Here is a 72,089-nt window from a genome sequence, read left to right on the forward strand (position 1 = left end):
ATGCGCCAACTATTATAAGTTTTGAAAGATGTTCAATGTTACTACTACAATGATATTTCCGCTTCTATGTTGATTCACTTCTGAGAAGCTTATGAGGAGACACTATGTTAGTGTTGCATGTTCTCTCAATTCGTGCTTCTGGACGTGACTCTGATCACCAAACTTCTGAAGAATGGAAAGCTTCTGAAGTTATGTTAAGTAATGGAAGATTTTAAAGATCTCAAGCCGGACGATTGAGGTTATCAGGGTTATGAATGTAGATACTGAAGACTCTGAAGATACTGAAGATCTCAAGCCAAACTACTGACACTGTCAAGATTCTGACCAAAGATTCTGAAGTTTCTGAATCCAACTCTATGTTTCTTCATCTCATACTTCATCATCTTTCATCAGAAGCCAATGAACTTGAAATAAGATAAAACGGGAATGTGATAAAATAGTACATGGTACAAATCAAATATCCTCTCCACTACCTGATATCGTGGGAAAATGATAGTATTATACATCACACCTGTAACTGATTTTGTGGGCGAATAACAGTACACAATATCACTCATTTCACTATCCAACAGTGGACAACTACTCTATAAGCTTTCCCTATTTTCCCCTCCAACGGTCTTCTTCTTATGCTATATAAACGAGACTTGGAGACTTGAAGAAAACATTGGTGATACAACATTTTTCACAAGTCTATTTCTTTGTGAAAAACTATCATTCTTTTGTACATAGTTTTTCTTTAAGTAATTTTTTATCATTTGTATAAAATTTGCTTGTATAGAAGAAACCTGTAACACACAAAATATTATTCAAACTGTTTGTTTGATTCCTTAAGGAGGTTATCCTTGATAAGACAAAGAAGGTTATTCTTTGTGAGTCCTTAATGAGACTAGGGTATAATTGGATCCTTGAGAAGACAAAGAAGATTATTCTCTGTGATTATTGTAATATGTTGATTATAGTGGATTAAGTCCTTGTACATAAGGCAAAATTACCTTGGCGGATGGACTAAAGTAGCTTTGAGTTTCAAGCAAACCAGGAAAAAAATACTTGTGTTTTTATCTCTTTGTTATTAACTTGTTAGTGGTATTCTTGTTTTGGAAAAAGATTTTGCTTATAAACCCCAATTCAAACCCCCATTTCTTGTGTTTTTCACACCTTCAAAACAATCCTGATGAGACAACCTAAAGGGTATGCAGAAAAGGGTAAGGAAGATTATGTGTACAAGCTGAATAGATCTTTATATGGACTGAAACAATCTCCTCGACAGTGGAATAATAGATTCGACAAGTTCATGGCACACATAGGTTTCATTAGAAGTCAGTTCAACCACTGTGTTTACTTCAAATTTTGACCTGGAAATTCATTTGTAATTTGGTACTTTATATGGATGATATTCTCATAGCAAGCAACAATGTCGAGGATGTAATGAAGGTGAAGGTTGAACTCAATAAGGATTTCAATATGAAGGATCCGGGAGCAGCATCCAGGATTCTTGGGATTGACATCGGAAGAGACGGAAAGCGGTCGAAATTATGCTTATCTCAAGAGACATACCTACAAAAGATTCTCGACAAGTTTGGTATGTTGAATTCAAAGCCTATTGTGACTCCTACAAACCCTTAATTAAAGTTGAGTACAAATCAGTGTCCAAGTATTGAGGTCGAAAGACCTTATTTGAATAATATCTCATATGCTAACATAGTGGATTCTTTGATGTATGTTATGGTGCGTACTAGACCTGACATAACATGTGCAATAATTCTTGTAAGAAAGTACATGGAGAATCCTGGAAAAGCTCACACTACGCCAAAAAGGACTATTAACAGCGCATCTTAGACAGCGCTTTTAAAAGAAAGCGCTGTCTAAGGTTAAAATTAAAATGAAGCGCTGAAAATGTTCCAAGAAAATAATGAAAGCGCTTTTAAATATAGACCTTAGACAGCGCTTTTGAAAAAGCGCTGTCTAAAGTCTTTAAATTTTAAAAAAAAAATAAAACCAAAAGCGCTGTCTAAGGGGGGGTTTAGAAAGCGCTTTTGGAAAGCGCTGTCTAAGGCCCCCCTTAGAAAGCGCTTTCCCCAAAAGCGCTGTCTAAGGTCTAATAAAAATAAAATTTCAGACTTTAGCGCTTTCGTTCTCTGTTCTTTTGTTTTGCCTCTTCACTCACCAGCAACCTTTCACTCACCTCACAGCGCTTCCGCCGCACTCGTATTCCCCTCAATCTCCAGCAACCTTCCACTCTAAAAGACGACAGCACACAACATCACGCCTTCCACTCCAAAACACGAAAACCCTATTTTCCTTCAACTTCCGAAAACCCTTTTATCCGCCGTCGAGGGTCCCTCCGCCGTCAACGAAACATTCGACCGCCGCACTCGCCTCTCACGGTACGTTCTGCTCTAAAAATGTGCTTGTTTGATTGTAATGCAATGAGTTCAAATGTGCTTGTTTGGTGTTAGCATATGGCTGTCCTGTTTGAATCTACACTCAATGCTTGTGGTTTGTCCATTGCCCTGTTGCAATCTTGATCAAATTTTTACTATCCACCACAACTGTCATTGTTAATGGTTTTGCTATTGCCCTGTTGAAATCTTGACCAATAAAAATGTTATTGAAATATTTAGTTTATTGACTGCACTTGTTAGGGTTAACCTCCAAACCAGTAACTTGAGAAAACTCGTTGAATTTCTGCATGACCAACTTAATAGATGTTGGATATCCCCTGGTAAAAATTAGCAAATGCCTTGGAGGTTGGTTGCAGTGGAGCCAACTAAATTGCTATAGAACCTCATAATTTCACTTTCAAACTCTTCATGCTTAGTTAAGATATTAGCATACTCCATAGTCATGGAACTAATATTACTTTGATTTTGCTTACTTTTGAGAGAAGCATAGAAGTACTTATTATTACTATCTCCCAGTTTGAGCCAGTCCACCTTCGATCTTTGTTTCAACATGGTTTTTCAATTAACTTAGAAATATATTAGAAATAGAGACTACAATATAATCAATTAATAAAAGAAGAAAAATTTAAGAATTCGCTTGATTAAATTATGAATTTGCACAAATATTTCACTAACAATAAAAATAACAAATATTTCACTTTTATCTTATGTATATTATGATAAACTTTAATCACAAAATATCTTATCTTCCCTTTTATCTTATGTATGTTATGATCCATTTTTTATGCCATCATAATATTATCATGAATATTTCTCCCTAATACAAAGCGTGATTGAAAAGGAGAGATAGTTGGAGGAATAATAATCTTCAACCTATTTACAACCACTTTGTTAATAATTTTATACGACATGGTTTAATTGTTTACTTTAATAAGTAGGAAAACCATGGATAAAACATGGATCTGTGCCGATCGAATGACCAAAGAGTACGAGAGTGGGGTTTTGGAATTCGTTAAGTATGCTGTTCAACACGCTGAAAACCCCAGACGAATGCATTGTCCTTGCTTGCGTTGTTGTTATATTGGTAAGGTTGACGCACATGGATTGAAATCGCATTTGCTGAGGCATGGAATTGATCAAAGTTATCAGTGTTGGATATTTCATGGTGAGAAAATTAACGAGAATGTTGAATCGAGTGGAAAAAGTAGTACGACCTATGCTTCATACGACAAAGACACGGAAACATACGATTGTGATCGAGTTGAAGAGATTGTAGAAGCACTGGAAGAAGATCTTCATGATTGTCCTGAAATGTTTGAGAGGATGGTAAGCGATGCTGAGAAACCGTTGTACAAAGGTTGCACTAAATTCTCAAGACTTTCTGCGGTATTAAAGTTGTACAACTTAAAGGCGGGTAATGGATGGTCGGGTAATAGATGTCCCTGAGTATTCTGGTCGGGTGAGGGGTAAGGGATTTGGAGTCACTCCGACCTCCCTCAGTGTTAGAAAAGGAAAGGCTCCTAGTAATCGGGAGCTTCATGCAAGATTGGAAGCCATGCAAGCTGAGCTTGATGCATTGAGGAGAGAAAGAGAGACTAGCGCCTCAACGGTATACAGAGATGCTTCGGACAAAAACAGTATCAACTGTACCTTTCAGCCGAACATTCCAGAGGTAATTACATATAATTGTCTTAAATTGAACTGTTTGCTTAAATTATGTATTTGACATATATACACATTAACGATTTCTTGTTATTATTGGTTTTAGGGCATTTCCCATTGTCAGCTGTATTTGTCGTCACCACACTATCGGATGGTTGGCAAGGGAAAAGTGCATAACGTTAGCGGAGTATTACTCCACACTAGAGAGCTCCCTGCTGGATGTTTGAAGGTATCAGTTGATATTGCAGTTGACCCGAATGCATTATTACCATATCCTAGCGATGATTCGGATGCAACAACGGTGCACGAAGCAGTAGGTTTGTTTGTTGCATGGCCGACAAACCTCATATGCGTAGGATATGAGGTATGCTTAAAACTTATGTTAACTTTAATGTGTATATTCAAAGTTTAAAATTTATGCTTAAAATTTTACTTACATATTTTCCTTGATTATGTTAAATAGACTCCCACAAAATCCAAATCAAGAAAAGAGGTAATATACAATTATATGACATATATTCATGGAAGTTGTTACATTCTTAATTTGATCTAACTATTTATATGACATGTAGGTTCAAGAAAATGAGGTTAGCAATGCCTCCGCACAACAAATAAAGGAGGTTAAGAACGCCTCCGCACGGGTAAAAAGTTCTGGTGCTAAGAAGACCGTAGCTAGGAAAAAACCTACCACCAAGTATAGGTCGTGCCTCAGGACATTTATAGAGATGACCGATATACCGACCGGAGGTGTTCGGACTATACATATGGAGGAAGGGATTTTCGGCTTTGCTCACGACCAAATGATTGGTAATGAAGACTTCATGCAAGTTTTTGGTCATGAAGAAATCGGCGTCAACGTTGTCAATACATATATTAGGTAAATCCGGTCTACTTTGTTTTATTAATTCGGTTTACTTTATGTTAATCCGGTTTACTTTATGTTTCAAAAGAGGTGTTAATGATGTTTTTATATTAGGTTTTTGTATGACAAAATGATGCGCCCCAATGATTTGGACGAGTCATTCGGATTCTTAGCACCAGCGAGCATCAACTTAGGTGCAATCTTAAATAACCCGGATTCCGTGACGGAGTACGTTCTTCGGATCCTCAATGACAATAAAAATGCGGAGAAGTTGTTTTTTATACCGTTTAATACCGGGTTAGCATTTCATTCTAAATTCATATATTATAATTATTTTCCAAGTTACCATCTAACATTTGCCTAATCATTACAGTGGACATTGGTTGTTGCTCGCAATCAATCCTATCCGAGAAATTGTGTATTATCTTGACTCGTTAGGAAATGATTGGACAACATACCCGGATATGAAGCGCCTAATTGACATGTAAGTGAGAATGTTCAAAATTTTTCTTAGTTTATGTTAATTGTTCTAATTGCTTCATTTTTATTTTATTAGCATCCTACAAGCTTTTCGGGCCCAACGAGATATCCAAACCTCAAGGAGGGGCGCCAACCGCATTACATGGATTAAAGTGGCGGTATATTTTTAATTACCACATTTTTTATTATATTAGTGATGACACTTGATAAAACTTAGGATTTATAATCCATATTTTTTTTTCATGTAGTGTCCTCAACAACGTAATCAAATAGATTGCGGGTATTTCGTGTTGAGGTTTATGCGGGATACTCTTGCTTTGGGCCGATTAGTGATTCCCACCGATGTATGTATTACTAACTTATGAGTTAATTTTATATTTACACATATCTCATATAATTAAATAGTTGGAATTAATTCAAAATATTTTTTGCTTCATATGTAGTACTTTGAGGAATTCAAGTGTGCATTTTATACAAAGGATCAAGTGGACGAAATCAAAGAGGAGTGGTGTCAATTCATGATAGAGCTCAAAGTTTTTTCATAAATTTGTGTAATTTTGTAGTATACTTGTAATATATGTAATGACTTGTAAATGTGTACATAAATTTGTAGTATAGGTAATGACTTGTAAATGTGTACATAAATTTGTATATATTTTGATACATTTAAGGCAAAATTGGTTTGAATTGGTATATATATATTTGTTAGCCAAAAATTGGTAGAAAAAAGGCCAAAATGGCATGTATAAAATGTGATTCTGTCTGTCAAAATCTGGTTGAAAACAGGTAGAAATTCTGGTTTATAAACCTGGAAAAAATGTGGTTTAAAACAAAAGCTACAAAAATTTTCGTATACATTAGACAGCGCTTTTGGAAAAAGCGCTGTCTAAGGGGGGGCTTAGAAAGCGCTTTAGGCAAAAGCGCTGTCTAAGGGGGGGGCTTAGACAGCGCTTTATGAAAAGCGTTGTCTAAGCCCCCCCCTTAGACAGCGCTTTTGCCAAAAGCGCTGTCTAAGGTATACCTAAAAAAATTAAAATAGGGGGGTCTTAGAAAGCGCTTTTCAAAAAGCGCTGTCTAAGCCCCCCTATTTTAATTTTTTTAGGTATACCTTAGACAGCGCTTTTGCCAAAAGCGCTGTCTAAGGTATACCTAAAAAAATTAAAATAGGAGGGTCTTAGAAAGCGCTTTAGGCCAAAGCGCTGTCTAAGGGGGGGGCTTAGACAGCGCTTTTAAGATTTCAAAAAGCGCTGTCTAAACCTTTAGCAGCGGAGGTTTAGACAGCGCTTTAAAGCGCTGTCTAAGGCTAAAAAAAGCGCTGTCTAAGGTCTTGTTTGGCGTAGTGTCACTAGAAAGCATTGAAATGGATTCTAAGGTAAATAAATGGGTTTCTGAAAAGAGTCCTGATTTATGGTGGAAAATATGGTGAAAATAGTAAAGTAGAAATCGAAGGGTATGTCAACTGTGTTTATGCAGGTTGTATGGATTCCAGGAAATCTATTTCTGGATATATGTTCACCATGTTTGGCACAAAAATTAGTTAGAAAGAAACACTTCAGAAGGTTGTTGCCTTATCAACCACTGAAGTGGAATATATCGCCCTCACTGAAGTTGTGAAAGAGACATTGTGGCTTGAAGGTTTTGCTAAGGAACTAGAACTTCAAGGTCGAGTTATCACTATTAAATGTGATAGTCAAAGTTCTAAACACCTTTCGAAGAATTCAACCTATCATGAGCAAACCAAGCATATCGATGTGAGGCTGCATTTCTTCAGAGGGGTAATCGAGCGTGGAGAAGTCCAAGTGCTAAAGGTTTCGATAAATCACAATGTTGCTGATATGATCATCAAGACATTACCAAGTTACAAGTTTTTCCACTGTATGTAGTTGATAAAGATGCATGAAGAAAGCTAGTTTGTTCCCTTGATGTTATAGAGTTTGTTCCAAGGTGGAGATTTGTGAGATATTGGATCGAACTCTAATATGGTTGAAGGGTAGCTTCTTGGTTCGACAATTCGACAAGAACTTAGCATGTTGTCAAAGTCTATTCACATGTTGTAATTGAAGTATGCTAGGATTGTTAGCATGTCGAATTGAGCCTGTTTGTTATGCTTAATTGTTTAAGTTAACTTGTTCTCTAAGTTAGCTTCTGTAATGGGTTTGTGTGTAAAAGGTCATTAGTTTAGTATGTTAGTTTTCTTATAAATAACATATTAGTCTCTCATCATTGTATAATGAAAATCCTAAATAGGGTGAGAGAGATTATTTGCTATTCTATAACACTTGTTATCTTGTCTCAAAGAGAAAAAATAACAGCTTATAATCAATTTCATTGTGTTCTTATTGTTTTCTTCTTTTCTACCCTTGTGGGTTTCTTACCGATCATGGAACCAATTATACTTTGTGATTCCGACATCATTTTCACAACAATTTTATATTAAAAAATAATAATTTTATATTATAAAAAGTAAAAACCTAAATTAAAATTAAAATCATTTGATCAAGATTAAGATTAGATGCATATTAAAGTTTGACCTACTTCTTTCTTACAAAATCGACTTGTATGGTGAGGGGTGCAGTACTTGTATATAGATATAAAGATTAAGATTTAAATCATTTAAAATTGATTACTTAATTATAATATGAAGATAATTTATTAATTTTATTATTTTATATATATATATATATATATATATATATATATATATATATATATATATATATATATATATATATATATATATATATATATATATATATATATATATATATATATATATATATATATATATATATATATATATATATATATATATATATATATTCGGTAGATGCAATTTTTGGCAGGAAGTTTGTGGACAGATTCAAATATGAAAAATGATTATTTATAATGTATCACTAGTGCGAATGAGAGGGAAAATACCATAAAGATTAAAAAATAAAATATACTATAAAACCTTACAAATTTAACAATGTTGTATTGTTTTCTCTAAATGTGTTGTATTTTATTTGTAAAATGGGTGTTAGTAAGCTATTTCAAGTTAATACTTATTATGTGTTGGATAGATCCATCAATATCCTTAATTAAAATTATGTGTGTAGAGTTTTGGTGATGCATTAGACACCAACCAGAAAAATGGTAAAACCTATAATTGATGCCCTCCTTTGTAGGAGACCATTGAGGGAACACAAAGATCATATCCTTTTGTGTTTGTCATGCAACAAAATTTCTTGTTTCTTCCTTTTCTTTCTTTTGAGAACCCTTCCACACATTTTTCTAGGTTCATATAATTCTTCTCTCCACTTTTCTTTAATCATAATATGCATAGATATAGATATAGATATATATATTTGTATACATCTAATTAACATGATCTTATTGTTATCGTTAGGTTAGGGTTTTCAATCAAATTGAAAGGAAAAAGGTACACAACGGTGTAAATTAACGTTGTGTTTCCGGCATTGTAGTGATTTAACGAAGAAATTAACAACCTTATTTGCCGGAACACAACGCAAAAGGAAAATTACAATGTCTCGCAACTCTTCACCTGATAACGCAACACCTGATAATGCTACTCCTGATGATGCTGATGGATCATCTTCACGGTCACAGCAAAAATCATCGCCTTCTGGAGAAGGAAACCAATCATCATCACATAAGGGAGGTTCATCAAATAATAATAAATCTTCCAATGGCAATAACAACAAGGGTGATGAGAGAACCGTAATAGTTGGAGCTGCTATTGCATCTGCATTATTCGTTCTTCTCTTTGTTGCTATCTGTTTCCTTTGTTGTAGGAAGAAGAGAAAAAATAATTACTATTATGGTCCTGGTCCTCATGGAGATCCTTCCCTTTCAAAAGGTGAATACATGTTCATTCAACTATTAATTGTCTCACTTTCATTACTTTTTTAGTTATTTATGCCATGCATTAATTGAGACAAATTAACACTTGTATATAAACTTAATAGCAAACTATAGTAACTAATAATTTGATAGAACAAAGTACTTCAACTTAAATACTTAATCAACTTTAGTTAAAATGGAATTATTCATAAAATTCGAGTTCAAATTATAACCAAAACAATCATTGATCATATTTTAGTATCTCTAATATGGAAATTATAGGTTAATACCATAAAATAATAATTAGATGGTATAATTATTAATCATGACAACTTAATTAACTCACTAATACGAATTAGATTAGTCTATTTAATTTGAGAAATTATCTTGTTTTCATTTCATGCAAAAATCATTCATTGCTTTTACTTGGTTTATTAAATTCAAAAATTTGTATAGTACATATTATTACATAAATACATGACAAAGTGTATAGAGAAAAATCCAAATCCTGCATAGAGTAGAGATAAGGTCTGAGTAGAGTTTATACAGAATGACATTCTTCATCTTATGATAAATAAAAAAACGAAAAGTGTTTCCAAGCATGTCCTAAGGTTAATATATGCAATTATATTTCTAATGTGAGAGATTTTTTCTTAGGCAATGCATGTCATATATGAAACTATAGTCTCTATTCATGATAAAGAACTTAAGAAACAGTATGATCATCATACTTGGCATTATGCATACTTATATCATGTTTAGAATAATTTGTTTGAAGAACAATTGGAAGAATGAAGACTGATTCTTGATTCTTAGACTACTTATTTCGTACTTCAGAGCAAGATCATTCGTCACAATGTAAGTATGTTATGCCGGTTAAAATGGTTTTGTGTTCTATTTTAGAATTATGTTTGACACGAAGAATGACTTAGCAAATTAAATAATTGATTGATATATAGTTATTTTGGGGCTCTAAAATAATTTGTACAGGGAGTAGTTATTACCACAGTGGACCACATCCTCATCCAAATTGGCAAGGAGGTCCAGGTCCAGCTCCACATGGAATGGAACATGTAGTTAGAATTCAGCATACACCAAATGGAAGTGGAGTTTGGGGTTCACCGCATCCTATGATGCATAGCGGCGAAATGAGTGGAAACTATTCGTTTGGAATGGGTCCGCCGGGCGCTTTACCTCCTCCTTCTCCAGGCCTATCTCTTACTCTCAAGGGTGGTACATTCTCTTATGAGGAATTGGCGTCGGCTACTAAAGGTTTCGCTAATGAGAATATTATAGGGCAAGGTGGTTTTGGTTATGTTCATAAGGGAATATTGCCTAATGGAAAGGAAATTGCTGTCAAAAGTTTGAAATCGGGTAGTGGACAAGGCGAACGTGAGTTCCAAGCTGAGATTGATATTATTAGTCGTGTTCACCATCGTCATCTTGTTTCTCTTGTTGGATATTGTGTTTGTGGTGGACAAAGAATGTTGGTCTATGAATTTGTTCCTAATCAAACTTTGGAATATCACCTTCATGGTATGTGTATTGTGTTATGGTATACGGTTTTGCTTGAGATTCGTGTTCAACAAGGATTAAAGATAGATAGTTATGCACACTTATGAAACTAATAATGATGTCGACATATTATGTATTTGATTACAGGAAAGGGTGTGCCTACCATGGATTGGCCTACTAGAATGAAAATTGCACTAGGATCTGCTAGAGGGCTTGCTTACCTTCATGAAGATTGTAAGATTCAGATATTTTTTATATATGATTCATTTTTTATTTTTTATATCATATTTGATTTATATATTAATTTGCTCTATTCAGGTAGTCCTCGCATTATCCACCGTGATATTAAGGCTTCTAATGTTCTAATCGATGATAGCTTCGAAGCCAAGGTTTCTAACATTTTCCATGTTGTTGTCACATATGTTCCCAATACATTTTCTTGTTGAAGATTGATTTTACAAATTTTGCATCGTAAATAGGTGGCTGATTTTGGATTGGCTAAGTTGACTAATGATACTAACACGCACGTCTCAACTCGTGTTATGGGAACATTCGGGTAATTCTCTATTCCATGACTTGAATACCAACAACAACTTTATAGTAATAATGACAATGACAAAGACAATATTTTTGATATCATAAATTTTCATATTGGAATAGGTACATGGCACCAGAATATGCGTCTAGTGGAAAATTGACAGAGAAATCTGATGTTTTCTCATTTGGGGTCATGCTACTAGAACTCTTAACCGGGAAGAGACCTTTGGATTTAAGCAATGCCATGGATGAAAGTTTAGTTGACTGGGTTAGTACTTTTTTGATAAGCAATTAGTATCTTAGTTGTTATGTTAGTATTTTCTCCTTCGCCAGGGAACGAACCCTGATCTTTTAACTCCTTCACTCCTGATGTCCTTGCACAACTATATATAATGTTATATATATATATATATCATTATATATTTAAGCATAGTCATTGATAAATGTAAAACTGTGTACCGAGTAGGCTCGACCACTCTTGAGTCAAGCATTGGAAGAGGATGGAAACTTCACAGAGTTGGTGGACCCATTTTTGGAAGGAAACTACAACAATCAAGAAATGATAAGAATGGCAGCTTGTGCTTCTAGTAGCATTCGTCATTCCGCTAAGAAGCGTTCAAAAATGAGTCAGGTAAATATAGGAGTACAGTGCATATATTGACATGATATGACCAAATAAATTTCTCTTCATGTTTTGACATTGATTGAAAAATATAATTATGTGCAGATAGTAAGAGCATTAGAAGGAGATGTGTCACTAGAAGATTTGAAGGAAGGGATAATGAAAACTCCATGCCATAGCAGTGTTTATACTTCTTCAGGCTCAGAGTATGATACAATCCAATACAATGCAGATATGATGAAGTTTAGACAAGCAATAATGTCAAGTCAAGAATTTGCTACCGGCGAAATCACTAGTAAGGAGATGGGTCATCACTAGAAACATGAGGCAACAATTCTTGTGTTGGTTCTTGTGGGGGGATGTGTGGATATGAAGTGTGGTGTCTTATTATAGAAAATGGGCAATGAGTGTGTTAGTTTTGGAGCAATGTTGAGAACTTTGGAGTGTTTGAGATTCACATTTACAAAATGCAATTTAATACAAATTGATTTTATTCATTAATTGTTGTGTTATAAGTCTTTTTTGTATGGAGTATGTACTTTGGTATTAAAGTAGCTTATTTTTGACATAGAGATAGAAAAAAAATATAAATTAATTCATTATTTGTGGAATTTACTTGTAGGTTATATTGCAAATTTTGTGTTTTATTTTTCAAATTTGTATTTTATGAATGATTCTCAGCTAGTACTGTCTTATTATAGGTAAGTGTCTTATACTGGAGTAACGTGTTTTATCTGATATATTTTACATTGATATTTTATTTTTTGGTGTCTGAATAGTTTTTTGTCGTGGTTAATATAATATTTTGCGTGTGGAAATTTTTTTCATTCAAACTTTGAAATAGCTTTAAAAGAAGATAACTTGGCGCCAAAGAAATATTTTCTTTGTGTCATCCTCTGAACTTGACTTATCAAATTTGATTTGGCTAAGTGAATTTCAAATGTAGAAAAAAATCTCTTAACAAAAAAATCAATATTTTAGCTCTCATAGATGTTTTTCTTGGTCAACATGTTCCACGACTCGCACGTGGAGTTTGGTAATTATCACTCAAGTTGCATGGTACATTTGAGAAATTCCAATATAAATACAACTTCAACATGTTAAATATGCTTGAATGCCATCTTCAAAAAGTAACTCAAAGGATAAACTTGCACTCACATATTTATACATTCAACAACACAAGAACTTAAGCAATATGGGACTTCAACCAAACTGCAACAACATAGATTCAACATTCGCTCTCACACCTAGCACGTGCTTAGGTCAAATATCTTCATTATAGTCCTTAACTCGACTCTTATACCATATTAAATATGTTTGGATCTCATCCCTCAAAAACCATCTCAAAGAGTAAGGTTACAAACTCTATCAACACATGTTCAGAACCTACCATCACGCCTAGCATGAAACTCGTTCAAATGGTCATATTGCAATCCTTAACCAGGCTCTGATACCATGTTAAATATATTTGGATCTCATCCCTAAAAAGATAGCTCAAAGAATGAGATTGTTCTCACATATTTATACATTCAACAATCCATAAACATAACCAATATGAGACTCTAAACAAACTCCAACAACACAAATACATATTCAACACTCACCCTCATACATATCGTGGGCATGTGTTAAATGCCCATATTTCATTCCTTAATCCGACTCTAATAGCATGTTAAATATAATTGAATCTCATCCCTTAAAATATAGATTAAATGGTGAAGTTCCCCCGACATATTTATACAATTAACAACCAGGTTATAATCCAGGAAGAAGAACCAACTATAAATCAGGTTCGACCACCCAGACAAGCGTCTGACAAAAGGGTCATGGGGGCAAGATTAGAACAACATCCAGTTCGACAGGAAGTCCCTGAAGAACAACCTAGGAGAATAATGATGGTTAATAGAAACCAGGATGCAGACGAAGTAATTCATAGGGTTAGGCAAGAAAACATGATGGAAAATAACTTAACTACTATGATAGAGAGAATCATGGCCCAGAATGGTCTTAATATCGGACTTCGACGGCCAAATTATACCTCTCCTTTATCAGAATACGTCCTACAAACTGAATTACCAAGGGGTTGTAAAATCCCTAAGTTCACCAAATTCTCAGGGGACACTAGTGAGTCCACTATAAAACACATAGCCAGATACATGACTGAGGCAGGGGATTTGGCAAACAGTGAGAACTTAAGAATGAAATATTTCCCCAGTTCTTTAATGAAGAATACCTTCACGTGGTTTACGACTTTGCCACCAAATTCCATAGATACTTGGCCTCATTTGGAGAGATTATTTCATGAACAATTCTACATGGGCCAAACTAAGATAAGTCTTAAGGAATTAGCCAGTATTAAAAGAAAATTCACTGAACTTATAGATGATTATCTGAATAGGTTCCGTTTGTTGAAATCTAGATGCTTTACAGTAGTGCCTGAACATGAATTGGTCGAAATGGCCGTTGGAGGGTTAGACTATTCCATTAGGAAAAAGTTAGATACCCAGTATCTAAGAGATATGGTCCAATTAGCAGACAGGGTTCGACAGGTCGAACGTTTAAAAGCTGAAAAGGCCAGAGCAAATAAGAATTATAAGAAAGAAAGGGTTGTTTATGTCGAATTCGAAGATGGGGAGTCTGAAATCTCTAATGACCCTTATGGTCTCGAGGAATTCGAAGTAGATTTGGCTGAATTAAAAGAAGCACCACCTTATGCTTGTAGATTACTTACACCTTCGAATGGCAGGAACCCTGTCGAAACTAAAAAGAACGATAGATTTCCTAAAAAGACTTACACATTTGATGTTACCAAATGTGATGAAATCTTCGATTTATTGGTAAAAGATGGCCAAATGATAGTGTCTCCTAATACCAAAATTCCTCCGTTAGAACAACGGAAGAAAAGAGGCTTCTGTAAATATCATAATTTTTTAGGCCATAAAACCTCACAATTCTTTCTTTTCAGGGATCTTATTTAGAATGCAATTAAGGATGGCCGCCTCAAGTTCGCTGACAAGGGAAAAAACCAGATGAAGGTTGACGCTGACCCCCTCAACATTGCTGACACAAATTATGCTGAACCTGTCGAAATCAACATGATTGACATGGTGGAAGTGGAAGCTGTGAAGGAAACAGGAACTGAAGGCTATATGTTAGATGGAAAGCAGGCTACTGATGGCCTAAATAATGATGTTCCCTTTGGAATTTTTGTCAAAGGTGAACAAGTTGCTAATGTCGAACCAAAGGCCACTGAAGGTCTTAATGGGAAGGCAACTGAGGCTACTGAGGGCCTAAAGAAGAAATTTGAGGAAATTTCAATCGCTGATGGCGCCAATCTAGGTGTTAACATGGTGGATCTGAACGAACCCCCCCCCCCCCCATAAATGGAGGAAGTGGAGAGGTGTCTGAAGATAAAGCAAGAGGGAATGCAGTTTGGCTATCCCAAAGCCAATGAGAGCCTACGTGAATATCTTTTGAGGTGTCACAAAAGAAATTCTTACATGTTGTTGTGCCCAAGGTGTAGCATCAGGATATGTCGAAGGGTGGCTGAGGACTATGAAAGATGGCAACGAACTAAGACTGAGATAAATTGTAGAAAGGAAAGCCAACTACTTGAGGTGTATCCCAAGCCTGGAGAAAGCCTTCTTGGTTTTATTGTGCGTTGCTACAAGTACGAAACAGAATGCTTGATGTATCCCAGATGTGGGGCAGTTTACAACAGAGAATTGGCTAAAGCGTTCGAGAGAATTCCATCTAACCAAGGTTGGGACGGACATGGAGGTAACCCAAATATGTACATATTCGACAAGAGGGGAGTTCCTAGGAGGCAAGACAGCCCTCACCAAAGGGCGAAAAGAGTTATGTTTAAACTTCCGGTAGAAGTCCCTGAGGACAAATGGACTCAGGCGGGGTCGAAGAAGGGAAAGTGGAAAAGTTTTGAGGATGGAGGAAGAACCTCTTGGGCATATAGAAAACGGTTCCAGGCATCTAAGAGAGAGGCTATCAGACTGGAGAACTACAAAGGAAAGAATCACATGTCAAGGTCCCAGTGGAGAAGATAGCGCAAGATCCTCTTGAAGAAATTGATCTTGGAAATGGGAGTACAAAAAGAATCACCTACATCAGCACTAAACTGGACCCCAAGTTGAAAGTAAGAGTAATTGAACTTCTAAGAGAAAACAAAGATTGTTTTGCTTGGGACTACGACGAGATTCCTGGTTTGAAGAGGGAACTGGTCGAATTGAAGCTGCCTATCAAGGATGGCAAGAAGCCCATCAAGCAGACTCCAAGGAGATTCTCCCCAGAGATCCTCTCAAAGATCAAAAAAGAGGTCGAAAGACTTCTTCGATGCAATTTCATTAGGACCACAAGGTATGTCGAATGGATTACAAACATAGTTCCTGTTATCAAGAAAAATGGCTCTTTAAGAGTATGTATAGATTTTCGTGATCTAAATGCAGCAACTCCTAAAGATGAGTATCCAATGCCTGTGGCAGAGATGCTGGTTGACTCTGCTGCAGGCTATGAATATCTTAGCATGCTTGATGGATATTCTGGCTATAACCAGATTTTCATTGATGAAGAGGATGTTTCCAAAACAGCCTTTCGACGTCCAGGGGCAATAGGCACTTATGAGTGGATAGTTATGCCCTTTGCTTTAAAAAATGATGGGGTAACATACCAGCGAGCAATGAATTTTATATTCCATGATTATATAGAGACATTTATGCAGGTTTATATAGATGATATTGTGGTAAAATCTATATCAGACGAAGATCATCTAACCCATCTCAGCCAATCATTCGAAAGAATGAGAAAATATGACTTAAAGATGAATCCTCTTAAATGTGCATTCTTTGTGCAGGCTGGAAATTTTTATGGACTTTGTGGTCCATAAAAAGGGGATAGAAATCAGTCAGAATAAGACGAAGGCTATTATGGAGACCAAAGCACCATCAACTAAGAAAGAACTGCAATCATTATTAGGAAAGATAAACTTCCTGAGAAAATTCATCTCAAACTTAAGTGGTCGAACTCAAGCCTTCTCTCCTCTCCTACGCCTGAAACAAGGGAAGTTCGAATGGAACGATGAACATCAAAAGGCATTCGACAAGATCAAGCAGTATCTGATGAATCCTCCTATCTTGTCACCACCATGTGGAAAGAAGCCTATGAGATTGTATATATCATCTTCCGACACTACTATAGGTAGCATGTTAGCACAAGAGAATGAAGATGGCATCGAAAGAAACATTTATTATCTTAGTAGGGTTTTAAATGATGCAGAAACTAGATACACTTCAATAGAAAAGTTGTGTCTTTGTTTGCATTTCTCTTGTACTAAACTCAAGTATTATATAAAACCTATTGATTTGTACGTCTCTTCACACTTTGATGTCATTAAGTATATGTTATCAAAGCCAATAATGCACAGTCAAATTGGAAAATGGGCATTATCCCTCACTGAATACTCTTTAGCCTTTATGCCTTTAAGGGCAATGAAGGGGCAAATAGTATTAGACTTTATTGTAGACCATGCAGTGGTCGAAAGTCCTCAACTTCAAGTCGAGTTAAAACCTTGGAGATTATTCTTCGACGGTTCCACTCATAAGGATGGAAGTGGAGTTGGGATCATGATAATTTCTCTTGATGGAATTCCAACAAAACTCAAATATAGAATTGAAGGTCCCCTTTGTTCTAACAACGAAGCAGAGTATGAAGCCCTTATTGCAGGACTTGAGGCTTTGTTGGAATTGGGGGCAACTAGGGTCGAAATTAAAGGAGACTCAGAATTAGTAATTAAGCAACTAACGAAAGAGTAAAAATGTATAAAAGAAAATTTGATTATGTACTTCGTCATTGCAAATAGGTTGCTCAATTTTTTTGAATATATAGACATAAAACATGTCCCTAGAATAAAAAACCAAGAAGCTAATGACTTATCATAAATAGCTTCAGGGTATAGGATTTCAAAAGAGAAGCTAGAGGAATTTGTCGAAGTAAGAGGAAAAGCAATGGCTGCCATATTGTCTCCGACAGATTTGGAAAGCACTCAGTTAGGATATGCTAACAAAGAAGAGTTTGAAGTACTGGCCATTGATACCTTAATGGATACAAATTGGAGGAATCCAATTATTAATTATCTCAAGGACCCTTCGATAGATACAGAAAGAAAAACCAAGTACATGGCTTTATCTTATGTTTTGATGGGGAATGAATTATTCAAGAAAACCCCTGAAGGGATCCTGTTGAAATGTTTAGGAGAAAACGAGGCGTACTTAGCATTATCTAGTGTACATAGTGGAGCCTGTGGAGCACACCAGGCAGGCCATAAGATGAAATGGTTGCTTTTCAGATATGGAATGTATTGGCCCACCATGTTAAAAGATTGTATAGAGTTTGCTAAGGGTTGCCAAGAATGTCAAGTACATGCAGGAATTCAACATGCTCCTGTAAGTGAGCTTCATGCAATTATCAAGCCTTGGCCTTTCAGAGGTTGGGCATTAGATCTAATTGGGGAAATTCGACCTACTTCATCCAAAGGTCAAAGGTATATACTTGTAGGAATTGACTATTTCGCTAAATGGGTCGAAGCAGTACCTTTAGTAAATATGGATCAAGAAACTATCATTGAATTCATTCAAAGGCAAATATTATATAGATTTGGGATCCCATAAAGTACAACAACAGATCAAGGATCAATTTTTACTAGTCGAAAGATACAAGAATTTGCAAAGGAAATAGGTTTCAAATTATTAACATCCACACCCTGTTATGCTCAAGCCAATGGGCAAGTCGAAGCAGCCAATAAAGTAATAATTGGGTTAATCAAAAATCATGTAGGGAAGAAGCCAAAAAATTGGCACAAAACTTTAGATCAAGCACTTTGGGCTTGTCGAACCTCCCCTAAAGAAGCTACTAATATTACACCTTTCCAACTTACATTTGGACATGATGCAGTATTACCTGTCAAAATCTACTTGCAATCAGTGAGAATCCAAAGACAAGGAGAAATTCCATTTGACCTATATTGGGAAATGATGATGAATGAACTGGTTGATTTGGACGAAGAAAGGTTACATGCATTAGAAGTATTAAGAAGACAGAAGGAGAGGGTAGCAAGAGCATACAATAAGAGGGTCAAAGGTAAAACTTTCATTATGAATGATTTAGTTTGGAAAGTTATATTACCTATGGATCGAAAGAACAAAACATTAGGAAAATGGTCTCCACATTGGGAAGGACCTTTTCGAATTTTAAAAGAATTTTCAAATAATGCATACGAAATAGAAGAACTAGCAGAGGATCGAAGAATCCTAAAAGTAAATGGGAAATACTTAAAGAAGTATAAACCATTTGTGCATGAAGTTAAAATCATAACAACATAGTAAGCAAAGAACTATCATAGCCAAGATGGTAAATATATGTATAACTTCAAATTTTGCCAAGATGGCTTTGTTTTAATCAAATTACAAACAAACAAGAGTCGAATAGAACAAATACAAGTGGAAATCAAAAAGGAATAGTGGCCTTCATCCGATCATACTTTATCTTCGCCAAGCCAATCTTGTACTGAACAGCAGCTTGAACCCCCCTGAGGCGTGCAATATCTTCATTCATAACAGTAGCCTTTTCGACGTGATCTACGCTCTGCTTCGCCAGATTATCAACTTCAGTACTATCCAAGCCTTGGATAGCAGCCTGCTTCGCCTTAGCATCAGAAATCTTCTTCTGCAATTCTGCAATGTGAGATTCCCAGAGTCGTATCGAAGCAGTATAGGTGTCGAATTCTGCTTGGGCTGATTTTCTGGAAGCGGCTAACTCCTCAGAGGCTTTTGAAGTTCGAAGGGCATTATCAAACTCAGTGGCTTGAGCTTGTTCAGTTGATTGAAGCTTTGCTTTGGCATCCAGCTCCCTACGGTATTCGGCACAAACTTGGTCAATGAGGTTCTGGATGTCGATAAGGGCTTCACCTATATCAGTGGGGCAAGCAGTGATGTTGATCTTGCTTATCAGCTTATTTATGCCAAATCTTGCTCCCACATCCTTCTTCAATTCTTCAAAGAGATCTACATAAAAAACATCCTTCTTCACTTGCTTAAGGAGTTCGTCATGTGATGCTTCATTTGCACTAGCACTAGAATGGGTCGAAGCTCCAGAAATGCTTTGTTCTGAAGAAGATTCTCTTTGAGCCATCATCAATCTTACATACTTGAGGGGATCATTTTGTTTCAAATCATTTTTCTCCTCCTCAGTAAGTGATATAGGCGAAGTCTGAATTGTGGATGATCGAACATTAGTTGGATTTGAGATTGTTTCGACAATAACATCACCAGTCCCAGTTTGATTTCCTTCAAGATCAGCTTCTCCCTCACTCATATCTTCATCTTGCTGAAAGTACCCCTCAATCTCATCAGAATCTTGATCATCTTCGTCAGCGTAATCTGAAGGGAACGTAACTCTTGGAGGAGAGTTACTGGGAGTATCCTCATAGTCTTATTTCTCTTCTGAATCCTTCTCTTCAGCTTGATTCGAATCTTTTTTACCATCTTCACCAGGAGAAGAGGTTTCTTGTTCGTTCTGGACATTATCTGCTTTGAGATTTTGTGCTCCATTCGAAGATCCTTTGTTTTGAACTGCACCGCTGATTGTCGGAGGAGGAGATGGATTCATACTACTCGAAGGATCACTCTGATTGGCAGTAGAAATGAGTGGGTGGTAGGTTTTTCCTGAAAACGAAGTGTTAGAATAAAAAGAAGTTTATCGAAAGATAAAAGACTCAGGATAAAAGTTCACCTGTTGAGCCTCAGGGTCGGAAGCATTACTCCTAATGTGCTCCAGCACTGTGCCACCAGAGGGCTGAGATTGAGTTTCTTTTGAAGGAGGAGGGAGAATCTTGGTTTCGACACCTTGCTGTTTGGTTGTTTGGTAAGGGGAAACTGTTGCCTTATTATTTTTCTGTTTCTTCTTAAGTGGAGTGGGAGGAGTTTCTTCTTCATCATCTTCGACAAGGATTACATTTTCAGTTGGGACTTTTCTTTTCTTTGGCGTTAGAGGAGGCTTGCCACTACCCTGAAGGAAGGAAAATGATAAATAGTTAGAAAAATACAAAAGAGACAAAGAAGTTATTTGATGTAATACCTTTGAACTCTTCTTTGTTTTTTCTGGAGCAGCATTCTTGGCAGAAGGAGCTCCCTGGCTTGAAGAAGTAGTTGGCTTAGAAGCAGTATTCGAACTAGCTTTCGCCACAGGCTTCTCTTTCTTCACCACTTTCCTTTCGACAGCTAAAGAAGAATGTGAGTTAGTCGAAACATGCAAATGTTTAAAAGATTAGCAAAAGACGAAAAGGAGTTGTAAGACCGAGAAATCCAAACATTCCACACCTTCACATGTCGGAGAGGTAATTGTCACCGCATCCAAATCAAAGTGAAGAAAGCCTTTGAAACTGTCTAAGGTATGTTTGGTTGCAACTACTCTTTTAGCAAGTTTTTGCTGGTCATTTTTCAGTTCATTAAAAATGTTCCCACATGTGAACCAATTTGGGTAAGGGGGGAAAATGACAAAGCAAAGTCTGCACTGGGTAAATTTGGAAATTTGGGTGGTTCGCACTCAAAGGCCAAATCATATTTAAATTCAGGTTTTACAGCTTTGGGAAATTTCTTTTTGGTAATTTGTTTTTCAAATTTCTCTTTTAAAATTGGCGCTGCATAACAGACGGTTTGAACAAGTTCCATTGGGTTATAGACAGTTTCAAAGAACTTTTGGAATGCTTGGATTTCTTCAGAATGAGTAAGCTTACCCTTGTAGACATTTTCCTGCAAAGATGAAAAGGCCTTCGCTAGACGTTCCTTGATTTCAGCAGTGGTAAACATATTCTTAGAATAGAAGTCTGTCCACCAAGTGGCGAACCCATTGGTAGAATGGAATGACGGTTGGTATGCTATTAATTGAAATTCAGCAAAATTTGCATGGTATTCTTTATGGGTTACAATGTCTCGAGCGTTCCAATCAGTCCCTGCACATCATATCTCGCGCTTTCGATTGAATAGAGAGACATGAATGAGTTTACACAACCCAAATTGTCGAGAGACAAAGTTAGGTTGGTAAGCCAACAAGCAAACATGGCTCTTTACTGGCAAGATTCTTGAAACAAGCAGCCTTGGGAAGAGAAAGGCACGCCATATATCTTTGATCTCTGTGCTGGCGTCCTTAACAGCATTCTCAAGCGAAGCAGTGAACCAGGAAGAACCATGGGTTCGACTGGCAAATGGAGCCATTGAAGGAGAGAAATGGTGATGCTTCGAGAACATCAGGGTGTATTTGGTGAGGGAAGTTTGCAGATTGTCAACATCATCAACTGGAGTCAGCTGAAGGAGTCTGGTGCCTTCAATGCTTCGATTTACTATCTCTGGGGCATTTTTATCAACATTTCCATGTGTTGGCAAAAAGGATTCGAAGGTGGCATTGAGCCACAATTGAAGAAGCCAATAAGGCCCGGATAGTAATAAGTTTGTACCAGCTTTATACTCCTTTAACTTGGCACTAGCAGATCCTAGACTTTCATACAAACTAGCCAATAAGAGTTCACTTAAACACACTCTTCGACCAGCATGCAATTGATTAGCAAGTGTTAAAAATCTCTTTGCAACTTGCAGAGATTTATAGCAGAAGAAGAACTTGGATAACCACAGACCCAAGAATTCTATATGTTCTATGTCGGAAACTTCTTCCCCATCAGCATGATACAAATTAATATAAGTGTGAACGAAGCGTTCTTGATGTTAAAGTCAATTAAGTTTTCGCAGTCTTGATAGGAGTCGAAGGTTTCTCTTGTCGGAGGAAGTCCAGAAATGGCAGCTACGTCAAAGAGCGTAGGAGTCATCATTCCACAGGGGAGATGAAAGGTGTTATATGTACTATCCCAGAAATATAGGCTGGATAGTAATAAAGGTTGGTGTAAGACCCTAATTTTGACCCTAAGATCTCTCATGGCATCATAACATTTCATTTGCATAGCCTCAAGGATCATAAGCATCTTGGTTCCCTTTGCCCTTGGGTTGGGACCTCTTGTGAGTGGTTTGGGATCACCAAGCATGCTTGAATTTTATATTATTGCTTTTCTCATTTTTATTAACTCAAAAGCACAAAAATATGTCACTAACATCTCTTGTTTGTAGCTTGAGCAATCACAAGGTCTAAAGCTTCTAGGAGACCCTATGGGCATTGACATGGTCAAGAGAAGATGAAAGCAAGCATGGTAATGGTTCCTAAAGATCTCATCCATAAAATATTCCTCCCAAGTATCTCAATTCATCATTTTGATCAAAGCAAATCAAAAGGGCTTGAGGCTTGTTTCCCAAGGAAACCCTAATTCATCTGTCTATCAACTGTGCCTTGCTCATGAAGCAACCTCAACCCATGGTCAAATACAATCAAGGTAAGTTCTTTAATTCATCATTTCATGCATATTTGAACTTATTTTAGTGTCCTCAATCATCAATTCATCAAGATATGAGGTGTGGACTTGAGAAGTTGATCAGTCAATTCATCTAACTATTTTGAAATGCACTGAGACCTAACTTTTTATGTGTTGGTCAAATGGAGATGCCCCCAAGATAAAACATGTTATTAAGAACAATATGAACAACTTTCATGTTCATCAAAAATTGATTTGAATCTTGGAAGGTCATCATCCATTCTAAGACATCATAGGTCATTTTGATTGAAACCCTAATTTTGGGTCAACTTCCCAAGGACATAACTCCTTCATTTTTTATGATATTGAGGTGAGACTTTATGCATTGGAAATCTTAATGTGTCTACTTCAAATGTTATGTTGAGTAAAATTGAAAAATCTCAAAATAAATACATGTGATAATGCAAAACATTATAGGTCACTTTGGACCAAATGCATTGAAATGTGAAAAAGTCCAACTTCAAGTGCCCATAACTTCTTCATCAAAAATCTAAATGATGAAAAATTTAAGTCCAAATTCGTTGTCTTGAAAAGATATACAACTTTCATGTTGAAGATTTTATCATTTGGAGCTTGCATCATTGAGACAGAGGGGCTTGAACATTGGCCAATTTTGGAAATTTCACATAGGCATGTTTTGCACCCTACACTTCAAGCTCAAATTTCATTAATTTCCAAGGCCCAATTGGAGTTTTAATCAATGTAGAATTTGTTCCTTATGCAACAAGCTATCCAACCATTACCCATAAGCCTATGTTTCAATTTTGGAAATATCATTTTCGAAGAAGAGAACCTTTTAGTGCATTTTTGGAAATTCATTTCAAACACATTGCATGAGCTCATGATATCATATCTGCACATCCATTCCTTCTAATTATGATATAAGAAATCAATTCCAATCAGAATTGGGCCCTCCATGCGCCTGTACAGGCCCATGCATGGAGGCCCTATTCTCCCATGCACACTTTGTTCATGCATATTATATGGCTTTGGCTATAAATACATGGCATGTTGTCGCATCCGCGAAAAACAATCGGCGGGCTAAAACAAAAAAACAAATAGAGCCGCCACTGCGCGTTATTTATCCCAAGATAGGGAAAGGAAACGCTCAGAGAAACCTGGAAAAAGCATGGTCTCGCGACCAAAGAGAAAGGGTAAGGGAGTCGGTTACGCAAGGGGAAGGTATTAGCACCCCTCACGTCCGTCGTACTCGACGGGATCCACGCTCTAAAAGAAAGAAAAGGTTGCTAAACAAACATCACACACACACACCGAAGACAACACAGGTGGGGGAAAGAGGAGAGGGCTCGCTAGGATATCGCATCCTATGCCTACGTATCTCGTCTGGAACGAGAATCAGAGCTGTCGTAGTTCGGCTCACGCACGCCAAACAAGACACACACAAACTCAGGCAAACCTGGAACCCGAATGCCAATCGCTGGACTTACATCGGCTTCCGAACCAAACAAACACAATCAGGATACGGACAGCCAATCGCTGGGCTTACATCCATATCCTGACACACAAGAAGATTAACAAGCAAACGCACACAAAAAGAAAAAAAGTGCCCGGAGAGACCTCGCACGGTCTCCTGCCTACATACCTCGTCTGGAACGAGGATCAGGGCGATGTAGTTCCCCTGAAAGGGAAAGAAATTCTAACCAGAAACCAAGGGGAGACACACTACCAGGGAGCTGTACTCGAGCCTAGTGTTATCATGCATCATTGCCCTATGTTGTGGTTTCTACCTACTTGCACAACAGCAAGCTAATCCTATCCAGGAAGAAAGCAAGCATGCAAGCATCAACAAAACAAAACAAGCATTTCAAGCAAGCATTCACAAAGCACACACTATATCCAGTCAGAAGTGGGCTCAAACAAAGGGTTCGACTGCCAAGGCAAGTCATCTGTACAAGGGTAGAGTTAGCTCTTAACCTTGCCATTGAGGGGCTAAGGTGAAGCTGATGAAAGGTGAGTGAAGATCAGACTTCACAGCTCTTATCCCTGATCAGGGAGAGCTTCAGACAAAGGAGCGTGGGTCCAGAATGGAGGGACCCTTCTACGCTTAAGACTCTGACTCGATTGTGCAACAGCACAAGATCTTGGGTTAATGTCCCAATGCATCAACACGGTGGTGTGAGAAGAGGGACGACTCAACAGAATAGCGGGGGATAGATTGCATATCCCTTGGGTTCCGCCAATTGCCTCATAGAGGTCTTTACCTGCTTGGCACAAAAGTAAACAATCACAGACATTGCCTCTTAAGGAGGACTTCAGACAGTTGCCTGGCTAAATAACAAGCCAGGTCTTCCAGACTACATGGAGACAAGAGAGTCTACCTCAACTAGTTTAAAAACCAAGCAGCAGCAAGCAAGTTCTTAAAGAACTGTAAGCGACTAAATGTACCTGAAATCAATCAAGTATCATCAGTACTCAGACAAACCAACAATAAACAGCAAAAGTCAATCTATACAGACAACACAAGTTAATGCACATAAGTGCAAGCCATGAGCTCAAGCTCAAGCATCAAACCTACAACACAAAGCCAATGTTAGTTTACAACATCAAACAAAACTCAATTTAATCAACTTGCACTTTTTCCCTTAAGCCTTTTGCATTTCAACCTGAAAATCCAAACCAAATGTGAGAAACTAGACCACTAGGCCAAGCCTAGGGTCCAAAGGGGATAAAAAAATCAAAACAGCAAGTGAAATTTATCCAAAATCACATTCAAACAAATCAAAAGCAAATGCAATTGGTCCCATGCTCATACCATTCACCATTATCATTTTATGCACAATTTAACATCAAACATGCAATTTGCAACTTCAAATGACCAAACAGAACTATCTCAATCAAAAACATACCAAAACAATTCAATTAATTCCACAAAAATTCACACCTAAACAGGACACATTCAATGTATAGCATGTCAATTTTCAGCTCAATTGGACAAAAGAAAGTAGGTCAATGAAAATCAAGAAGTCCAGACACATTTATACAAGCCAATTCAAGGCATCAACACAAGCATCAAATTCCATAAATCATAAAACATGGACAACAATTAAGAAATGAATGGGACCAAAACCATGATGTCTTACAATGTGTCTAAAATGCTCATGTCAAATTTCATCTTCATCCAATACCATATGAGCATTTCACAAGCATAATGCCAACATGTGTCACACAATGTCACAAAAATGAGCCAACAGAGAAGAAAATTATCAATCAATTAGAAAACTCCATCCAAAATTCCAGCAAAAATCACATGTTATCTTGACATATCAATGATCATTCATGCAAAATATTAGCTCAATCAAACATCTCTAGGCTAGGCAAATAAAATCATGAAGTTGACCTAGCTTGGTGTGACACAAATTGTCACACCTTAATTCAAAAATTCATATCTAATCAACCAAGTATCCAAAAACCACAAACTCTACATGAAAATCACCATCAAGATATCCAGAACAAGCACAAAAAAATTCATTCATTTATTTGAAGGCATCATCATTTCATGAGAGATTTGGCAAAACATACATAAATGTGACACATTGAATCAAACCCTAGGCCAATTAATTTTCCACACGTGCAAAAATTTCACAAAAATCACAATCAAATTCTACACATCATCATGAATATTATGCAAAAAATTTCACAAAATTTGGATGCAAAATGAGTGAGATATGATTTTTACAAGATCATGTAACAAAATGTAAAGAAAATAAGAAAAAGAAAGTGAAATAATAAATAATTAAATGCACCAGTGGCATTGTCGTAATATTTAGGCTCAGGCGCAAAACGACGCCGTTTCAAAAAGAAGCGTTGGCGCTTCCTGATTGGCCAGCGGTGGCGCCAAACAACATTTCAAATGGCAAGGCAAAAAATATGGATCAAACACACGTTTTCATCATCTTCCTCGTCCAGAATTTCCAGGTTTTGCAAAAAAACGAAAATCATCAAATCGCAACCAAAATCTACAAACTCCATATCATTAGAACCATATGAACGTGTACATGATGAATACCTAACTGGCTTAGCCTAATTCCTAACATACAAACGGGATCGAGCAATTTAAGATTGGAACACAAAACTTCAAAGCACGATATCTCTCTCAATCGTCCACCAAATCAAAAACTAAACACAGCATGATGTTCTACATTCAACGATCTGTAAAACGCATGTAATAATTTAAGCAATGGTGAGATTCGAATTTTTGCACCTTGGAGATGGCAGATCTTGTTCTTGATGATTCACGATGCCAAAGCTCCAAACAGATGATGATTGAGGTATAGGAAGTTGAATGCAACTCGTGTCTTAGCTCAAAGATGCTCCAATTGAAAGAAATCTCAAAATGCCATTGATGTGCACACTTTGAACAGTCCACGAATCTGAGGCTTCTTGCAATGATTCACCAAAACAGATGTAGATGAAGGTATGTGGAAGATGAATCAAAAAGAATCAATCCATTTGGTGAAGATTTGATGAAGTTTTGATCAAAAAAGCTTGATGAAGTTCTTGAGAAATTGAGAGAAAATGGAGGGAAAATCAGTTAGATTTCTTGGAATGTGCAATTGTGATTAACATTCTGTTACAATTAGTAACTTATACTCCACCTTAATCCAATGTACTAATCTCAATTAGCAAAATTTTGAAGATATAGCATAATTGCACTTTAAGTGAAATTCCAAAAATGCCCTTGCCAAATATTGCACCATGACAGCTCATGACAGTTGGAACAAGTTTCAATTGGCATTTGGAGAGTGTTGCAAAAAGTCTCATTCCAAAATTCCATGTATTTCTCAAATTGGACCATTTTGCCCTTGGATTTTAATTGTTGCACTTGAAAATTGACCTTTTGCATTGACCATTTTTGATGAATTTTGATTATGCACCATGAAAGTACATGTGAAATGGAGTTTGCTCATAAAAAGATCAACCATTTTGGACATTCCATGTGAAAGTTATGCCACTTTGATTATAGGCATTTTTTGAAATTGAATGGACCATAACTTGCCAACCATACATGGGAATTTCAAGTTCTTGGACTTTTTGGAAAGGTGAGACCAAGATCTACAACTTTCATGTTGAACAAATTTTCATTTGAAGCTTTTTTGGACACGTAATTTTGTGGTGAAAAACTTTCCATTTTTGGAAACTTCCATTACAAGTCACTTTCTATTTTTGGCAATTTTTGTCCTGACTTTATTTTCTTCATTCTTGAGCTTTGACATGTCAAATGAAACTTGTTTCAACATGAATGAAGTGTATCCAACTCTCTCCTACCTCCAAATCCATAAAATCAAGCACAGTTGACCACAGTTGACTTTTCAACTGATATATGAATTTGGCAATGCACTGATCAAACTGAGCCCCAATCTTCTGATGAAATGGCTCAAGGATGAAACCCTAGCCTCCATAAGCTCAATACAATCATGAAATGATCCCCATATCCATTGTAGACCCCATCTCCTTGTCATGCCCTGATTGGCCCAATGCAACTGATTAGGGTTGACCAGTGGTCAAAACCCCAATCTCAAGGTATCTGATCAATCTTCTGAATCTCCTGGATGATATCAAGACCATGATGATGATGATGTATCAATCTCACCAAGATGAAGACCAATCTCCTTGAGAACTATGAAACCCTAATTTGGACCTCCACACCCTCAGATGATTAATGACCAGTCCAATGAAACCCTAGCTTGCACATAACCTCTTCATCTTCTGATCAAGACTGGTGAGGATGACCTGCACAATGTAACCACATGATATGCAATTATGCAATGCCTAATGACCTAAAAATGTTATGCAATATGTTATGCTAGTCCCAAGAGAAGAGGGCAAATTTTGAGGTGTTACAGCTGCCCCTATTCAATCCACTGTGAACCTGTCGATATGAATAGCCTCGGCTTTCAGATGACCATGATGAAGAGTGATTGAATACCAAGAACAGACGAACAATTTGCACTCTGATGGGAAATAATTAACAACGCCTATCAGAATCGGCGAAGAAACACAATCTTGAAGAAAAATCCGTCTGGTACGGAGAAAGTCGGCCGGATCACCGAAACAACAACGTCGACCTGGATACCAAAATAAATGGTAACGCAGGGATAACCACAGCCTGAACACCACATATCCGTTGGGGATTATCATTCCTTTTTTTTTATGCTTTTCTTGAACCCCGAATTTTTCTGATAATCTCTCTTCTTCTTTTTTTTTCTTGAACCCCGAAATTTCTTTTTGCGCGAATGATCCCCAATCACTGCATTTGAACCCCATTCTCCTGTTTGCCAAAATAATGAACCCCATTCTCCATTTGAACCCCAGTCGCCTGACGATAACTTGTGATCGCCATTGTGAACCCCATCTCCAGAAAACACCTCGTGTCTCCTTTTCTCCATCTGGACCCCGCTTTCCAGAAAATGCCTCAACACTTCCTTTTCTCCGTTTGAACCCCGATCTCCATAAAATGCCTCAACATCTCCCCTTCTCCATTTGAACCCCATTCTCCCATCTCTCGTGATAATTCCGCTGGCAACATCGGAAATAACACCAAACCACTCTGAGGGCGACATATCAGAGGGTACACCTTCACAAAGGAAGGTAACATGTGCATCTCTTCATCCGAAGACACCCATAACGACTTCCGTTGGCATCCGCCAAAGTCTAAGGTGACACATGAACAGAAGATAATCCTGAAGACCTCATCCCGGATATAATCTTCAACTCCAATCTCCATTTGAACCCCAGAAAATGCCTCAACATTTCCTTTTCTCCGGTTGAACCCCGAAAATCGCGCTGATCGCATAACGTCCTTCGATTTCAATCCCATCTCCGTTCGACGGAAAAAACTCATCCAGTATCGCACTACTGGAGAACATTGCTGATCTGACATCATGACGCTAGACTCCTCAGAGTAACATCTTCACCATCCGGCGAAACCAAAACCTCAAGCGGTAACCACGGCTTGAGTCGCACTGATCGCGCAATACTTCCATCTCTGGCCGACAGAAAACAAATTCTCCCAGTATCGCACTACTGGGGAATACCTTTGATTAAAACCACGAGGCTAAACTCCTCGGAGTAACACCTTCACATTTGGATAAAACCACTTCTCAAACGATAACCACGGCTTGAGACTAGCTTATGCTTGCAATGATGAATGACTTTTTCTGCGTAATGCTCCATAACTATGGAAATGCTACGCGCTTTATTATTTTTCTATGCAACATGCTATGCTATTTTTCATGATGAATGCATAAAAACGTCCCCCTCAAAGGATTCTACTGGGGAGCACGAGATACTCTGTTGAGGAACTCGTCAATACTCCGATCTCCACCCCGCTGGGGAATAGCACCGCTGCTGGGAAAAGGTAACCCTTGCTGAGGAAGAACCTCCTTTGCACCCAATCCGCTCGGGAAACTGCTGGGGATAAGAACCACCCACGCCCTGTGGGGATACATCGGTCTTTGACTTGCTGAGGATATCAATCCCGACTCTGCTTGGAGAACCCTCACAGATACCTGACGACTTCACTGGGAAAATGCTCACAGATACTCTGCCGGGAAACAGCCACCTTCAGGCCTGGCGACTGGGGAAGCATCGGTCTGACACCTGCTGGGGATAACCATCCTGACCCTGCTAGGGAAGCAAATGCCACTCCGCTGGGGACAACCCATGCAATCCATAGGTAGAATCAACTCAGCTGGGGATGCAAATAACAGTCTGCTACGGAAACTCATCCAATCCACTGGTAGGATGAACACTGCTGGAGATATATTTCATTGAAACCCGCTCCACTCGGGGATAGCAACCTTCGGGCCTGGCCGCTGAGGAAACATCGTTTTAAACCTGCCGGGGATAACCATCCCAACTCAGCTAGGGGATCCACAGACCTTGGATCTGCTGGGGAGTTGGTCCTCTAAACTCTGCTTGGGGACCCCGCTGGGGAAATGAGGAAAGCTGGTACAGAACACCCGTCAACTCGTCGAACCACGGTATCCGCCTCCCAATCTCGTATCAGCTTTCCACTTTTGAGAATTCCCAGACTCGTCTGGACCTTTTCTGCTCCATCATCTTGTATTCCCAACCGCTCCGCGCTCGACGAAGATCGAACTCCTGAGATTTATACAGAAATTTCAATTTTCCGACTTTGAAGAGTCTTCTTGATTAATTCCAAAGGTCGTCGGACGTCTCTCGTCGTCTCTTCACTGTTTTCCAACTTGCTTGTCCCTGATTGGACTCTGCGGGGATTTTCTACAGACTTTCCAATCTTCCGATTTTGAAGAGTCTTCTTGATATCATTCAAGGATCGTCGTACGTCTCAACGTCTCTTCATCATCCCTTCATATTCATTCGTCCCTGATCGGACTTCATGGGAATTGGCTTTGCAACAGCTTCCACATCACAACCTGCAAGTGAGTGAAAACATCTAACAGTTCCTGCAAAACAGATCGTTAGATAAAACCGTGCCCCAGGCGTGTCAAGATTTCAACACTTGGGTCACTCAACCTTCCGAATAAGATTTCAAGCTTTCAATCTTATAAACATGCATTGGAAGGGACCTGTATGTCTTAAAATGCAAGATTCTTTATCAAAATAATCGGATGTTTTTGCAATCAAAGCAGTAATGAAAACAAAAAACAAAATTATTTGACTGAATATGCATTTTATTGATTGAAAATTGTGTGGCTCAAATTGAGCAATACAAAGGAAGGCAATTCCTGAAAAGAGGTAATTGCGCACAAAAGGAAAAATCTATCCTAATGGCAATGTGAAACCCGTAATCTCATCGAGTTCCAACTCGGTTACACCCCCTATGTCCTCAGACTCTCATTGCCTCCTGCCTTCTGAACAAGACGATTCTGATTGATCCCTACCGGATATTACCCATGATGCTTTAACCAAAGCGCAAACGATCATGCTGGACGCAGTTGTTCGTTTCAATCCCTCTTTTGCCTGGATCGCCCTTTCGGGTTTTCAGTCCACCGGGATACCCATTTTTGCCCAAGTCGCCTTTTCAGGTTTTCGACTTGCCGGGTGTATATTTTTTCTTTTTATCCCTAATTTCTGCCCGAACCTTTTCTTTCTGTTTTTTGGTTCGCCGGGATGCCCATTTTTGCCTGGACTATTTTGTTCTTTTCGTCCAGCGGGTCTCTTCATACGAAGTATTTTTTAACTGCGTCCGCATTCACAGGGGATGGAAAATCTTCGCCATCCATGGTCGTTAACAACAAGGCTCCGCCAGAGAAGACCTTCTTGACCACGAATGGACCTTCATAATTAGGTGTCCATTTGCCCCTTCGATCGTTTTGAGGAGGAAGGATCCTTTTCAGCACCATATCACCTACGTGATATACCCGAGGTCGCACCTTCTTGTCAAAAGCACGCTTCATCCTTTGCTGGTATAACTGTCCATGACAGATGGTTGCTAGCCTCTTTTCCTCAATCAGGCTCAACTCTTCGTACCGGGTCCTTACCCATTCAGCCTCTTGTAATTTCACGTCCCTCAGGACTCTCAAAGAGGGAATCTGAACCTCAACCGGTTGCACGGCTTCCATTCCACATACCAACGAGAAAGGAGTTGCCCCAGTAGATGTACGCACCGATGTTCGATACCCAGTATACAAGCTTCGTACTTGCCACATTGTCAGCGCATTCAAATGCTATCCGGGAAACGAAGGGAACATGGGATCCCTTTGGCGTAACCAAAGCACTAACTCGTCCACATTAACCCCATCAGACATCAAAACCCGTTCGGATTCAGGGTCAGGCCCCTCCTCCGGGATTGGTTCCTCACAATCTTTCGATTTGAGAAACATGATGTCCTCATCAGGGAATTCAAACTTCATCGGTTGATAATCATCAATGGATTGCTGAGCGAGGTAATCAGACAATACACTCCCCTTGATCGCCTTCTGAGAGGTATACTGTATATCATATTCTGTCAAAATCATTTGCCACCTCGCAACCCGTCCGGTCAATGCTGGCTTTTCAAAAATGTACTTGATTGGATCCATCTTGGAAATCAATAAAGTGGTATGAACCAGCATATACTGCCTTAGTCGGCGAGCAGCCCAGACCAAAGCACAGCAAGTTTTCTCGAGCAGTGAATATCTTGTTTCACAGTCGGTAAACTTTTTGCTAAGGTAGTATATGGCATGCTCTTTTCGACCAGACTCGTCATGCTTCCCCAATACACACCCCATAGACCCCTCGAGGACTGTCAGGTACAGAATTAACGGTCTTCCCTCCACAGGAGGCATCAGAATCGGAGGCTCCTGCAAATACTCTTTTATTTTTTCAAATGCCGCCTGGCAATCATTATTCCACCTGACCGTTTGATCTTTTCTCAATAATTTGAATATTGGTTCACACGTGGCTGTTAGATGAGATATGAACCGCGAAATGTAGTTCAATCTACCTAAGAAACCACGAACCTCCTTCTCCGTTCTCGGTTCAGGCATTTCTCTTATTGCTTTTACTTTTGCAGGATCAACCTCGATTCCTTTCTCGCTTACGATGAACCCCAGCAACTTACCGGACCGCACTCCGAACGTGCACTTATTCGGATTCAACCTCAGTCTGAACTGTCTCAGCCGGTCGAACAACTTGGCCAGATCTACCAAATGCCCCTCTTCTGTCTGGGACTTTGCTATCATGTCATCAACATAGCATTCAATTTCATGATGAATCATATCATGAAACAAAGTCACCATGGCCCTCTGATAAGTAGCACCGGCGTTCTTGAGACCGAATGGCATCACCTTGTAACAAAAAGTGCCCCACGGTGTAATGAACGTTGTTTTCTCCATATCATCTGACGACATTTTGATCTGATTATAGCCAGAAAAGCCATCCATGAAGGAAAACACCGAGAATTGAGTTGTATTGTCTACCAACACGTCAATGTGAGGTAATGGAAAATCATCTTTTGGACTAGCTCTGTTCAGGTCTCGATAGTCCACACACATTCTCACCTTACCATCTTTCTTCGGGACTGGCACGATGTTCGCAACCCATGGCGGATAATTAGTGACAGCAAGGAAACCAGCATCCCACTGCTTCTGCACTTCCTCTTTAATTTTCATCGCCATATCAGGTCGAGTTCTGCGCAACTTCTGCTTCACTGGAGGACAATCTGCTCTCAACGGTAGCTTGTGCACAACGATATCGGTATCCAACCCTGGCATATCTTGATAAGACCAGGCAAAGATGTCGACATACTCTTTCAACAGTGCTACCAATCTGCTCTTGACACTTGCCTCCAAAGCAGCCCCGATTTTCACCTCTTTCTTGACCTCGTCGGTACCCAGATTCACTGTTTCAATCTGCTCTTCATGCGGCTGAATCACCTTCTCCTCTTGTTTCAACAACCTGGCTAATTCCCCTGGCAGTTCACAATCTTCTTCGTCTTCTTCTTCAGCAAGATAGATTGGATTGTCGAAGTCATACAAGGGTGTAACAGGATTGTTATCAATGAGATCCGGAGAAGAATCGCATCTGCATGAATGTTGATTCATGCATTGCTTTAGAACCGGTGTGAGACAAATTGAAAAAAGAAAAATGAAAACATTGCCATTTTTATTTGTTTTTATTTTTAAACTGTAAAAATAAATGAAAAACAGGGAACACCGCTTTTTGACTGAAAAACATCCATTTATTAATGATGCAGAAATGTTGCAAATTATGAACATGAGGTGGCCCTTACAATGAACCATTACGTGTCGGGCAACACGCAAGGCTTTCATGCATATAAAATCAAAACAGGAAAAATATTACTCTTCCAGCAGAGTGACCCGGATGATCTCTTCAGCCTTCCAGTTCTGGATTCCCATCCCTGGTGCGCACGGCTTTATCCACCGGTCCATGTCGCAGTCACTATCAGTGTCGTCACTCATCATGCAGATGTGATCCGGATCCAGCATTCCGGCACTAGTGAATGTGACTGACGTACGACGTCCTCTGCCTTGCCCTGAGCCTCGGCCCGGCTGGTAGCCCACTCCGAAGCGATCTTTCTTTGCGGGAACATCCATCATTCTGCCCCAACCAGGAGCCTCTCCATTCTTCACCACCTCAGCGGCCTGTTTGTACGAAGCAATGGACGGTTTTTCCTCCTCTTTGGCAAAAAGAGCATTCTCTACCTTAACGGTTTCGAATGCTTGGCTAGGCGTCTCCCATATTTCGCCGTCCATCTCCACATATTTGAATGAGGACAGGTGGATGACAAAGATATCTTCCTCTCCGCACACAGTGACGACTTGGCCCTCCCAGATGTACTTCAACTTCTGGTGCAAAGTCGAGGTCACTGCCCCAGCAGCATGAATCCACGGCCTACCCAACAAGCAACTATATGCCGGCTGAATATCCATGACATAGAATGTCGACTTAAACACCTCCGGGCCTATCTTCACTGGCAGCTCAACCTCTCCAAACACGGCCCGCTTCGACCCATCAAAAGCCCGCACAATCAAATCAGTCGGAGTCAAAATCAGCCCGTCACAATTAAGCTTTGCCAAAGCCTTCTTTGGCAACACATTCAAAGAGGAGCCGGTATCAACCAGCACATGCGAAAGCACGGCTCCTTTACATTCCATTGTGATGTGTAGTGCCCGATTGTGATTCCTCCCATCCACAGTCAGATCCATGTCGGTGAAACCCAACCCATGGCTGGCATGCACGTTAGACACGACCGTTTCCAACTGGTTTATCGTAATCTCTTGAGGAACATAGGCTTTCTTCAAGATTTTCAACAAAGCCTCCCTATGCCCCTCAGAGCTTAATAGCAATGACAGAATTGATATTTTGGACGGAGTCTGCTGCAGATGATCAACCAGCTTGTACTCTGACTTCTTGATGATCCTCAAAAATTCTTCAGCATCATCATCAAGTTTTTCATCTGACCCAACCGGCGCCGGTGTCACAACTGGAGTACTCTCATTCACCACAGCTTTTCCTTTTGCCCTGACTAAAGCCTCGACCTTTTCTTTTTTCTCTTTCTCTCCTTCTCCTCCCCTCAAGGCCTCCGGAGCAAATAATCTGCCACTGCGAGTGAAACCGCTGGCACCGACATTATCCACCTTTGAAATAGTGGTTTCACTTGCAGTCTGGTCTTCCACCTTCTCACCATTGCAGTAGACCTCTCCACCATAATGCCATGGCATGGCATCATCTTTGTCATACGGAATCGGTCCAGGCACCGTGATGGTAACTGGAGCCGCTTCAGCAAGAGTAGACAAATCCACCGGATCAAAATAAATCGTTATGGTGGAGACCTCATCTTTCCCCTCATCAACCTTCTTCTCAATCATTATACTCCCCTCGTCCATCAGACCCTGGACAGTCTTCCTCAGCAATGAACACCCATTGACAGAAGCAGTGCACTCGGCACAATCCATGCCACAACCCGGATAGACCCCATTCAACCTCAACTGCCTCTTCACCTCAGCCAGAGGAGTCCTCAACTGATCAACGCTTGACAACCCAACTCTATTCTCTTCAGAAATGGCATTCACCCCCCTTTGACCATGCGCAGGCATGGGATTAGCATTAACGTTGGGAGATGGGGCGAAGTTGATTGCCTTCGAATCCACCAGGTCTTGAACTGTGTGCTTAAAAGCTTTACAGTTCTCTATATTGTGTCCGGGAGCACCCGAGTGGAATTCGCATTTTGCATTCTCATCATAACTAGCTGGCCTTTGATCAGGTCTCAAAGGTGTCAGCGTTCTGGTCTTTACTAGCCCCAAGTCCATCAACTTTTTAAACAAAAAAGAATAGGTCACCGGCGGCCTATCAAACTGCCTGTCCATAGCTCTTCCCTTCATCTAATAACCAACCCTTTGAGGCCTCTGCTAAAAGGGTTGCCTCTGCTGCTGAGGTTGTTGCTGTTGTGGTTGTTGCTCAGCAGGAATAGTTACCGCAGCAGTGTGCTGAAAGTAACGCTCCCTACTGGGTCCCCTCTGTGCGTAGACAACACTGGTATCTCCTTCCTTTTTCCTCTGACCACCATTACCAAAGGGCTTCTTCGACCCGGACGACAAAGCTGCACCCTGAATTTTACCGAGCTTCAACCAGCTCTCAATCCTTTCACCAGCCACCACAATATCAGAAAAGTTGGTCACCGGACAACCAACCATCCTCTCAGCATAAGCCCCTTGTAAGGTCCCCATGAAGAGATCAGACATCTCCCTATCAACAAGTGGAGGTTGCACTTTGGCAGCCAACTCCCTCCATCTCTGGGCATATTCTTTAAACCCTTCATTGTTTTTCTGAGACATACCCTACAGCTGGGTACGACTCGGGGCCATATCAGCATTGAACTAATACTGTTTAAAGAATGCGTCCCCCAGATCCTGCCAGTTCTTGATATTTGAGGACTTGAGCTTGGTGTACCATTCCAGTGAGCCTCCAGACAGGCTGTCCTGGAAGAAGTACATCCACAGCTTTTGATCCATTGTATATGCAGAAATCTTGCGGACGAATGCCTGTAGATGAGTCTCAGGACAGGAACTCCCATTATATCTGTCAAAAGCGGGCGCTTTGAATTTCTGCGGGATCACAATCCCCTCTACCAACCCCATATTTGACATGTTAACCATCCCAGGAGTGGCGTAGCTTTCAAGAGCTCTGATTTTCTCAGCCAGCAGCTGAATCTCTTTGTTCTGCGGAGGAGCACCATACTGACCAAATGGCTCGTTGTGCATTGAGAACTGATCTGCTTCTCTATCTTCTTCTCTGTCATCCTCAACACCGAAGAAAGGAGGAAAAAGACTATCTTTCAGATTCTGACCTGGCCCAGGTTGACCACCAGCACTACCAAAACCAGCATTGTTATTCACTATACCAACCGTTGTCCTCTTACCGCCGTCGCGAGAGCCACCCAGCCCCTGGTTGGAGACACCATCCAGGTTTATACCACTGTTTGCTGCTGAAGCCCGCTCGAGCTTCTCGACTTTATCAGCCAAAGCTTTCTGACCAACTGCAAAACCCTGCATGATGTTGATCAGCTCATTCATCTTGTCCTTTAGCTCGAGGAGATCAGTACTCGGGAGATCCATTAGCCTGGGAGTATTGCGCCTTGTGAAGTATCTGTGGGGGCGAGTTGAATGCAAAGGTACAGTTCTGCGAGCACGAGCAATGATTCCTGAAACAATCAAGCACGTTAGCAACAAATACCTGCAAAATAAAACACAAGTTATTATGATCATGCATGAATGCAGTGTTTATCCACATGAGGAACACTTTGTCTCTTGATCCTGGTTTCATTGAGACAAAATAATAATTCGGCAGCGATATTCTGACATTCAGCATTTACTTTCATCGTGCAGATCAGAGGTATATGATTTAGCAAAAATAACCCCAACCATGTGTGTGCTTGTGTGAGTGCATACGGTAAAACAAATAAAGCTTGCAGATCAATCACTAAATGAAAATAACCATCACATAACAAAATGCACAATAAGTGCCATAGTCATACATCAAATCAGATATAAATCCAATACAATCTTCCAGAATAGGGAAAGAAATACAAGCAAATGAATTCCGTCAACAAGCCTGACGGTAATCCAACACAAATGAAAGATCTAGCCTGATGAGGGTCCCACAGATGGCCCTATCTCATCTTCCATCCTTGCGAACTCTGCAGCGAACCTGAGCTCGGTATTCTCCTGCTGTAATCTCCCCACCTCCTTCTGGTGAATCTTCATCTGCCGGAAGTAATGATCTCTCTCAGCAATGTAATGACCTCTCTCGGCGATGATCTTTGCTTTCTCTGCCTCCCATCCTGCAGCAAGGACTCTGGCTCTAGCATCTCTCTGATCTCTCACGAGGATTTGCCTCCTCTTCTCATCTTCAATGACCTTTGAAGCTCTAGCTAATCTCTCTTTGGTGATGTCATGCTCCTTTGTTGAAGATGCCAAAGCTTGACTGACCTTTCCATAGTAAGCAGTGTCCATCTCAAAACGCTTTGCTTCCAGGGCATGTCGCTTGTCTTGATCTTCCATCTTCACTCTGAGCTCCTGATTAGCCCTCTGAACCCAAGCAACACTCATCTCCAATTCCGTCTTCTCTGCAAGCAACTGATCTCTCTCCCGCTTCATCTCTAAGAACTCGTCCATACTAACAGTAGAAGGAGTCTCCTCAATCAACGGATACCAAGGATCAACCATAGGAAACGGTAGACAAGTAAGCTCCACTCTCTTACTGAGCCAGTCATCGAACGGAGGAAAAGATCTGTTATTAGCCCTTCCCCAAGAAACCTTGCCCTTCCTCTGAATGTTGCGCCATGCCTCAGATACCTGCTTCACCTTGGCCTGATTGCCCTCAACTGGGAAGTATACAGATTCCTGAACCTCACTTTTGAACGGAGGACGCTCCATAGCAAATCCCATCTGCCTCTTAAGAAGTGTCGGGTTATAATTAATGCAACCCTGAACTCCTATAAGTGGTACATTGGGAAAACCCCTACAACTGCAGATAAAGTCTTGTCCAACCCCACTACTGTGAGTCCAATCTATGTCTTTGGCCCTCAAACCCATCAGCTTGGTCGCCCAATTAACATTCTGGCCCAGAAGAACAAAAGCACCCTTGGAAGGCAAGTAACCCATAAACCACTTGTATAGCAACTGAGCGCAGCATCGAATCAATCCCCCACGCCTCTTCTCGTTCCGGTTATGAACCGAGTAATAGACATCTCCAATCAAGGTGGGAATAGGATTCCTCTGAACAAACAAGCGAATGGCATTAATATCCACAAAGTTCTTCTGGTTAGGAAACAGAATGATCCCATAAATGCCCGCAGCAATCAAAGCACAGACAACTTCCCCATTACCCAACTCCGCCTGCTCCTTAGCCTTAGCTTCTAAGAAACTCAGATGAAAACCAGGCAACTTCCCCTTCTCTTTCAGACTACCCTTCACCATCTCTGGACTCAAATAAAGAGCACGGGAAATCCCACTAATATCAGGTTCTTCCTTAGTAGCATAGAAAGGAACCTGATCTCTGATCTGAATGCCCAACATATCAGCATAGTCCTCCATCAATGGCCCGAGTAAGTAATCTGGGAAGACAAAACACCTCAAACCAGGATCATAGAACTGGAGAAGAGTATGAATGGCACTCCTGTCTCTGTCAATGAGTCTGAAAACCACCTTCAGAATACCCCCATACATCTCACGAAACATCCCCACATGGTCGGGTGCAATCAATGCAATCATATCCTTCAGCACACTGATCTCTGGTTCAAAGAAACTGTAAGCCACATCGTCCTTCAAACCGGGTCTCCTCATGTCTAAGAAATCTCTCAACCAGAATCTCGATCAAAAGGGTCCCTGCATATGGATAAACATGTGTTAGATGCAGGTAAATGCAGTATGTAATGATGTTGATGAATGAATGTTATGCATTGCCATCCTCCAAGCCATCTGATCATCTGTTGCACTGAACCATAGCCCTGATCTCTGAACTGGTCACAACCATCTGAAGGAATATGTAATCACCAATCCGACTCAAGGGTTCCGAAATAAACGGAAGACAGATACATCATCATCATCAGACAACCTCTGAACAGATACCCACATTCGTCTGAATCGGCCCGGGGAATCCTGAAATAAACGGATCCCCACTGATAAACACCACAGACAGCACTCCGGCGTCTCGGCAATAAATGACCATAAATCCGACTGATAAATATGACTCTGATCCCCTGAACCATTAGTCACCATCAAAGTCACTATCTGAACATGCATCTGACAGAATCAACCCTCCCCTCACAGGTAAATTCTAATCAGGTCATCCTAAGGCGGATAATGGTCTCGACAATCGGGCAGAGATGCTCAATGGGTTTGCCCTTTCGGGTGTGCCATTATAGCTCCCTTAAGATCGTCTAAACCAAAGATCCGGGAAATGATCGGTCACCGGAGTCAATAGTTCAAAAGAGATAACCCAACCAAAGTGGAAAACCCCACTGGAAGAGCACTTCTCAGATGAACCTCGTCCGGCTTGTGGTATGTCACGTCGCAACAATGTGCCCAACCGGCATGTGAGCGACGTGAGACCACGCTAATCCTAGGTGTATACTCGGGCCTGGGTTTTAGCCCCACTCAGAACACCCACCCCAAACAGAGGAAACACCTGCACAGAGGACGGCAACATGATAGTATGATGCATGCAAATATTTATGCAAATATATACACTGTTAGAATAATAAATGCAATAAATAAAGCAACACAAACAACCTAAACTATCCTAGAACGCTAGGAAAGACTCGCTTAGGGAAGATGGACCAGCATAGGTCAACATCTATGGGGTCCCCAGCAGAGTCGCCAGCTGTCGCATCCGCGAAAAACAACCGGCGGGCTAAAACAAAAAAACAAACAGAGCCGCCACTGCGCGTTATTTATCCCAAGATAGGGAAAGGAAACGCTCAGAGAAACCTGGAAAAAGCATGGTCTCGCGACCAAAGAGAAAGGGTAAGGGAGTCGGTTACGCAAGGGGAAGGTATTAGCACCCCTCACGTCCGTCGTACTCGACGGGATCCACGCTCTAAAAGAAAGAAAAGGTTGCTAAACAAACATCACACACACACACCGAAGACAACACAGGTGGGGGAAAGAGGAGAGGGCTCGCTAGGATATCGCATCCTATGCCTACGTATCTCGTCTGGAACGAGAATCAGAGCTGCCGTAGTTCGGCTCACGCACGCCAAATAAGACACACACAAACTCAGGCAAACCTGGAACCCGAATGCCAATCGCTGGACTTACATGGGCTTCCGAACCAAACAAACACAATCAGGATACGGACAGCCAATCGCTGGGCTTACATCCATATCCTGACACACAAGAAGATTAACAAGCAAACGCACACAAAAAGAAAAAAAGTGCCCGGAGAGACCTCGCACGGTCTCCTGCCTACATACCTCGTCTGGAACGAGGATCAGGGCGATGTAGTTCCCCTGAAAGGGAAAGAAATTCTAACCAGAAACCAAGGGGAGACACACTACCAGGGAGCTGTACTCGAGCCTAGTGTTATCATGCATCATTGCCCTATGTTGTGGTTTCTACCTACTTGCACAACAGCAAGCTAATCCTATCCAGGAAGAAAGCAAGCATGCAAGCATCAACAAAACAAAACAAGCATTTCAAGCAAGCATTCACAAAGCACACACTATATCCAGTAAGAAGTGGGCTCAAACAAAGGGTTCGACTGCCAAGGCAAGTCATCTGTACAAGGGTAGAGTTAGCTCTTAACCTTGCCATTGAGGGGCTAAGGTGAAGCTGATGAAAGGTGAGTGAAGATCAGACTTCACAGCTCTTATCCCTGATCAGGGAGAGCTTCAGACAAAGGAGCGTGGGTCCAGAATGGAGGGACCCTTATACGCTCAAGACTCTGACTCGATTGTGCAACAGCACAAGATCTTGGGTTAATGTCCCAATGCATCAACATGGTGGTGTGAGAAGAGGGACGACTCAACAGAATAGTGGGGGATAGATTGCATATCCCTTGGGTTCTGCCAATTGCCTCATAGAGGTCTTTACCTGCTTGGCACAAAAGTAAACAATCACAGACATTGCCTCTTAAGGAGGACTTCAGACAGTTGCCTGGCTAAATAACAAGCCAGGTCTTCCAGACTACATGGAGACAAGAGAGTCTACCTCAACTAGTTTAAAAACCAAGCAGCAGCAAGCAAGTTCTTAAAGAACTGTAAGCGACTAAATGTACCTGAAATCAATCAAGTATCATCAGTACTCAGACAAACCAACAATAAACAGCAAAAGTCAATCTATACAGACAATACAAGTTAATGCACATAAGTGCAAGCCATGAGCTCAAGCTCAAGCATCAAACCTACAACACAAAGCCAATGTTAGTTTACAACATCAAACAAAACTCAATTTAATCAACTTGCACTTTTTCCCTTAAGCCTTTTGCATTTCAACCTGAAAATCCAAACCAAATGTGAGAAACTAGACCACTAGGCCAAGCCTAGGGTCCAAAGGGGATAAAAAAATCAAAACAGCAAGTGAAATTTATCCAAAATCACATTCAAACAAATCAAAAGCAAATGCAATTGGTCCCATGCTCATACCATTCACCATTATCATTTTATGCACAATTTAACATCAAACATGCAATTTGCAACTTCAAATGACCAAACAGAACTATCTCAATCAAAAACATACCAAAACAATTCAATTAATTCCACAAAAATTCAAACCTAAAAAGGACACATTCAATGTATAGCATATCAATTTTCAGCTCAATTGGACAAAAGAAAGTAGGTCAATGAAAATCAAGAAGTCCAGACACATTTATACAAGCCAATTCAAGGCATCAACACAAGCATCAAATTCCATAAATCATAAAACAGTGACAACAATGAAGAAATGAATGGGACCAAAACCATGATGTCCTATAATGTGTATAGAATGCTCATGTCAAATTTCATCTTCATCCAATACCATATGAGCATTTCACAAGCATAATGCCAACATGTGTCACACAATGTCACAAAATGAGCCAACAGAGAAGAAAATTATCAATCAATTAGAAAACTCCATCAAAAATTCCAGCAAAAATCACATGTTATCTTGACATATCAATGATCATTCATGCAAAATATTAGCTCAATCAAACATCTCTAGGCTAGGAAAATAAAATCATGAAGTTGACCTAGCTTGGTGTGACACAAATTGTCACACCTTAATTCAAAAATTCATATCTAATCAACCAAGTATCCAAAAACCACAAACTCTACATGAAAATCACCATCAAGATATCCAGAACAAGCACAAAAAAATTCATTCATTTATTTGAAGGCATCATCATTTCATGAGAGATTTGGCAAAACATACATAAATGTGACACATTGAATCAAACCCTAGGCCAATTAATTTTCCACACGTGCAAAAATTTCACAAAAATCACAATCAAATTCTACACATCATCATGAATATTATGCAAAAAAATTCACAAAATTTGGATGCAAAATGAGTGAGATATGATTTTTACAAGATCATGTAACAAAATGTAAAGAAAATAAGAAAAAGAAAGTGAAATAATAAATAATTAAATGCGCCAGTGGCATTGTCGTAATATTTAGGCTCAGGCGCAAAACGACGCCGTTTCAAAAAGAAGCGTTGGTGCTTCCTGATTGACCAGCGGTGGCGCCAAACAACATTTCAAATGGCAAGGCAAAAAATATGGATCAAACACACGTTTTCATCATCTTCCTCGTCCAGAATTTCCAGGTTTTGCAAAAAAACGAAAATCATCAAATCGCAACCAAAATCTACAAACTCCATATCATTAGAACCATATGAACGTGTACATGATGAATACCTAACTGGCTTAGCCTAATTCCTAACATACAAACGGGATCGAGCAATTTAAGATTGGAACACAAAACTTCAAAGCACGATATCTCTCTCAATAGTCCACCAAATCAAAAACTAAACACAGCATGATGTTCTACATTCAACGATCTGTAAAACGCATGTAATAATTTAAGCAATGGTGAGATTCGAATTTTTGCACCTTGGAGATGGCAGATCTTGTTCTTGATGATTCACGATGCCAAAGCTCCAAACAGATGATGATTGAGGTATAGGAAGTTGAATGCAACTCGTGTCTTAGCTCAAAGATGCTCCAATTGAAAGAAATCTCAAAATGCCATTGATGTGCACACTTTGAACAGTCCACGAATCTGAGGCTTCTTGCAATGATTCACCAAAACAGATGTAGATGAAGGTATGTGGAAGATGAATCAAAAAGAATCAATCCATTTGGTGAAGATTTGATGAAGTTTTGATCAAAAAAGCTTGATGAAGTTCTTGAGAAATTGAGAGAAAATGGAGGGAAAATCAGTTAGATTTCTTGGAATGTGCAATTGTGATTAACATTCTGTTACAATTAGTAACTTATACTCCACCTTAATCCAATGTACTAATCTCAATTAGCAAAATTTTGAAGAATTAGCATAATTGCACTTTAAGTGAAAGTTCCAAAAATGCCCTTGCCAAATATTGCACCATGACAGCTCATGACAGTTGGAACAAGTTTCAATTAGCATTTGGAGAGTGTTGCAAAAAGTCCCATTCCAAAATTCCATGTATTTCTCAAATTGGACCATTTTGCCCTTGGATTTTAATTGTTGCACTTGAAAATTGACCTTTTGCATTGACCATTTTTGATGAATTTTGATTATGCACCATGAAAGTACATGTGAAATGGAGTTTGCTCATAAAAAGATCAACCATTTTGGACATTCCATGTGAAAGTTATGCCACTTTGATTATAGGCATTTTTTGAAATTGAATGGACCATAACTTGCCAACCATACATGGGAATTTCAAGTTATATGACTTTTTGGAAAGGTGAGACCAAGATCTACAACTTTCATGTTGAAAAAATTTTCATTTGAAGCTTTTTTGGACACGTAATTTTGTGGTGAAAAACTTTCCATTTTTGGAAACTTCCATTACAAGTCACTTTCTATTTTTGGCAATTTTTGTCCTGACTTTATTTTCTTCATTCTTGAGCTTTGACATGTCAAATGAAACTTGTTTCAACATGAATGAAGTGTATCCAACTCTCTCCTACCTCCAAATCCATAAAATCAAGCACAGTTGACCACAGTTGACTTTTCAACTGATATATGAATTTGGCAATGCACTGATCAAACTGAGCCCCAATCTTCTGATGAAATGGCTCAAGGATGAAACCCTAGCCTCCATAAGCTCAATGCAATCATGAAATGATCCCCATATCCATTGTAGACCCCATCTCCTTGCCATGCCCTGATTGGTCCAATGCAACTGATTAGGGTTGACCAGTGGTCAAAACCCCAATCTCAAGGTATCTGATCAATCTTCTGAATCTCCTGGATGATATCAAGACCATGATGATGATGATGTATCAATCTCACCAAGATGAAGACCAATCTCCTTGAGAACTATGAAACCCTAATTTGGACCTCCACACCCTCAGATGATTAATGACCAGTCCAATGAAACCCTAGCTTGCACATAACCTCTTCATCTTCTGATCAAGACTGGTGAGGATGACCTGCACAATGTAACCACATGATATGCAATTATGCAATGCCTAATGACCTAAAAATGTTATGCAATATGTTATGCTAGTCCCAAGAGAAGAGGGCAAATTTTGAGGTGTTACACATGTGAGCTCTCATTTCTCAACCTAAAGGCGCCTAAACCTCTGCTGAATTGAATCCACACCCATACCAAAGGAATAAATCTCAATTTTCTCTAAAAATTTCAGATCTAGAATTCAGTTTCCTCGACTAATTTCTTAAGATCTAAAGTTCCTAGACCTCTTCACCTTGATCCATAGAAGCTTCTGTTTGCAAAAGAACTCAAAGATAGTGACTCAATTCATCTCAATTCCAAGGTTTATCTCAACTGCATTTTGCTTCGAAACAGCTCATATATTGTTCCATTTGCCTTGATTTTGTGTGATCTAAAGTCCTATGCATAGAGGCATCATTATTGTGTTCTTAATTTTTGAAATCAAGCAAGTTCAGTTGAACACCACCAAAGTTCCATCTCTGATTTCTCTCTCAATAGGGATCTAGAGTGGAATTTAGTGGCATAGGAGTGATGTACATCACTCCACCTTTCATTTGGTACCTGGATCGTGCGTTTTGGTGCACATTTGTTCTTCTGCAAATTTGAGCTCTCATCAGAGCTAGCCGGAGAAGACGGTGGCGTTGGCCATCGTCTGGTCTCCAGATCCAATCGTGGCCGTCCATTTTCATTTCCAGATTAGATCTAGGCTGTCCAATGTTATGACCATTTTTAAATGTTTGTGTGGTTGCATTGACTCACGCGTATCGTGGAAGCGCGCTCAGATCCATCTGATCTGCCAGGTCAATTAATGAACTGGATCCAACGCCTCTCCTTTTTTCTTATTTTTAATTTCTGATTTCTATTTTTCTTTTATTTCTTTTAATTCCATTTTATTTCTAAAATCCAAATCTCTTTCATTATTGGTCCAAAAATTATGGGATCAATTGCATTATTTCTCTTTTAATTTCTAGTTTCTAAAAATGATTTTTAATATTTTTTATTTCATCATTTGCTACTTTTTAGTAATTTTCTCTTTTCTGGTTATTTTTAATTCATTTTAAATAGTTTTTTATATTCAAAAAATACAAAAAAAATTCTCAACCTCTTTGAATGATGATAGATCTATGAAAAATATTCTCATCAATTTATTAATTGATTTGAGATTTATTTGAGATTTTAGTTTAATTAGGTTATTTTTATGCATTTTTAATTGATTAAAAATAGTTTCTGACTTTTAAAAATGCTGAAATTTTTTGTCAAACTTTGTTTGACCTTGTTGAACTTGGGATAATTCACTTGGACTTTTCAAAGTTGATTTGAAGTGAATTTGAAGGTTGACCTTTCTTTATTATTTTAATTCAAGTTTTATTTTAAATATTAAAAATGCCAAAAATATTTTGTTTATTTCTTGACTTCTAATTTTTATTTTGCTTCTGTTTTCTATTGTTTGACCTTGATCTTCTCTATCTTTGGTCATAGCTTGTTGATTATCTCATTCCATTTCATTGAATGCACTTTAATTCTTCATTTCTATTCTTCTTCTTCTTCTTCTTTTCTTTTTTGAACAATGAGTTAAAGGTTGATGGTTAGCATTGATTAGGGAGGTTTAATCTTCCTTGATTCAAATCTAATTCATCTTGATCAATGATCAAGTGAATGGCTTTGCATTAAGGATAGATTGCTTTCTAAATCATGCAAAGGACCTAAATCAATACAAGATCATTTCTCATCTTCTTTTTGGCATGGCAAGTTGTTGGAGTTTGATTCACTAATCAAGACCTCTAACTTGTGTTGTTGCCTACATTATTATTGACCGGTCTCAGATAGTTGTGACTTCTACATAAGTCCAATTACAATTGCTTAACATAGCGCTAAATTTGCCTTATGGCACACTAACTACTAACACTAACTATTAACCATTAACATTTAATTCTTGCTCTTTACATTTATGCAATTTACTATTATTGTACATATTATTCATTTGCTTTTGCTCTTTGCTCACTTGAGCACATGTTTATGTTAATGCAATTTGCCTTTTGCTCACTTGAGCACATAATTGTGTATATATTATTGTGCTTGTGTTTTGTTTTTGATTGTTGTGGACCAAATGCAAAGAAGTGGATAAATGGACTTAGTTTCTAGGACATTCCCTATGCAAATTGGAGTAAAAGGACCTTAATGTTGAAGATGGACTAGAAGGATCAAACCTCTAAACTCACTCTTGTCCATTCTTGATTTACTTCATGGAACTTTTGATGTGTGTGCTTTTGTGCTAGGGAATTTTATGAGAGCTCAAATTGAAGAACCATTGCCATGTTCATCCAAAGTGAAAGATACAAGATACATTGAGGATCTCCTAAGGAGCTTGTTTGATTATGTTGATTGCTTAAGCTTACTATTATTTTGCTTGCATATTCCAAAGGATGGGAGCTACTTGGATCATCAATATGATCTCAAGAGAGGAACTCCATTTGTGGTCTTATTTCTTATCCCTCATCTCTTGTATGTTTAGGACTTTAGCCATTCTTCTTCTTCCCTCCACTCTAACCCAAGCCAAAACTTTTGTGCAAACATTTAACACTTCTTTTCAAACATTAGAAACCTAAGCCTTATGGTTTTGATTTTCAAACTTTCTTCTCACAACACTTATTTTGAATTGAACTTTTAAGTCAACTTTGACCATATTTTATACATGCTTTTAATTGGTAAATATAACCCATTCAAATGCTTTTTGTGGTTTCAATGGCCACTTTCTTAATCAAATTTTTTATAACCTTTAGCTATTAGGTTTGAGTTATCCTTGAGGTAGATGTAATACTCACCTATATCCTTAGTGATGGACAATGAGTCTTCCATGCTTATTATAAGGTTAACCCCTCACTAGCATGTTGAAGCTATCCTCACATGGTGGATTTGTGGTTTCTAGGTTGAATTTTCTCCCTTGGATAACAAAAGACCTTAAGGCTTTTGGACCAATCAATTCGCCAACTCATTTTGAAATTTTTACCCCGAACTATGAGGTTTTGATCCTAATCTTTTTAAGATGGTACGTAGGCAATGGGTTTATCCATCCAAACACAAAATGTAAATAATTTGTACATTCTCTTCTCATCTCTTCAATCATGTTTGCACAAATAAATTTTCACAAAATACCAACCTTACAACAAATGTGAAAAGGGCTCCCTAGGAGTACCTAGGATGTTTTGGGTGCTTAAAACCTTCCCATTGCATAACGAACCCCCTTACGCCGATCTCTGACATTTTTACTAGTTTTTGATTCGATAAAACTTTTAGGTTTTTGTTCGCTTTCTAACCATTCCTTTGGATAAATAGAAGTGCGGTGGCGACTCGACTTGTATGGTTTACCTTGGATTTAGTCAATATTTCTAATGGTAACGAATACCCCGCTACAGAAAAGTGGCGACTCTGCTAGGGAGATTTGCCTAGTGGGTTTTGCCTACTTTTCATATTTGTTGTATTGTCATGTATATTATTTTTTTTGACATATTTTTTGTGCAATTTGGGATTACTGTATTGTATGTAATGATTGAATTGCTTGAATATTAATTCCTTGTATGCTTGGTGATCTTTGTGAGATGAGTTTGTCGCGGCGGGATTTTTCACGAGTTTAAGTATTGATTGAACTTAACCCGTTTGAAAAATATTTTAAATGCAAGAGTCGCCACCGTCTTTTATTTTATCCAAAAAGAGGAAGGGAAAAATAACGATAAATCCCTTTAGAGTTACGGGTCCGGGGGTTGGTTATGCAAAGGGAAGGTATTAGCACCCTCTACATCTGTGGTACTCCACAGGAACCTTTTTGCTTATGTTTATGTGAATGCTTTGCTTTTTTCGCTTTGATCGTTTGATTGGGGAGATGAGAAAAGAACTTGATTTTATTGTTTTTGGACTCGATAAAGTCGTAGACTTCATGCCTACGTATCTCCAAGGCGCAATGGAGAAATCAGAATCCACATAGTTCTCCCAAAAGAAAAGGGGAAAGTCTGTTTTGTTGATTTTAGATTTGAACGAGCCTAGACCCTAAAGAAATAAATAAATGGGCTCATTACAGGAAAGCCCAAGAGTAAGCTTATGAGTGTGTGAAAAGGGTTTCTTAAACGGCGACCGTTGGAATCGCATCGGGTTTCTCTTTTTTGGATTTTTCGATTTTTTAACATAAAACGTGAACAATACGATTAAACACACAATACAGAACATAAAAAATGCGAGAAAGTAAATTATTACAACACAGTTAGCTATGAATAGTTAGTATTACGAATAGTCAGTGGAGTTAATCGAGCTGAAACTGAAACGAAACGGTTAGTAACAACATAACAAATATAAAAAAACAATATAAACATTTACTTTAGACAAAATAAACATTTGATATAAATAAACATTTAATTAAAATAAACATTTAAACAAATAATTAATTTAACTAACATTTAAATAAAACATATATGCAAAATAATAATAAAAGATAAACAATATTTAGTAAACAAAAGTAATATATATATATATATATATATATATATATATATATATATATATATATATATATATATATATATATATATATATATATATATATATATATATGTATATTTAGATAAATAATATATTAAAACACATGTCGGCAAGCCGAAACTTTGCTGATTTTAGAGATAAGTGAAGAATATTACCTTGTGTGAAGAGGATGAACTTCTGATCGTCCAAATGATCGACCGAAAGCTGGAAACCGTCACCGACGCAGTGCTGGCTGCCTTCGTGAGTACCTGACTTCAACGTCGCTTTTGATCGGTGAAACGACGCCGGAATGAAATGAACCTTGGATATTTGTGACCTGGACTCAACGAACTTCAAAGATATGAAATCGGTTTTGTGTTTCGGTGAATAATCGGGACGATTTTGGGTTACCGAAAATGAAGAACAAGTGAAAATACGGTAATGCTTTTGGAAAAATATTTCTTTTCAATTCTCTGTTTCTCTCACCACACGTTTTTTCCTTACTGATCCACCTCCTCTCTTTTTCTTACTAACCACCTCTATATATATATATTTAGATTACTTAAACAATAAGAAACCTAAAAAATATCTAACATAAATTAATAATATATATTTAGATTACTTAAACAATAAGAAACCTAAAAAATATCTAACATAAATTAATAATATATATTTAGATTACTTAAACAATAAGAAACCTAAAAAATATCTAACATAAATTAATAATATATATTTAGATTACTTAAACAATAAGAAACCTAAAAAATATCTAACATAAATTAATAATATATATTTAGATTACTTAAACAATAAGAAACCTAAAAAATATCTAACATAAATTAATAATACATATTTATATATTATATAATAATAATAATAATAATAATAAACTAATATAATATTAATCCTAATTAAATAAACTAATTAACAACTAAACACAATTAATATTAAGCACAAATAATATTAACGGCACACGATTAAAATACGATAAAATAGAGCGATACGAACGCGATAAAAACGATGACAATTTGCACAGCAAAACAGATAAATTGATAAAACCAATAAACCAGTAAACCGGTAAACCAGTAAAATCAACAACACGACTCAAACAGACTCGATTAAATCACACGGCACAACACGTAATTAAATAAACAACCCTAGGCAATAATAAAATCAACACGACATCACGAAAACGCTGACAAACACAATCACAAATAATCGGACAATACAAAAACTCTAATATATTCGAAATACAGTCAAAATACCGACAAACAAACAATTAAATAGATAAAAACGCACAAAACCTAATCGAAGCGATGCCACGCACAACAGAGATAAGCGAGATAAATACGAGGCAACGATATCGGCCAGGTTTTGCTAAAACAACGAAATACAACACGGTAAGCAACGAAAACACACAAAACCTAATCAAACCAGTTGTCACGCGAAGTTTAAGAAATTGAGATGAATACGAGACAACGAGATTAATCAAGATGTGGTCAACAAAGCCAAAGTCAAATTTTGGGGTGCGATAGATGCCCTTATTTAATTAACTTAGGCCAGATAGCCGGAGGCTATCGAATGGCGTAAGGTAATTAAATATGACAAACGCCACAAAATTTGACCGCAAATGCATGTATGCATGATGCAAAAGACAGACAGACACAGAGACACAGGAGTGCAAACTCTACTGGGGAAGGACATACACCGACTCAATGCATGAAGGTAAACACTGAGAATACTCAGCTGGGGAAGATTCACTACCTATTCATAGATGGAAAATAGGAGGAAAAGAGATATCGACTCAATATTGACGATACATCACTATCTCATAGATGAAAGTGGGAAAAGATCAATATAACAAGAGTAGTGATGTGACAGTACATTACCAACTCAAAGATGGAGGTAACAGAAAAGATGAATACCAACTCAAGGATGAAGGTATAACAAGGGTATAAGAATCGAACTGCGTTAACTCATGGTTGACAGCTCACTACCCACTCATTGATGAGGTAAACAGGACATGCCAACTCAAAGTTGAAGGTAAGCTTCAAAAGATTGATAATAACAATGCTAGGGAAATCAAATTCCAACTCATTGATGATGGTGTAGATGAAGAATCAGATCTAAGGATCATTGTGCAGACTTACAGTTGAATGCACACTACCAACTCATTGATGAGGTAGACAGAGAAATGCCGACTCAAAGTTGAAGGCAACCACCGATTCATTGACAAAGGTGTTTAAAAGAATTTAGAACATATTCTCCTGTAGATGTTTATCATTACCGACTCAAAGATGACGGTGGAAGGACAAAATGTACCTAACTCATAGATGAAGGTACTCCATCAACTCAAAGACGAAGATGGAATCAGAAGTTATCTGTGCAGACTCAAAGATGAAAGCACACTATCAGTTCAACAAGGATCAAACATACCCTACTCATAGATGAAGGTACTCCATCAACTCAAAGACGAAGATGGAATCACAGGAAAATGTGCGAACTCAAAGATGAATGCATACTACCAGCTCATAGATGAGGGCTCACTATGTACCTAAATCATAGATGAAGGTACTCCATCAACTCAAAGACGGAGATGGAAACATAAGAAAATTGTATTGACTCAAAGACGAAAGCACGTTACCAGCTCAAAGATGAAGGTAACAGGATAAAGTGTACCTAACTCATAGATGAAGGCATTCCATCAACTCAAAGACGAAGATGGAATCAAAAGAAACCTGTGCAAGCTCAAAGATGAATGCACACTACCAGCTCATAGATGACGGTACTTCACCAACTCAAAGACGAAGGTGGAATCAAAAGAAATCTTGCTAACTCAAAGATGAATGCATATTACCAGCTCAAAGTTGCAGGTACTTCACCAACTCAAAGACGAAGGTGGAATCAAAAGGAATCTGTGCTAAACTCAAAGACGAAAGCACGCTACCAGCTCAAAGTTGCAGGTAGAACCATGGAACTTTCTGTGAGGGTGTTATCAACTCATAGATGGAGATAGTAATTAATTTATCCGAGGGATAACAAAGGTTACCACTCATGGATGTAGGTAACTCAAGTTTGTAACGGGTACCAACTCAAAGATGAAGGTATAAAGGACTTGGACACAATATCTGTCATGTCTGCTTTACTGAATGAGAGTCACAAAGACTATATTGTTGCCTTCTTTTACTGGCAATTTCTGAGCTTTATCTGGAGACACGAGGTTCAAACTAGGATAGAACTAGAATGAAACGGTCAAACAAGACTTCAACTGAAGAGGAATGAACTCATCAGGATTTACAACTGAAACAACCATCTTCCACGAGGCATAGATCTCTGTGGGGAACATGACCAATAAAAGGTATTTTGCTGCTTATGAGGATACTCTATATGGAGAGATTGACTCAACCCACAATATAAACAAGAAACAAGGTGCATATGAATGCAAGCATGATATGTCATAGATATGCATGAATATTTAGTAATGAATGCATGATGGACAGACAAAACTAGGAATAACTAAAAATGTTAACAGCTGCATAAGGACTTGCTGGAGATTTGCATTGAGACTCGCTGGGGAGTAGTACAAAGACTTGCTGGGGAATTGGTACAAGAGCACCATATCCAGGTTTCTTTAAAAGTCTGTCTCTGCTGAGGATTCCGTAGAAGAATGGAGATGCCTTCTACTTCAAAAATGCAGGAGATTCCCTGTGGTTCTTGAATTTGTGAGGTATATGAGGATTGGACCTTTCTGAGGACTCCGCTGGGGATACAAGGTGTTATCCTCTGGAAATAAGATGATATTGTAAGAGAAGTCTTGCAATTCTTGAATTTGCTGATAATGCAGAAGGGATTATTCTTCTGGAAGACTCTGCTGGGGATAAAGTCCGTTGGGGATAGGTGGTATCTTTCCAGGGAATAAGAATATAGGGGAAATCTATCCTTGATTTTTTTGCTTTAATTATCATGGAGACTTTCTGTATCTGAAGACTCTGCAGGGGATTATGGTGTCTGATATCTGGTTACGAGATCTTTCCTCTAGGAGACTCTGCCGGGGAACAGTGATGTCTGACCTTTGAATATAAATGAGAATTCAGGAGAAATCCTGCAATTCTTGAATTTGCTTAAAATGCATAACACACTCTTCTTTTACTACAAAACATTACTGAGGAGGAGACATATCCTTCTATTGAATGGACAGAGAACAACAGAAGATTCCCTGTAGTTTCTGAATATCAACTTTCTTCACTCGCTGAGGGATGGAGACCTCTGTATTACTCCTGCTCAGGGAAATCAAATCTTCCTTCTCATCCTCTGCTGGGGACATTGCTGATCCCGCTTTAATAAATTACTGGGTAAATACCTGTAGTAATCCCATAGGCCAAATCTGTAACTTAAAACCTGGATCAAAGTCTTCATGATCCATTAACCGGGGAGTCTTCATGATCAATTAAACTGGGGAGTCTTCATGATCAATTAACTGGGGAGTCTTCATGCCCCAAGTGAAGGGAATAAACTTCTTGAAATATTTCTTGCATGATCTCTTGAGGAAAACTAGGAAGCATAGCTGGGGATATCCAGAATCACAACCTCTGTTGGAGAAATATTACTGCCAAGACACCTGTGGAGATTTTTTTCATCATATACATATAAGGATAGTAATATGAACATGTCTAGTTGGAATCACATGATTTCAGAATTACTGGGACCACATGTCTCAATCCTTTTATTGATGTCCACAAATCAAAATAAATAATCTTTATATTTTTCAAAAACTGTTTTTAATTCAAAACTTTTGTTTCAAAACATATCTGTCAAAGTAAAAGAACTTTCGTAAATTGAAATGAAAATTAAGAGTGCCAAGAAATATAGAAAGGCTCAAATTGATTGATAGGATGGTAATCAGCCAACAACGTGATTCCATAGATCTTTACAAATTGGAAAATGGTAATTTCGTGGAAAAAGGGTACGTTGAACTACAATGACATCATTCTCTCTTCCACTTTTGACCTGTATTGCAGCCTTGAGAAAGTTGGAGAACTGTTGAAAATATTCTGATACTTCAATGATCTTATCTCTGTTATGCAGTTACTTGCCTGAAATCCCTAACTTTTGCCTAGATTGCCCTTTCGGGTTTTCAATCTACCGGGATAATATTCTCTTTGTTTTTTTATGTCTCTAATTTCTGCTTGGACCGCCCTTTCAGGTTTTCAGTCCACCGAGACGCTCATTTTTGCCTAAGCCGCCCTTTCGGGTTTTCAACTTAGCGAGCTGTTCTTTTCATTTTTTAGGCGAAGTATTTCTTGACTGCATCTGTATTCACGGGTCGTGGAAGCTCTTCACTATCCATGTTTGTAAGAATTAAAGCACCGCCTGAGAAGGCTTTCTTGACAAGATAGGGTCCTTCATAGTTAGGAGTTCACTTGCCCCTAGAATCATTGTGAAATAGTATCATCTTCTTGAGCACAAGGTCACCCTCTTTGAATTCTCTCGGCTTAACCTTCCTATCAAATGCCTGCTTCATTCTCTTTTGATATAACTGTCCATGGCACAAGGCAGTCATTCTTTTTTCTTCAATCAAATTCAACTGATCGTATCTGCTTTGACACCATTCAGCCTCTGACAACTGAGTTTCCATTAGTATCCTCATTGATGGAATTTCAACCTCTATCGGTAACACAGCTTCCATACCGTATACAAGTGAAAATGGGGTTGCCCCAGTTGAAGTACGGACTGATGTTCTATATCCGTGTAGTGCAAAAGGCAGCATTTCATGCCAATCTTTGTAGGTAACAACCATCTTTTGAATGATCTTCTTGATATTCTTATTTGCAGCTTCAACTGCCTCATTCATCTTGGGACGGTAAGGAGAAGAGTTGTGATGCTCGATCTTGAAACTTTCACATAATTCATCCATCATTTTGTTGTTCAGATTGGAGCCATTGTCAGTGATGATCTTGTTTGGAATGCCATATCGGCAAATGAGATTGTTTTTGATGAATCTGACCACCACTTGCTTTGTCACCTTTGCATACGAAGCTGCTTCCACCCATTTGGTGAAGTAATCAATTGCCACGAGAATGAAACGGTGTCCGTTGGAAGCTTTGGGTTCAATCATACCGATCATGTCAATGCCCCACATTGAGAATGGCCAAGGAGCAGAAATCACATTCAAAAAGGTTGGTGGTACATGAACCTTATCAGCGTAGATCTGACATTTGTGACACTTCTTTACAAATTTGTAGCAATCTGATTCCATGGTCAACCAGTAGTAACCAGCTCTCAACATCTTTCTTGACATAGAGTGGCCATTTGCATGAGTACCAAAGGACCCTTCGTGAACTTCTTTCATCAACATTTTTGCTTCCTTTTTGTCAACACATCTGAGTAAGACCATGTCATAATTCCTCTTATAGAGCACATTCTGATTAAGGAAGAAACTGCCTGACAATCTTCTCAAAGTCTTTTTATCTTTTTCTGTTGCTCCAAGAGGATACTCCTGAGTCTGAAGGAAATGCTTGATATCGTGGTACCATGGTTCATCATCAAAACTGGCCTCAGCTGTAAACACATGTGATGGTCTATCAAGTCGCTTGATCACAATTCTGGGTACTTCGTTTGGAAAACCCACTTGATACATTGAAGACAACGTAGCTAGAGCATCCGCCATATGATTCTCATCCCGAGGAATGTGATGCAATTCAACCTTGGTGAAGAAAGTCAACAATCTTCTTGCATAGTCTTTGTATGGGATCAAGCCAGGGTGGCGTGTTTCCCATTCTCCTTTGATCTGATTGATAACTAACGCTGAGTCACCATAAACAGTAAGATTTTTGATGCGGAGGTCAATGGCTTCTTCAAGACCCATGATACAGGCTTCATATTCAGCAATGTTGTTTGTACATTCAAAGCAAATTCTTGTCGTGAAAGGAATATGAGAACCTTCTGGAGTGATAATGACTGCACCTACTCCATGTCCATAAACGTTGGAAGCTCCATCAAATACTAAACCCCATTGAGAATCTGGTTCAGGCCCTTCTTCAGGAAGTGGCTCTTTACAATCTCTGGATTTTATGAACATGACATCTTCATCAGGAAACTCATCCTCATTATCATCGTGATCTTCAATGGGTTGGTGAGCAAGGTACTCAGCCAACACACTGCTCTTGATAGCTTTCTGGGTATGATACTCAATGTCGTATTCTGATAACAGCATCTGCCATCTTGCAATCTTACCAGTGAGTGCAGGCTTCTCAAAAATGTACTTGATTGGATCCATTTTGGATATCAACCAAGTGGTGTGACTTAACATATACTGCCTCAATCTCTTAGCAGCCCAAGCCAATGCACAACATGTCTTCTCGAGTAAGGAGTATCGTGATTCACAGTCAGTAAATTTCTTGCTTAAGTAATAAATGGCATGCTCTTTCTTTCCAGTTTCATCTTATTGACCCAGAATACAGCCCATAGAATTCTCAAGCACTGTCAAATACATAACCAATGGTCTTCCAGCAACAGGTGGTAACAAGATAGGAGGCTCCATGAGGTACTCTTTGATATTGTCAAATGCTTTCTGACAATCCTCTGTCCAAACACAATTCTGACTCTTTCTCAGCAATTTGAAGATAGGTTCACAAGTGGCAGTCATGTGAGAAATAAACCGGGATATGTAATTCAATCGTCCTAGAAAACCTCTCACTTGCCTTTCTTTTTTTGGTGCGGGCATCTCTTGGATAGCTTTTACTTTATCTGGATCAACTTCAATGCCTTTTTGGCTGACAATGAAGCCCAAGAGTTTACCTGACCTGACGCCAAATGTGCATTTGTTCGGATTGAGGCGAAGACGGAACTTCCTCAATCGTTGAAACAGCTTTAATAGATCTACTAAATGACCTTCTTCTGAACGAGACTTCGCGATCATGTCATCCACATAAACCTCAATCTCTTTGTGCATCATGTCGTGAAAGAGCGTTGTCATGGCTCGCTGGTAAGTAGCACCTGCGTTCTTCAACCCAAACGACATCACTTGATAACAGAATGTTCCCCATGGTGTTATGAATGTAGTTTTTTCCATGTCTTCGGGAGCCATTTTGATCTGGTTATACCCGGAGAATCCGTCCATGAAGGAGAATATGTCAAACTTTGCTGTATTGTCTACCAACATGTCAATGTGAGGCAGGGGGAAATCATCCTTTGGGCTTGCTCTATTTAAGTCACGATAGTCGACACACATTCGTACCTTCCCGTCCTTCTTAGGAACTGGCACAATATTTTCTATCCACTCTGGATACACTGAAGTGGCAAGAAAACCAGCATCTATTTGCTTCAGAACTTCTTCTTTAATTTTGACGGCCATATCTGGATGTGTTCTTCTTAATTTCTGTTTAACCGGTGGACATTCTGGCTTCAAAGGTAGCTTGTGCTCTACGATGTCAGTGTCGAGACCAGGCATATCTTGATAAGACCAAGCAAACACATCTACATACTCTTTCAACAGGCTGATCAATTGCTCCTTGACCTGTGGGGATAACAATGCTCCAATTTTGACTTCTTTCACATTTTCTTCCGAACCCAAGTTGACTGTTTCCAAAGGCTCTTTGTATGGCTGAATAGTGTCTTCTTCATTTTCAAGCTGGCGGGCGACCTCTTCTGGAATCTCATCCCACTCTTCCTCTTCAGCTTCGAATACAGAATGTTCAAAGTTGGGAGAGGGCATGATGTCATTGTGTTCAACGGGTTTAAGTAACCTGTACAAACAATTGTTTTTAGAGGACTGACCATGACATGCAAAAATGTGTTCTTTTTAAGGTTTTTTTTTTGTGTTACCATTTTCCGAAAAAGCTGAAAAGATAAAAGGACACAAGTGTATAGGAACACAAAAGATCTTTTTCATGGATAGTACGTTTTTTACAAAAGTGCCCATTTTACAAAATTAATGCTTCGCGCTTTGGGCTAAAGCGGAAGATTTTTGAAAACTGAAAAGCTTAATTACTTTGATATGTGGACACAATATGGGATGTCAACTGTGGTCCAGTTCTTCATAACTACTCCTGGTGTCACAAATCTGGGGCCTTCGTCTTCTGTCTTTCCCTCAAAAGTATCCTCCTCAACTGCTACCATGTTGATAAACCCACCGCTGTGAAAGATATCTTTGAAAGGTCGCACCACTGAAGTCTGCACTTGTTTTCCATCAACAAAGCCTAATCCTGCATGGTTAACGTTTTCTGGCAACTCTATCACCTTGCCCCACATTTCTGTAGGACCTGTCTTGACAATCTGCTGGGCGTCTTTGAATGACGCGATTGAACCTTCACTTTTCTTGTAATCATCGATGGTCAGGGCCTGAAATGGAGTTTGAACAGCCGTTTCGTCTGCTTCTATCACACTAAACGATGAAAGGTGGCTAATCAGCATAGCCTGCTCCCCATTAACCGTCACTATTTGCCCATTCTTGAAAAATTTTAACTTCTGGTGTAACGTGGATGTAATGGCACCCGCCTCATGAATCCATGGGCGTCCGAGCAGACAGCTATAAGCTGGCACTATATCCATAACCTGGAAAGTGATCTGGAATACATGTGGTCCAATACCAATAGGCAAATCAACTTCTCCCATGATTGATTTTCTTGATCCATCGAACGCTTTCACAATAATTCCACTGTGCCGCATTTGCCCCCCTTTGTACTTTAGCTTCACCAAGGTAGACTTGGGCATGACATTCAGAGATGAACCGGTGTCAATTAGGATATTAGACAAAGAATCCCCTTGACAATTGGTTGAGATATGGAGAGCGAAGTTGTGATTCTTTCCTTCTTCTGGCAGTTCTTCATCACAAAAGCCTAAGCCATTGCACGAAGTGATGTTGCCTACAACATTGTTGAACTGCTCTGCTGTTATATCCTGTTCTACAAAGGCTTGATCAAGCACCTTCAGTAGTGCTTCTCTGTGGACAGCTGAATTCAATAATAAGGACAGGATCGAGATTTTTGACGGTGTCTGTAGCAACTGATCTACCACTTTGTAGTCACTGAGCTTGATAATTCTAAGTAGTTCATCTGTTTCTTTATCAAGGGTTGAATTGCTTGTTTGCCCTTCTGTTTCTCTTGTCACTGGTACCACGACTACTGGATCTTTCTCAACATTTCTACTTGGGATAACCGGCGGAGCGAACACGCGGCCACTGCGCGTCATTCGGCTATTTGCTGCGATATTGGTAACTGAGGCTAAGGTTTTAATCTCGACTTCTTTACCGTTCTCAATAATAGTTGCTGCATAGTGTAACACCCCGATAAAAATAAGATAATTATTTAATTTAAGTTAATATTATATTTATTAATTTAATTAAATAATTGGAATTTTTGGATTATTATTATTATTATTATTATTGGAATAATAATTATTGGAAAATATATATAAGTTGGAAATAAGAAAAATAGTCTCATTTGGTAAAGAAAGGGTTTCACGTGAAAAGCAGAGAAGCGGCTGAAAAGAGGAAAAGGGCAAAGAGACAGAGCAAGAGGAAGAAGGTTGGAGAAGAGAAGAGCTTGAGGCTAAAGGATTGTCGGATTAACTCAGGTAAGGGGGGTTTATCGTCGTTTAATGGGTATTATGGGTTAATATGTAATGGATAGTGATAAACCGTTGAATTGACCCTAATTGGGATGTTGAATGCTGAAAAATTGTGTTGGATAAGTTGTGTTAAAGCTGTAATTGAATATGTATTTGTGTGAGTTGTGATTTCCCGAACGTATAGCTTTTTACGGAATCGGAATCGGAGGTCCGGAAGTCCTCCAACGGCGGAAAATGCGGAGAATTCTGCATTCTGCTTCGTGTTAGCGCAGGAACAGCTTTCTGTCTTGCGTTAACCGGTTAACCCAGGGTGTTAACCGGTTAACACTGTTAGGAATTATGAAGTATTGCTGTTTTGCTTGCGTTAACCGGTTAACCCAGGGCGTTAACCGGTTAACACTGTTGTGATTTGTGAATATTGTTGTTCTGTTTGCGTTAACCGGTTAACCCAGGGCGTTAACCGGTTAACACTGTTGAGTTTTTCCAGAAAGCGTGTTCTGTGTTGCGTTAACCGGTTAACCCAGGGCGTTAACCGGTTAACACTGTTGGAAATTGGAAAAATTAATATTTGAATAATGTGTGCATAATTGGTGTTTGGCCTATATTGGCGTATGATGTAATAGGGATTAAATCCCGCTGTTTTGAGCAGTATAGGTATTAGTGGAGTGTGCTAATACTGTGATTAATTATTTGACATGATATGATGTTTTGATACATGTGTTGATGAATGTATGATGGTATGCATAATGCTGTGAATGTATATGTCATGTATGCAATTATGAATGGACTGTTTATGGCTTAGAGTGTGAGCATATGTCCATTGTGGATTATTGTTGATGATTTTGCATTGCTAGGTGATTTAGCATGCATACTGTGGCCTTTATGGTGGTAGCTAATTCCCATAGTGAGGAATTAGTGAGTGAGTCATTATGGACTGTTGTTGATGTTTGCATGCTAGGTGAATTAGCGTGCATAGCATGGCCCTTGGGGTGGTAGCTAATTCCCGTGGTGAGGAATTAGTGAGTGAGTCACTAGGTCTCAAATGAGTGGGACTAGTGGGCTTGGTAGCCGTATCTGGATTTGATCGGTGAGGTGAACTATATGTTCACGAATAGTCGGTACCGCATGCATGGAGTCTCATTGCATAATGTATGTATGGCGTATAATATGAATGGATGTATTCCAATATTATACGTGTGTTTGTGTTGGCATTGAGTATGAGTATGAATTGTGTTGGTATTGAGTATGATAATTGAGTTGATGTGTCGTTACTGAATGTGTGATATGATTAGGGTGATTAACGTGTTATTTACTTAGCATTTCATGATATTCTATAATGCTTTTTATATCGATTGAGGAACTCACCCTTACAACTATTTTTCAGGTAACGAGCAGTGATTGAGTAGGAGCTAGTACTTGAAGTCTAGTGTAGTTCCTTAGTGGGTCATGCTCTGGTAGATGTAACATCGGGATGGGATGTTTTAAATGTTTTGTTGTTGGTTGTGAACCAGTTTACATGTAATATGCTACATGTTTTGCATGATTGATTTAATCTCTATCCGCTGCGTATTGTGCAAATGCTTTATGTTTTGAATTAATAAAAGAGCATGACAGTTATTATGGTGAATGGTGTGAAGTGATTGTGTGACACCCTTAATTGCATATTTACTCTGATTGATATATTGTATTTTAATTAAATATTTGGGGTAATTTAGAAGGGTGTTACATTAGTGGTATCAGAGCATAGTCGGTCGAGTCGAGTCGTAATTATTCTGTTCCCCTGTACGTGATAGGTGTTGTATAACCCTATCAGTACTTATTGTTTTATCTTGATGGGTTCTCAGAATAGAGATGGCTGGAAGAAGTAGAGACGATGTTGTGATTGCTGAGGCTCTGGGTATGCTAGCTGGAGTACTTGGGGGAAATCCGAATGTTGTGGGAATGGGAGCTGCTCGTCAACTGAGTGAGTTCCAGAAGAACAATCCTCCAATGTTCAAGGGAGCATACGATCCAGATGGTGCTCAGAAGTGGTTGAAGGAGATCGAGAGGATCTTCCGAGTGACTGAGTGTGCCGATAACCATAAGGTCAGGTTCGGTACGCATATGCTGTCAGAGGAAGCAGATGATTGGTGGGTTGCTACCCGCACTGAGTTGGAAGCTGCCGGGAGTGCTGAGGTCACTTGGGCGGTGTTTAGAGAGAGATTTCTGAGGAAGTACCTTCCAGAGGATGTCAGAGGAAGGAGAGAGATAGAGTTCTTAGAATTGAAGCAGGGCAATCGGTCTGTTACTGAGTATGCTGCTAAGTTCACAGAGCTGTCGAAGTATTACATTCCCTATGATGAGGCTACTGGAGAATTTTCAAAATGCGTGAGGTTTGAGAACGGGTTACGTCCCGAGATCAAGCAGGCTATTGGGTATCAGCGGATTAGAGTGTTTTCTAATTTGGTCGACTGTTGCAGGATGTTTGAACAGGATACCAAGGCCAGAGCGGAAAGCTATCAGCAGAGGGTTGATAGGAAAGGCAAGAATCAGAATGATCGTGGGAAACCGTATGCAGCTGGCAAAGGTTTCCAGAGACAGAGTGGGATGAGGAGACCTAGTGGGGGAGACTCCAGTGCCCCTGCTAAGTGTTATAGATGTGGTCAGGTTGGACATCGTTTCTATGAGTGTACCAGTGCTGAGAAGAAGTGTTTCAAGTGTGGAAAAGGTGGTCACTTGGCTGCAGAGTGCCGGTTGAAGACTGTGACTTGTTTCAACTGTGGAGAGGTGGGTCATATTAGCCCACAGTGTCCTAAGCCGAAGAAAGAGAACCAGTCGGGAGGCAAGGTCTTTGCATTATCGGGTTCTGAGACTTCTGCAGATGATCGTTTGATCCGAGGTACGTGTTATATTAATGGCTTTCCTCTTGTAGCTATTATTGACACAGGTGCGACTCATTCCTTTATATCTTTGGATTGTGCTGTGAAACTTAAGTTAGAGATATCTGAATGCATGGAAGTATGGTGATTGATACTCCTGCGAAGGGTTCAGTGACTACTACTTCAGTTTGTTTAAATTGTCCTTTGAGTATTTTTGGTAGAGACTTTGGGATGGACCTAGTGTGTCTTCCACTAGTGCAGGTTGACGTTATTCTGGGTATGAACTGGTTGGTGTTTAACCGAGTCTATATCAACTGTTTTGATAAGACTGTGATTTTTCCTGAGAATGAGGAAGGAAAGAGTTTGTTTCTATCAGCAAGGCAGGTGAATGAGGCAGTAGCAGAAGGGTCAGAGTTGTTTATGCTGTTAGCGACTTTGGAGGCTAAAGATAAACTGGTGATTTGCGATCTAGCTGTGGTGTGTGATTTTCCTGATGTGTTTCCGGAAGAAGTGAATGAATTACCGCCAGAGCGTGAAGTTGAGTTCTCGATTGATTTGGTACCTGGTACTAGGCCGGTGTCGATGGCTCCGTACCGTATGTCTGCTGTTGAGTTAACTGAATTGAAGAGTCAGTTGGAAGATCTGTTGGATAAGAAATTTATTCGTCCGAGTGTGTCACCGTGGGGTGCACCAGTGTTATTGGTTAAGAAGAAAGAAGGTACTATGAGGTTGTGTGTGGACTACAGGCAACTGAATAAAGTGACGATTAAGAATCGGTATCCTTTGCCGAGGATTGATGATTTGATGGATCAGTTAGTTGGTGCGAGTGTGTTCAGCAAAATAGATTTGAGATCGGGTTATCATCAGATACGTGTGAAAGCTGAGGATATTCAGAAGACTGCTTTCAGAACAAGGTATGGACATTATGAGTATTCTGTAATGCCTTTTGGTGTGACTAATGCGCCTGGAGTATTTATGGAGTATATGAATAGGATTTTCCATCCGTACCTAGACAAGTTTGTTGTGGTGTTTATTTACGATATTTTAGTGTATTCGAAATCGGAAGAAGAGCATGCTGAACATTTGAGAGTGGTTTTAGAAGTTCTACGAGAAAAGAAGTTATTTGCTAAACTGTCGAAGTGTGAATTTTGGTTAGAAGAGGTTAGTTTTCTTGGTCATGTGATTTCAAGAGGTGGTGTTGCTGTTGATCCTTCTAAGATAGAAGCGGTATCTAAGTGGGAAGCTCCGAAGTCAGTTTCTGAGATAAGGAGTTTTCTTGGTTTGGCTGGTTATTATAGGAAGTTCATCGAGGGATTTTCTAAGTTGGCGTTACCGTTGACGATGTTGACTAGAAAGGGGCAAGCGTTTATTTGGGACTCAAAATGTGAAGAAGGTTTCCAAGAGTTAAAGAGAAGGTTGACTACTGCTCCTATTCTGATATTACCGAGTTCGTCGGAATCATTTGAGGTTTACTGTGATGCTTCGTTGTTGGGTTTGGGTGGTGTGTTGATGCAGAATAAGCAGGTTATAGCTTATGCTTCGAGACAACTGAGGGTTCATGAGAGGAACTATCCGACACACGATTTAGAGTTGGCAGCTGTGGTATTTGTTCTGAAGTTATGGAGGCATTACTTGTACGGGTCAAGATTTGAGGTTTTCAGTGATCATAAAAGTTTAAAGTATTTGTTTGATCAGAAAGAGCTGAATATGAGACAGAGGAGATGGTTAGAGTTTCTGAAGGATTATGACTTTGGTTTGAATTACCATCCGGGTAGAGCAAACGTAGTGGCTGATGCATTGAGTCGGAAATCATTGCATATGTCTATGTTAATGGTTAAGGAATTGGATTTAATTGAGCAGTTTAGAGACTTGAGTTTGGTGTGTGAGAGTACTCACAATAGTGTTAAATTGGGAATGTTGAAGTTAACGAGTGGTATTCTGGATGAGATTAGAGAGGGTCAGAAATCCGATGTGCTTTTGGTTGATAAGTTGACTCTAGTGAATCAAGGTCAAGGTGGTGAATTCAGAGTTGATGAGAATGGTGTTTTGAAATTTGGTAATCGGGTGTGTATTCCGGATGTTACCGAGCTTAAGAAGAGTATTCTTGAGGAAGGACATCGTAGTGGCCTGAGTATTCATCCTGGGGCTACGAAGATGTATCATGATTTGAAAAAGTTGTTTTGGTGGCCGGGAATGAAAAGAGAAATTGCGAGTTTTGTTTATTCTTGTTTGACTTGTCAGAAGTCAAAGATTGAGCATCAGAAGCCGTCTGGGCTAATGCAACCGTTGGCTATTCCAGAGTGGAAGTGGGATAGTATCAGTATGGACTTTGTTTCTGGTTTACCGAGGACAAGTAAGAATTTTGAAGCTATTTGGGTGATTGTCGATAGATTGACGAAATCGGCTCATTTCATTCCGATCAGAATGGATTATCCGTTAGAGAGATTAGCTGAGTTGTATATTGAGAAGATTGTAAGTTTGCATGGTATTCCGTCGAGTATTGTTTCGGACAGAGATCCTAGATTTACATCGAAGTTTTGGGAAGGTTTGCAGAGGGCTTTGGGAACTAAGCTGAGATTGAGTTCTGCATATCATCCGCAGACTGATGGTCAGACTGAGAGGACGATTCAGTCATTAGAGGATCTTTTGAGAGCTTGTGTTTTGGAAAAGGGAGGTTCTTGGGATTGTTATTTGCCTTTGATTGAGTTTACCTACAACAATAGTTTTCATTCGAGCATTGGTATGGCACCGTTTGAAGCTTTGTATGGTAGGAGATGTCGGACACCTTTATGTTGGTATGAGTCCGGTGAGAGTGATGTGGTTGGACCGGAGATTGTTCAACAAACTACGGAAAAGATTAAGATGATTCAGGAGAAGATGAGAATTGCTCAGAGTCGTCAGAAGAGTTATCACGACAAGAGGAGGAAGTCACTTGAGTTTCAAGAGGGAGATCATGTGTTTCTTCGTGTTACTCCGATAACTGGGGTTGGTCGAGCTTTGAAGTCGAAGAAGTTGACACCTCGATTTATTGGTCCTTATCAGATTTTGGAGAGGATAGGGGAAGTAGCCTATCGTATCGCTGTACCGCCGTCACTTGCGAATTTGCATGAGGTTTTTCATGTGTCTCAGTTGAGGAGGTACATTCCTGATCCGTCGCATGTAGTCCAAATAGATGATGTACAAGTGAGAGATAACCTGACTGTTGAAACATCACCTATGAGGATCGAGGATCGAGAGTTGAAGCAGTTGCGGGGTAAAGAGATTGCTTTGGTAAAGGTAGCTTGGGGAGGACCAGCAGGTGGCAATGTGACTTGGGAACTTGAGAGTCAGATGAAGGAATCTTATCCTGAGTTATTCGCTTGAGGTATGTTTTCGAGGACGAAAACTCTTTTAGTGGGGGAGAGTTGTAACACCCCGATAAAAATAAGATAATTATTTAATTTAAGTTAATATTATATTTATTAATTTAATTAAATAATTGGAATTTTTGGATTATTATTATTATTATTATTATTATTGGAATAATAATTATTGGAAAATATATATAAGTTAGAAATAAGAAAAAGAGTCTCATTTGGTAAAGAAAGGGTTTCACGTGAAAAGCAGAGAAGCGGCTGAAAAGAGGAAAAGGGCAAAGAGACAGAGCAAGAGGAAGAAGGTTGGAGAAGAGAAGAGCTTGAGGCTAAAGGATTGTCGGATTAACTCAGGTAAGGGGGGTTTATCGTCGTTTAATGGGTATTATGGGTTAATATGTAATGGGTAGTGATAAACCGTTGAATTGACCCTAATTGGGATGTTGAATGCTGAAAAATTGTGTTGGATAAGTTGTGTTAAAGCTGTAATTGAATCTGTATTTGTGTGAGTTGTGATTTCCCGAACGTATAGCTTTTTACGGAATCGGAATCGGAGGTCCGGAAGTCCTCCAACGGCGGAAAATGCGGAGAATTCTGCATTCTGCTTCGTGTTAGCGCAGGAACAGCTTTCTGTCTTGCGTTAACCGGTTAACCCAGGGTGTTAACCGGTTAACACTGTTAGGAATTATGAAGTATTGCTGTTTTGCTTGCGTTAACCGGTTAACCCAGGGCGTTAACCGGTTAACACTGTTGTGATTTGTGAATATTGTTGTTCTGTTTGCGTTAACCGGTTAACCCAGGGCGTTAACCGGTTAACACTGTTGAGTTTTGCCAGAAAGCGTGTTCTGTGTTGCGTTAACCGGTTAACCCAGGGCGTTAACCGGTTAACACTGTTGGAAATTGGAAAAATTAATATTTGAATAATGTGTGCATAATTGGTGTTTGGCCTATATTGGCGTATGATGTAATAGGGATTAAATCCCGCTGTTTTGAGCAGTATAGGTATTAGTGGAGTGTGCTAATACTGTGATTAATTATTTGACATGATATGATATTTTGATACATGTGTTGATGAATGTATGATGGTATGCATAATGCTGTGAATGTATATGTCATGTATGCAATTATGAATGGACTGTTTATGGCTTAGAGTGTGAGCATATGTCAATTGTGGATTATTGTTGATGATTTTGCATTGCTAGGTGATTTAGCATGCATATTGTGGCCTTTATGGTGGTAGCTAATTCCCATAGTGAGGAATTAGTGAGTTAGTCATTATGGACTGTTGTTGATGTTTGCATGCTAGGTGAATTAGCGTGCATAGCATGGCCCTTGGGGTGGTAGCTAATTCCCGTGGTGAGGAATTAGTGAGTGAGTCACTAGGTCTCAAATGAGTGGGACTAGTGGGCTTGGTAGCCGTATCTGGATTTGATCGGTGAGGTGAACTATATGTTCACGAATAGTCGGTACCGCATGCATGGAGTCTCATTGCATAATGTATGTATGGCGTATAATATGAATGGATGTATTCCAATATTATACGTGTGTTTGTGTTGGCATTGAGTATGAGTATGAATTGTGTTGGTATTGAGTATGATAATTGAGTTGATGTGCCGTTACTGAATGTGTGATATGATTAGGGTGATTAACGTGTTATTTACTTAGCATTTCATGATATTCTATAATGCTTTTTATATCGATTGAGGAACTCACCCTTACAACTATTTTTCAGGTAACGAGCAGTGATTGAGTAGGAGCTAGTACTTGAAGTCTAGTGTAGTTCCTTAGTGGGTCATGCTCTGGTAGATGTAACATCGGGATGGGATGTTTTAAATGTTTTGTTGTTGGTTGTGAACCAGTTTACATGTAATATGCTACATGTTTTGCATGATTGATTTAATCTCTATCCGCTGCGTATTGTGCAAATGCTTTATGTTTTGAATTAATAAAAGAGCATGACAGTTATTATGGTGAATGGTGTGAAGTGATTGTGTGACACCCTTAATTGCATATTTACTCTGATTGATATATTGTATTTTAATTAAATATTTGGGGTAATTTAGAAGGGTGTTACACATAGCGGCAGGGGACCGCTTTATCTGAAGTGTAAGGCATTGGGCCCGGAGGGCAAATCACCACTGGCTCCCTCGGATGATAAGCTATCTCTACTTTCTCTGGAATGTTGAAGCAAGGAATGATGACATTCACCTCTTGTTCTTGTGATTCTGGAGAACTCACTTGTGTAGAAATCTGAATCAAACCCTGATCCAGGACGCCTTGCAAATCATCTTGAATCTTTCTACAACCTCTTGAATTGACTGAACATGTACCACAGATCTGGTGGTCATGTTGGAATAGACCATGAGCACATAAAACAGAATGAATTTCAACCAAAGACCGCCGAATCTCCTCTATCTTCGTAACACTTTGTTCATTGAGACAAACTTCTATATTGTTCACTGATGAAGGACCATGACTTGGCATTGGATTGTCCTTCACATTGGGACCCATGTTCTTGAAGGTCAGGATACCTGCTCTTGTCAACTTCTGTACTTCCAACTTTAAAGCAAAACAGTTGTCTAAGTCATGACCTGGAGCATTCTGATGAAAGGGACAAGATACCTCTGGCTTGTACAACCAAGGTAGCATTTCTGGTACAAGAGGTCGTGGTCGTGGTTGCACAAGGTTTTTAGTGATCAAAGCTGGATACAATTCTGCATATGACATTGGAATTGGATCAAAATTGGTTCTTCTTTGCTGCTATGGTGGACGTTGTTGTAACTGATGTTGATGTTGTTGAGGTTGATGTTGTTGCTGATACTGAGTATTCTGTTGGAAACGGTTGGTACGCTGCTGAGGGTATTGGACTTGAACTGGAGCGGAAGTGATTACTGGAGTCACGGCTGCTATATGTTGGTGTTGGGAATGGTAAGGATAATTGATCCTTCTTGGATGATTATAGGACACAGCATTAGTTTCTTGTTCCTTCTTTTTCATAAAACCGTCGTACCTCTTTGCCCCGCTTGAAGATGAACTTCCTTCTCTAACTAGACGCCCTTCTCGAACTGCTTCCTCTAAACGGACTCCCATGTTTACCATGTCAGTAAAGTCTGTAGGAGCGCTTGCAATCATCCTCTCGTAATAAAAAGTATCAAGAGTCTTTAAGAACACTTTCGTCATCTCCTTTTCTTCCATAGGTGGAACAACCTGTGCTGCAATTTCGCGCCACCTTTGCGCGTATTCACGGAATGTCTCCTTTTCTCTTTGTTGCATGGACCTCAACTGATCTCGGTCTGGCACATTATCAAGGTTGTATTTGTAATGTTTGATAAAGGCCTCGCCTAAATCGTTGAAAGTCTTGATCTGAGAACTGTTTAATCCCATATACCAGCGTAAAGCTGCACCGGTAAGGCTGTCTTGAAAACAATGAATGAGCATCCTTTGGTCGTTGGTGTACATTGACATCTTTCGCACGTACATAACCAAATGGGTCTGTGGACAAGAACTTCCTTTGTACTTTTCAAATTCTGGTAGTTTAAATTTTGCTGGCATCCTTACGTCTGGAACCAAACACATATCATTTACATCTCTGCCAAACAGTTCTTTCCCACGAAGAGCTTTTATCTCTTTTTGTAATTCCGCAAACTGATCCTGGAATTCATCCATTCTATCATTGAGACCAGGATCCTCACTTGGGGTAGGGCCGTGATAGACAGGTTCTCCTAGGTGAGGAGTATAGTGAACAACGGGAGGCACATTAGTGAAGACAGGAGCATTTGGTGGAACGAACTCTTGTTGATATCTATCTTGATTAAGATCCCTGGGTATTTCCCAAGGACGGGATGCTGTGATGGTAACAGAAGTGACTGGGACATCGTTGATTTCTGAAGCGATGACTGTAGTGACGGGTGCTGCTGTTGTCTGATTCTGAATTTGAGGTTGATTCTGTGCCGAAGTCTGTCCTGAATTATGAACTTGAGCCCTAGCCTGGGCTTCCTCTGCTTGTAGACGGGCGGTTAACATTTGGTTGCGCATCTCTGCTGCCTGTGCTTGCACCTGGATCTGTGCATCTTGTGCTTCGGCAACCTGAGCTTGTGCTGTTTGAAGTTGAGCAGCTTGGGCTGCTTGGTTTGCTATCAATGTCTCGACCATAGCAGAAAGGCGGTCAACCTGAGCTTTCAATTCTCGGTTCTCGTTATCTATTATCTCCATTCTTCTTTTGTAGTTGGCTCTTGTGTTGTAATTATGCGTCAGCTTGAAATGGATCTGCTGGCGGGAAGCAACTGTTAGAAGACTGGACCAAGACAGACAACC

The 72,089-nt window shown here is 39.2% G+C and overlaps 4 protein-coding genes across 4 annotated transcripts; 3 read left to right on the top strand and 1 right to left on the bottom strand.

Moving 5' to 3' along the window:
• Positions 1-8,613: 8,613 nt before the first annotated feature.
• On the top strand, positions 8,614-12,424 carry LOC127135351 (proline-rich receptor-like protein kinase PERK4). Its single transcript, XM_051062086.1, has 9 exons — positions 8,614-8,683; positions 8,795-9,265; positions 10,240-10,785; positions 10,912-10,998; positions 11,083-11,153; positions 11,244-11,320; positions 11,425-11,569; positions 11,768-11,932; positions 12,029-12,424. The coding sequence occupies exons 2-9, from the start codon at positions 8,932-8,934 to the stop codon at positions 12,239-12,241; spliced, it is 1,638 nt and encodes a 545-aa protein (XP_050918043.1). The 5' UTR covers positions 8,614-8,683; positions 8,795-8,931; the 3' UTR covers positions 12,242-12,424.
• A 1,211-nt stretch (positions 12,425-13,635) lies between these two features.
• On the top strand, positions 13,636-15,306 carry LOC127136693 (uncharacterized). The gene is made up of 2 exons (XM_051063225.1): positions 13,636-14,760; positions 14,902-15,306. Exons 1-2 carry the CDS (start codon positions 13,636-13,638, stop codon positions 15,304-15,306), a joined length of 1,530 nt encoding a protein of 509 aa, XP_050919182.1.
• Positions 15,307-17,937: 2,631 nt separating this feature from the next.
• LOC127136694 (uncharacterized) lies at positions 17,938-19,311 on the top strand. Its single transcript, XM_051063227.1, has 2 exons — positions 17,938-18,232; positions 18,767-19,311. Exons 1-2 carry the CDS (start codon positions 17,938-17,940, stop codon positions 19,309-19,311), a joined length of 840 nt encoding a protein of 279 aa, XP_050919184.1.
• Positions 19,312-59,983: 40,672 nt separating this feature from the next.
• Positions 59,984-61,186, bottom strand: LOC127136695 (uncharacterized). Its single transcript, XM_051063228.1, has one exon. The coding sequence runs from the start codon at positions 61,184-61,186 to the stop codon at positions 59,984-59,986; it is 1,203 nt and encodes a 400-aa protein (XP_050919185.1).
• Between the last annotated feature and the right edge of the window lie 10,903 nt (positions 61,187-72,089).

The sequence above is a fragment of the Lathyrus oleraceus genome, chromosome 4 (assembly GCF_024323335.1).
Source record: "Lathyrus oleraceus cultivar Zhongwan6 chromosome 4, CAAS_Psat_ZW6_1.0, whole genome shotgun sequence".
Lineage (NCBI taxonomy): Eukaryota > Viridiplantae > Streptophyta > Magnoliopsida > Fabales > Fabaceae > Lathyrus > Lathyrus oleraceus.

Excerpts from the sequence above, each read along its gene's own strand:
- LOC127135351 (XM_051062086.1), top strand. The coding sequence starts at position 8,932 with ATGTCTCGCAACTCTTCACCTGATAACGCAACACCTGATAATGCTACT. Across the intron at positions 9,266-10,239 it reads AGATCCTTCCCTTTCAAAAG|GGAGTAGTTATTACCACAGT; the intron begins GTGAATACATGT and ends TAATTTGTACAG. Across the intron at positions 11,154-11,243 it reads ATGATAGCTTCGAAGCCAAG|GTGGCTGATTTTGGATTGGC; the intron begins GTTTCTAACATT and ends CATCGTAAATAG.
- LOC127136693 (XM_051063225.1), top strand. The coding sequence starts at position 13,636 with ATGGTGAAGTTCCCCCGACATATTTATACAATTAACAACCAGGTTATA. Across the intron at positions 14,761-14,901 it reads ATGAAATCTTCGATTTATTG|AATGCAATTAAGGATGGCCG; the intron begins GTAAAAGATGGC and ends GATCTTATTTAG.
- LOC127136694 (XM_051063227.1), top strand. The coding sequence starts at position 17,938 with ATGGCTGCCATATTGTCTCCGACAGATTTGGAAAGCACTCAGTTAGGA. Across the intron at positions 18,233-18,766 it reads TAGTGTACATAGTGGAGCCT|GGAAGAAGCCAAAAAATTGG; the intron begins GTGGAGCACACC and ends AAAATCATGTAG.
- LOC127136695 (XM_051063228.1), bottom strand. The coding sequence starts at position 61,186 with ATGACGCGCAGTGGCCGCGTGTTCGCTCCGCCGGTTATCCCAAGTAGA.